Source organism: Hyperoodon ampullatus, assembly GCF_949752795.1.
Source record: "Hyperoodon ampullatus genome assembly, chromosome: 7".
NCBI lineage: Eukaryota > Metazoa > Chordata > Mammalia > Artiodactyla > Ziphiidae > Hyperoodon > Hyperoodon ampullatus.
In genome coordinates this window covers 14,051,626-14,123,714 of record NC_136920.1, presented here as the reverse complement: position 1 = coordinate 14,123,714, position 72,089 = coordinate 14,051,626, and the positions used below count along the sequence as shown (strand labels likewise).

General features: G+C 40.0%; 3 protein-coding genes across 3 annotated transcripts in view; all 3 read right to left on the bottom strand.

Moving 5' to 3' along the window:
* Positions 1 to 13,791: 13,791 nt before the first annotated feature.
* Positions 13,792 to 33,299, bottom strand: LOC307055744 (glycine N-acyltransferase-like; the record flags this gene model as incomplete). The annotated part of the gene is made up of 6 exons (XM_079707944.1): positions 33,185 to 33,299; positions 26,703 to 26,798; positions 23,524 to 23,631; positions 18,712 to 18,838; positions 16,627 to 16,798; positions 13,792 to 14,194 (listed from the first exon to the last, which is right to left on the bottom strand). Exons 2-6 carry the CDS (start codon positions 26,778 to 26,780, stop codon positions 13,792 to 13,794), a joined length of 888 nt encoding a protein of 295 aa, XP_079564070.1. The 5' UTR covers positions 26,781 to 26,798; positions 33,185 to 33,299.
* A 10,451-nt stretch (positions 33,300 to 43,750) lies between these two features.
* Positions 43,751 to 52,163, bottom strand: LOC307055745 (glycine N-acyltransferase-like; the record flags this gene model as incomplete). Its single annotated transcript, XM_079707945.1, has 5 exons — positions 52,077 to 52,163; positions 48,672 to 48,779; positions 46,857 to 46,983; positions 44,580 to 44,751; positions 43,751 to 44,153 (listed from the first exon to the last, which is right to left on the bottom strand). The coding sequence occupies exons 1-5, from the start codon at positions 52,155 to 52,157 to the stop codon at positions 43,751 to 43,753; spliced, it is 891 nt and encodes a 296-aa protein (XP_079564071.1). The 5' UTR covers positions 52,158 to 52,163.
* Positions 52,164 to 63,947: 11,784 nt separating this feature from the next.
* Positions 63,948 to 72,089, bottom strand: part of LOC307055739 (glycine N-phenylacetyltransferase) — a gene marked incomplete at both ends in the record, with an annotated part of 10,597 nt that continues 2,455 nt past the window's right edge. Inside the window, 4 exons of the mRNA XM_079707938.1 lie at positions 63,948 to 64,350; positions 66,296 to 66,467; positions 67,323 to 67,449; positions 69,104 to 69,211. Of these exons, the coding sequence (XP_079564064.1) occupies positions 63,948 to 64,350; positions 66,296 to 66,467; positions 67,323 to 67,449; positions 69,104 to 69,211 (810 nt within the window). The remainder of the gene's footprint in view (positions 64,351 to 66,295; positions 66,468 to 67,322; positions 67,450 to 69,103; positions 69,212 to 72,089) is intronic.

Below are 72,089 nucleotides of genomic sequence, written 5' to 3'. Positions count from 1 at the left end.
ATTATGAGGTTAAGGTGAAAGGGCATGCAGGAGTCATGGGATGCTGGCCCCCATAGACTGTATCACAATAGAGGTTGAGCTTCATACTCCCCCATAGAAGCTCCCATCTTTACCTTCATGGACTCAGGGTTTTTTTTTCACCTCAGGGATTTCTCCAATGTTCTCAGCATCTGGATACCATCTAAGGCAAGCATTTTGGCTGAAACATTAATCTAGATAAAGGACCAAGAAACATTAAGGAAATGAGAAGAGCTGGGAGAAGGGAGACTCAAAATCATCCTGTGTAATGGTCCAGGGCTCCAGCAGCATCACTGAGTTCTCTAGGAGTATTAAGATGGTCTCCAAATTGATAAGGAGGATTCCACTGGTGAAGTTTTCCACTTCTGTTGGTAATTTCACTACCCTTATTTCCACTAACTACTCATGCATTTGAAAGGATAGAATCTTCTTTTTACCATGTTCCCCTTCATAATCCCCAAATAAGCTATTCCGAGGGAATGTGACTGTTTTGGGGCGGAATTTGTCACTTTGCACACGCTTAGCAGATTGAGCAACATAAGGATCCTGAGATCCTTGAGAGAGAAGCATAAAGAGAGGAGGAGGAGATGAGGGACTAAGCATAGATTTTGCACGTTTCTAAATTATGATTGCAACACCATGAGTCTGACCTATGCAAAGATTCACAGCATCACAGCCTCTGTAGAGATTGTATCCACACCTCCCCCGCTCCACTTCTCCTGAAAATCTCAGGTTACCACACATAAAGACTCCCTTTTCTTTTGGCCAAGGATGATTTGGGTAAACTGCATAAGGCATATGTGTCCAGCTTTCCAGCCTTTGTAGTTATTTTCCAGGTCAAAGGCATTTCATTGGTGCACATTTAGTCTGCAGAATCTGGTGAGCTGAGCCTTGTTTAACACTGATTCAGAATAAATAAATGATGCTCTACTGCCAAGACCTGATTTTTGCAACCTGTTCTCTTGGAAAAATGGGCATTGAAAATTGAACCACAAACTCAGTAGGTCTGGGTTAGGGCTAATTGCTCCAGATAGGAAATGCAGTCATTATGCTGTCACTGTAGTTGACCTGGCATGTCATTAGTGTGAGAATATGTTAAGCAAAACTCAAAATTGGAGTTGGGAAACCATGAAGGGAGGGCTTTCATGCACATGCTACTCATTGCAGCTTGCATAGTTCAGCAGGAAGAAGGAAGATTTCCTCTTACCCAGCAACAGCAGGCTCCCCTGGTCTGCAACCAATAAGATCCTCTGCCACTTCGAACTCTCATTGTCCTCCAATGAATTTTTGTTTAGAACAACTCCTCCCAACTTTCTCCTTTCCTCTATAAAAAGAATGCTCTCCTTTTTTATTCTCTGGACTTGTCTCTTTTTTTTGTTTGTTTGTTTGTTTTGGGTTTTTTTGCAGTACGCGGGCCTCTCACCGTTGCGGCCTCTCCCGTTGCGGACTCTCCCGTTGCGGAGCACAGGCTCCAGACACGCAGGCTCAGTGGCCATGGCTTACGGGCCCAGCCGCTCCACGGCATGTGGGAACCTCCCAGACCGGGGCACGAACCCGTGTCCCCTTCATCGGCAGGTGGACTCTCAACCACTGCACGACCAGGGAAGCCCACAACCCAACATTTTTTCAACATATATATTGAACAGAGATAAAAAGAAAAAAAAAACAGTGGCAGATCTTGTTTGAATTTTTATTCAGACAAATCAACAATAAAGAGATGCTTGTAGGGAAATTGAATGCTGTCTAGATGTTCTACAACAGAAAGAAATTGTTAATTATTTTATCTATGTTAATTGCACTGAGTATATTTTTAAAAGTCATCTTTTAGCGATACATAATGAAGTATTTCCAGGTAAAATATTAGGATATATGGAATTTGTTTAGAAATAATCCAGTAGTTGATGGTGTGTGTTGGGTGTGTAGGGGGTATACTACCTCATTTTCTTTTTTTAATTTTTTTAAATTATTTTTTTGAATTTTATTATTTTTTTTATACAGCAGGTTCTTATTAGTTATCTATTTTATACATATTAGTGTATATATGTCAATCCCAATCTCCCAATTCATCCCCCCTACCCTTGCTTTCCCCCCTTCATGTCCATACATTTGTTCTCTACGTCTGTGTCTCTATTTCTGCCTTGCAAACAGGTTCATCTGTACAATTTTTCTAGATTCTACATATATGCATTAATATATGATATTTGTTTTTCTCTTTCTGACTTACTTCACTCTGTATGACAGACTCTAGATCCATCCACATCTCTACAAATGACCCAATTTCATTCCTTTTTATGGCTGAGTAATATTCCACTGTATATATGTACCACATCTTTATCTATTCCTCTGTTGATGGACATTTAGGTTGCTTCCATGTTCTGGCTATTGTAAATAGTGCTGCAGTGAACATTGGGGTGCATGTGTCTTTTTGAATTACGGTTTTTTCTGGGTATATGCCCAGTAGTGGGATTGCTGGGTCATATGGTAATTCTATTTTTAGTTTTTTAATGAGCCTCCATACTGTTCTCCATAGTGGCTGTATCAGTTTACATTCCCACCAGCAGTGCAAGAGGGTTCCCTTTTCTCCACACCCTCTCCAGCATTTGTTGTTTGTGGATTTTCTGATGATGCCCATTCTAACCAGTGTGAGGTGATACCTCATTGTTGTTTTGATTTGCGTTTATCTAATAATTAGTGATGTTGAGCATCTTTTCATGGGCATGTTGGCCATCTGTATGTCTTCTTTGGAGAAATGTCTATTTAGGTCTTCTGCCCATTTTTTGATTGCATTGTTTGTTTTTTTGATATTGAGCTCCATGAGCTGCTTGTATATTTTGGAGATTAATCATTTGTCCATTGATTCATTTGCAAATATTTTCTCCCATTCTGAGGGTTGTCTTTTTATCTTGTTTATAGTTTCCTTTGCTGTGCAAAAGCTTTTAAGTTTCATTAGGTCCCATTTGTTTATTTTTGTTTTTATTTCTGTTACTCTAGGAGGTGGGTCAAGAAAGATCTTGCTGTGATTTATGTCATAGAGTGTTCTTCCTATGTTTTCCTCTAAGAGTTTTAGAGTGTCCAGTCTTACATTTAGATCTTTAATCCATTTTGAGTTTACTTTTGTGTATGGTGTTAGGGAGTGTTCTAATTTCATTCTTTTACTTGTAGTTGTCCAGGTTTCCCAGTACCACTTATTGAAGAGACTGTCTTTTCTCCATCGTATATCCTTGCCTCCTTTGTCATAGATTAGTTGACCATAGGTGTGTGGGTATATCTCTGGGCTTTCTATCCTGTTCCATTGATCTATATTTCTGTTTTTGTGCCAGTACAATATTGTCTTGATTACTGTAGCTTTGTAGTATAGCCTGAAGCCAGGGAGTCTGATTCCTCTAGCTCCATTTTTTTCCCCTCAAGATTGCTTTGGCTATTCGGGGTCTTTTGTGACTCCATACAAATTTTAAGATATTTCGTTCTAGTTCTGTAAAAAATGCCATTGGTAATTTGATAGGGATTGCATTGAATCTGTAGATTGCTTTGGGTAGTATAGTCATGTTCACAATATTGATTCTTCCAATCCAAGAATATGGTATATCTCTCCATCTGTTCGTGTCATCTTTGACTCCTTTCATCAGTGTCTTATAGCTGTCTGAGTACAGGTCTTTTACCTCCTTAAGTATGTTTATTCCTAGGCATTTTATTCTTCTTGCTGCAATGGTGAATGGGATTGTTTCATTAATTTCTCTTTCTGATCTTTCATCATTAGTGTATAGGAATGCAAGAGATTTCTGTGCATTAATTTTGTATCCTGCAACTTTACCACATTCATTGATTAGCTCTAGTAGCTCTCTGGTGGAATCTTTAGGATTATCTATGTATAGTATCATGTCACCGGCAAACAGTGACAATTTTACTTCTTCTTTTCCAATTTGTATTCCTTTCATTTCTTTTTCTTCTCTGATCGCCGTGGCTAGGACTTCCAAAACTATGTTGAATAATAGTGGCGAGAGTGGACATCCTTGTTCCTGATCTTAGAGGAAATACTTTCAGTTTTTCACCACTGAGAATGATGTTTGCTGTGGGTTTGTCATATATGGCCTTTATTATGTTGAGGTAGGTTCCGTCTATGCCCACTTTCTGGAGAGTTTTTTTTTTTTATCATAAATGGGTATTGAATTTTGTCAAAAGCTTTTTCTGCATCTGTTGAGATGATCATATGGTTTTTTATTCTTCAGTTTGTTAATATGGTGTATCACATTGATTGATTTGTGTATATTGAAGAATCCTTGGATCCCTGGGATAAATCCTGCTTGATCATGGTGTATGATCTTTTTAATGTGTTGTTGGATTTTGTTTGCTAGTATTTTGTTGAGGATTTTTGCATCTATATTCATCAGTGATATTGGTCTGTAATTTTCTTTTTTGTAGTATCTTGGTCTGGTTTTGGTATCAGGGTGATGGTGGCCTCATAGAATGAGTTTGGGAGTGTTCCTTCCTCTGCAATTTTTTGGAAGAATTTGAGAAGGATGGGTGTTAGCTCTTCTCTAAATGTTTGATAGCATTCACCTGTGAAGCCATCTGGTCCTGGACTTTTGTTTGTTGAAGATTTTTCATCACAGTTTCAATTTCATTACTTGTGATTAGTCTGTTCATATTTTCTATTTCTTCCTGGTTTAGTCTTGAAAGATTATAACTTTCTAAGAATTTGTCCATTTCTTCCAGGTTGTGCATTTTATTGGCATGGACTTGCTTGTAGTAGTCTCTATGATGCTTTGTATTTCTGTGGTGTCCATTGTAACTTCTCCTTTTTCATTTCTAATTATATTGATTTTAATCCACTCCCTCTTTTTCTTGATGAGTCTGGCTAAAGGTTTATCAATTTTGTTTATCTTCTCAAAGAACCAGCTTTTAGTTTTATTGATCTTTGCTACTGTTTTCTTTGTTTCTATATCATTTATTTCTGCTCTGATCTTTATGATTTCTTTCCTTCTGCTAACTTTGGGTTTTGTTTGTTCTTCTTTCTCTAGTTCCTTTAGGTGTAAGGTTAGATTGTTTATTTGAGATTTTTCTTGTTTCTTGAGGTAGGATTGTATTGCTATAAACTTCCCTCTTAGAACTGCTTTTGCTGCATCCCATAGGTTTTGGGTCATCTTTTTTGTTGTTGTCATTTGTCTCTAGATACGTTTTGATTTCCTCTTTGATTTCTTCAGTGATCTCTTGGTTATTTAGTAACATATTGTTTAGCCTCCATGTTTTGGGGTTTTTTACATTTTTTTCTCTGTAATTGATTTCTAATCTCATAGCATTGTGGTCGGAAAAGATGCTTGATATGATTTCAGTTTTCTTAAATTTACTGAGGCTTGATTTGTGACGCAAGATGTGATCTATCCTGGGGAATGTTCCATGTGCACTTGAGAAGAAAATGTAATCTGCTGTTTTCCGATGGAATGTCTTATAAATACCAATTGAATCTATCTGGTCTAATGTGTCATTTAAAGCTTGTGTTTCCTTATTCATTTTCTGTCTGGATGATGTGTCCATCGGTGTAAGTGAAGTGTTAAAGTCCCACTATTATTGTGTTACTGTCGTTTTGCTCTTTTATAGCTGTTAGCATTTGCCTTATGTATTGAGGTGCTTCTATGTTGGGTGCATATATATTTATAATTGTTATATCTTCTTCTTGATTGATCCCTTGATCATTATGTAGTGTCCTTCCTTGTCTCTTGTAACATTCTTCATTATAAGGTCTATTTTATCTTATATGAGAATTGCTACTCCAGCTTTCTTTTGATTTCCATTTGCATGGAATATCTTTTTCCATCCCCTCACTTTCAGTCTGTATGTGTCCCTAGGTCTGAAGTGGGTTTCTTGTAGATAGCATATATATGGGTCTTGTTTTTGTATCCATTCAACGAGCCTGTATCTTTTGGTTAGAACATTTAGTCCATTCACATTTAAGGTAATTATTGATATGTATGTTCCTATTACCATTTTCTTAATTGTTTTGGGTTTGTTTTTGTAGGTCCTTTTCTTCTCTTGTGTTTCCCACTTAGAGAAGTTCCTTTAGCATTTGTTGTAGAGCTGGTTTGGTGGTGCTGAATTCTCTTAGCTTTTGCTTGTCTGTAAAGCTTTTGATTTCTCCATCAAATCTGAATGAGATCCTTGCCAGGTAGTGTAATCTTGGCTGTAGGTTCTTCCCTTTCATCACTTGAAATATATCATGCCACTCCCTCCTGGCTTGTAGAGTTTCTGCTGAGAAATCAGCTGTTAACCTTATGGGAGTTCCCTTGTATGTTATTTGTTGTTTTTCCCTTGTTGTTTTTAATAATTTTTCTTTGTCTTTAATTTCTGTCAGTTTGATTACTATTTGTCTCAGCGTGTTTCTCCTTGGGTTTAACCCACCTGAGACTCTCTGCATTTCTTGGACTTGGGTGGATATTTCCTTTCCCATGTTAGGGAAGTTTTCAACTCTAATCTCTTCAAATATTTTCTCAGGTCCTTTCTCTCTCTCTTCTCCTTCTGGGACCCCTATAATGCGAATGTTGTTGCATTTAATGTTGTCCCAGAAGTCTCTTTGGCTGTCTTCATTTCTTTTCATTCTTTATTCTTTATTCTGTTCCATGGTAGTGAATTCCACCATTTTGCCTTTCAGGTCACTTATCCATTCTTCTGCCTCAGTTATTCTGCTATTGATTCCTTCTAGTGTATTTTTCATTTCAGTTATTGTATTGTTCATCTCTGCTGGTTTGTTCTTTAATTCTTCTAGGTGTTTGTTCTTTAATTCTTCTAGGTCTTTGTTTAACATCTCTTGCATATTCTCGATCTTTGCCTCCATTCTTTTTCCAAGGCCTTGGATCATCTTCACTATCATTATTCTGAATTCTTTTTCTGGAAAGTTGCCTATCTCCACTTCATTTAGTTGTTTTCTGGGGTTTTGTCTTGTTCCTCCATCAGGTACATAGTCCTCTGCCTTTTCACTTTGTCTATCTTTCTGTGAATGTGGTTTTCATTCCACAGGCTGCAGTATTGTAGTTCTTGCTGCTGCTGTCTCCCCTCTGGTGCATGAGGCTCTCTTTAGTCTTCTTTAATCTGAAAGAGTTCTTTAGATTTTTTTCATTCTTGATGTTGATATTTTTTGGAAAATACATGTATAGGCCAGTGTTTTTCAGAATGTCCCCAATTTGGGTTTGAATGGTTGTTTCCTCATTAATTGATTAAGTTTATGCAAGATATACTACATGAATAAGACTGTGTTTTCCTCAGTATATCACATCAAGACACATGATGTTGGTGGTAATTTCGATTGCTTGGTTGAAGGTGTCCATCTAGATAGAATGTGTTTTCTAGCTCAAAGAGGGATGACAGTAGAATGACCTTGACTGACATTGCCTCAAGCTGATAAAACCATGTGAAATATACAAAATTCTGTTCATTTAAAACATCCTTAGTCGTTGTATGGTCCTAAGAATATGAAAGAATGAAAAATTTTATTAGCTACAAAGCTCTGTTATACTTGCATTTCTTAAGAATCCATCAAATTCAAGGGGCTGTATATTTAAATTGAGAAATATATTTATATATCTGAAATATTTAAAACCCAGTCAAATGATCAGTCTAGATGGAGATGAAGAATTATTTGAGTAGACAGAAGAACTAGATAATGTTTATAACTCCATTCCTGGGGTGTAAGTTTAGTGACCACTCTCTTCTTGAAGTTATGATATTACTGATGTAATGTCTATATATCAGGTTTATTGTGTCCCATTATGGTGACAAACACAAATCCTGCCATTCTCCTGTCTGGCTGGTAGTCAAAGTTTCAATAACCCAAGATGGTAAGATCTTCCTTAATAAGTATGCATCTTTCCATTCTTATAAGAATTAGAATTAATATACAAATGTTTAGGAGAATCAGATGCATAGTACTAATATTTTTAGCTAAGAAGGAAGCTCTGCATATTTAATATTTTATATACTTGTTACTTGTGAGAGAATTTGACCTATTAGAGTGATTGCCTTTTAAGTTTAACTAGAAATGTGTATCTTGGTAATTGATTTCGAGTTATGCTTTTAAGTTAGGCTATTACCAAATTCATGTGAACATTTGAAAAATCTAAGATAACCTTAGATTCACTGAATTTATTGTATTCATAAATTTTCAATATTAGATTTATGCGAATTATGCTATTTAGAATGGTTCTATTTGTTGCCAGACGAAGTCTTTAAAAAGAAAATGGAATTTATAAAGACAGTTTGGGATGTTTTAAAGTATCTAATATATAAATAACTTTAGAAATGGATCTACATGTAACTTACCGTCTACTAAAAAGGAATTGTTAAAAATTGGAGCCATAACTGACTAGTAAATAGAATAATAAAATTCATGGAGTGAATTTGAAAGAGTAGATGAGAACCCCTATGTTTTCGTCATCCTGTGGCAGCTTTAGCCTAGAGGGGAAAGTAAATATGACCTGAAGGACTCAAAGAACTCTTTGGAACTGCAGAATAAATACCGTCAGGATTTGTGGTTTGGGCTGGAAGAGCTAACAGACTAATCTCTACCACAGCAGGCTTTTCCTTCTCTTCCCTCTCATGTACCTATGAACCCTTTCAAATGTGTGTTAATAGCACTCCTCTCAGATAATTTCATTTGAAGTCAGCTAACTGATAAATGCAAAATCAACCTTCCTCTCCCCAGCTGCACATCAAGAGGTAGTAATCAATCCCCCTATAGCCTGAGGAGCATGACATTTATCCTCTCTCTTTCTCTGTCTGGTATGATGAGGTCTTTTTTCTCTATTGAGTGTCATGAGGTCTCCTCTCCCCTACTCCAGGGTCACAAAACCCCCTCTTCCTTTGCTGACGTCAGGGCCATCCTGGGGGTGGTGCTTTAGCTGATACTCAAGTATAAAGGGCACAGCTGTTATTTTGATGTGTTAAGGAATTGGGCTGTGGTGGTCCCAAGTCTCAAACTGGTGTCATTCTCTTTCTTTCTTTTCTCCTTCAAGCAGGTGCTCTTTTCTGGCAGTGTTGGGACAGTCTTCCCAGGGAGACTCAGAGATGAATTCTCTGGTGGCCTCACCAATGAGTCTCCCAGAAGACTCATAGTCACACCACAGAGGGAGCAAGTATCTCACAGTAATGTGCTGCTGCTTAGTCTCCTCCCTCCACAGAGCCTCCCCTACCCCTGTCCCTGATAATCGATACTCCCTGTTCTGGATCTGAGTGCCCCTACTTCCTCCTTTCCCTATACTCATGTCCCTTCATGGACCACATAGATTAAGCTTCCACAACCAAACAAGGAATCTCTTTATTACATGCAGACTGAAGGAGGGGGATTAAGGAAGCTCAGCTTTTAGAAATCCCAGCTAAAGAATGTCACTTGCCGTCTGGTTCTACAAGGATCCAGTCATTAGCCACTGCAGTTGCTGACCTTCAACACACCCCCTGAAAACAATTCAGGGCAGAGATCAGTAACGAGACACTTGTGCTCTGGCAAAACTGGCAGAACAGGTTTTCAGATAGTTAGATATTTTCAGGAGAAACTTTTATGAACCCCAATTCTTACATCTTCCCATAATTAGAAAAGCACTAAAATCATTCATGGAGGTATCTGTTCCTTGTGACTAACAGTGACTTACCAAGAAGTGTGCTTATCCCACTACTGGGCATATACCCTGAGAAAACCATAATTCAAAAGATACATGTACCACAATGTTCATTGCTGCACTATTTACAGTAGCCAGGACATGGAAGCAACCTAAATGTCCATCAAGGATGAATGGATAAAGAATATGTGGCACATATATACAATGGAATATTACTCAGCCATAAAAAGGAACAAAATTGAATTATTTGTAGTGAGGTGAATGGACCTAGAGTGTGTCATACAGAGTCAAGTAAGTCATAAAGAGAAAAATAAATACCGTATGCTAACACGTATATATGGAATTTTAAAAAGCAGTACTGATGAACCTAGTGGCAGGGCAGGAATAAACAAGCAGATGTAGAGAATGGACTTGAAGGCATGGTGGGGAAGGGGAAGCTGGGGATGAAGTGAGAGAGTAGCATTGACATATATACACTACCAAATGTAAAATGGATGGCTAGTGGGAAGCTGCTGCATAGCCCATGGAGATCAACTCAATGCTGTGTGATGACCTAGAGGGATGGATAGGGAGAGTGAGAGGGAAGCTCAAGAGGGAGGGGATATGGGGATATATGTATACATATAGCCGATTCACTTTGTTGTATAGCAGAAACTAACACAACATTGTAAAGCATTTATACTCCAATAAAGATCTGAAAAAAAGAAAGAAAAAGTGTGCTCGATTGCACGTACCCCTTCTCCAAAATTACATATATGCTGACCTCCCCCCTTACCTCCTTTTTTTAAACTTTTTATTTTATGTTGGAATACAGTTGATTAACAATGTTGTGTTAGTTTCAGTTGTCAACACAGTGATTCAGTTATACATATACATGTATCTATTCTTTTCCAAATTCTGTTCCCAATTAGGTTGTTACATAATATTGAGCAGAGTTCCCTGTGCTATACAGTATGTCCTTGTTGGTTATCCATTTTATTTTTTATTTTTTATAGGTATTATCAAATTTCCTTCTTCTTTTTTAATACATCTTTATTGGAGTATAATTGCTTCACAATACTGTGTTAGTTTCTGTTGCACAACAAAGCGAATCAGCCATATGCATACACATGTTCCCATATCCCCTCCCTCTTCAGCCTCCCTCCCATCCTCCCTATCCCACCACTCTAGGTGGTCACAAAGCACCGAGCTGATCTCCCTGTGCTATGCTGCTGCTTCCCACCAGCCAACTATTTTTCATTCAGTAGTGTATATACGTTAATGCTACTCTCACTTCACCCCAGCTTCGCCCTCCCACCCCATGTCATCATGTCCATTCTCTATGTCTACCTCTTTGTTCCTGCCCTGCAACTAGGTTTGTCAATACCATGTTTTTTTAGATTCCATATATATGCATTAGCATATGGTATTTGTTTTTCTCTTTCTGACTTACTTCACTCTGTATGACAGACTCTAGGTCCATCCACCTCACTACAAATAACTCAATTTCATTTCTTTTTATGGCTGAGTAATATTCCATTGTATATATGTGCCACATCTTCTTTATCCATTCATCTGTCAATGGACATTTAGGTTGGTTCCATGTCTTAGCTATTGGAAAAGGTGCTGCAATGAACATTGGGGTGCATGTCTCTTTTTGAATTATGGTTTTCTCAGGTATATGCCCAGTAATGGGATTGTTGGGTCATATGGTAGTTCTATTTTTAGTTTTTTAAGGAACCTTCATACTATTTTCCATAGTGCTTATATCAATTTACATTCCCACCAACAGTGTAGGAGGCTTCCCTTTTCAACACACCCTTTCCAGCATTTATTGTTTCTAGCTTTTTTATAACGACCATTCTGATTGGCGTGTGGTGATACCTCATTGTTGTTTTAATTTGCATTTCTCTAATAATTAGTGATGTTGAGCATCTTTTCATGTGCCTCTTGGCCATCTGTATGTCTTCCTTGGTGAAATGTCTATTTAGGTCTTCTGCCCATTTTTTAACTGGATTGTTCATTTTTTTGATATTGAGCTCCATGCGTTGTTTGTATATTTTGGAGATTAATCCTTTGTTGTTTCATTTGCAAATATTTTCTCCCATTCTGAGGGTTGTCTTTTTGTCTTGTTTATGGTTTCCTTTGCTGTGCAAAAGCTTTTAAGTTTAATTAAGTTCCACTTGTTTATTTTTGTTTTTATTTCTGTTACTTTAGGAGGTGGGTCAAAAAAGCTCTTGCTGTGGTTTATGTCAAAGAGTGTTTGTTTTTCCTATGTTTTCCTCTAAAAGTTTTATAGTGTCTGGTCTTACATTTAAGTCTTTAATCCATTCTGAGTTTATTTTTGTGTATGGTGTTAGGGAGTGTTCTAATTTCATTCTTTTAGATGTAGCTGTCCAGTTTTCCCAGCACCACTTATTGAAGAGGCTGTTTTTTCTCCATTGTATGTTCTTTCCTCCTTTGTCATAAATTAGGTGCCCATATGTGCATGCGTTTATCTCTGGGCATTCTATCCTGTACCATTGGCCTGTGTTTCTGTTTTTATGCCAGTACCATACTGTCTTGATTACTGTAGCTTTGTGGTATAGTCTGAAGTCAGGGAGCCTGATTTCTCCAACTCCGTTTTTCTTTCTCAAGATTGCTTTGGCTATTCGGGGTCTTTTGTATTTCCATACGAATTGTAAGATTTTTTGTTCTAATTCTGTGAAGAATGCCATTGGTAGTTTGATAGGGATTGCACTGAATCTGTAGATTGCTTTGGGCAGTATAGTCATTTTCACAATATTGATTCTTCCAATCCAAGAACATTGTATATTTCTCCATCTGTTTATGTCATCTTTGATTTATTTCATCAGTGTTTTATCGTTTTCTGAGTACAAGTCTTTTGCCTCCTTAGGCAGGTTTATTCCTAGATATTTTATCCTTTTTCTTACAATGGTAAATGGGAGTGATTTCTTAATTTCTCTTTCTGATTTTTTGTTGTTGGTGTGTAGGAATGCCAGAGATTTCTGTGCATTAATTTTGTATCCTGCAACCTTACCAAATTCATTGATTAGTTCTAGTAGTTTTCTGGTGGCATCTTTAGGATTTTCTATGTATAGTATCATGTCACTGGCAAATAGTGACAGTTTTACTTCTTCTTTTCCAATTTGTATTCCTTTTATTGCTTTTTCTTCTCTGATTGCCGTGGCTAGGACTGGTTATCCATTTTAAATATAGCAGTGTGTACATGTCAATCCCAAGCTCCCTAAATATCCCCTCCCCCACTCTTCCCCCTCCCCCACCCCACCCCACCCCAGTAACCGTAAATTCCTTCTCTAAATCTGTGAGTCTGTTTCTGTTTTGTAAATAAGTTCATTTGTACCATTCTTTTCCACCTTACCTCTTTGCAAGAGTTCCTCAGAGCTATCTGAGAAACTGTTTCCCAGGCTAGTCCTCAGTAAGCCCCCAGTAAATCTGAAACTCCCAGCCCTCACCTTGTGCAATTTCAGAGGACAGAAACAACGTTAGTATCTCTTTCCTGGAGTAGGAGTTGCAAAAGAAGATGTTAATGCCAGTCAGTCTTTTTGTTTTAATTATCTCTGCTGCATTACACACACACACACACACACACACACACACACACACACACACATATACCATCTATATCTATAGATATAAAAATGTATGGTGTGTGTGTATAGTATATTTCATGTGATTATAATACAAGGCTTAAGAAGTGACCTGGGAAAGGAGGATATTCAAAGAGCTACTCAGAAGACATGTGACTCTCCAGTCAATTAAAAACAAAACATAGAAAGCCAGAGGGAAAAAGTCCTAGAACCCACAAATTATTACAGTCCTTCTGGCAAATTGGAAAGGGTCAGTGAGCTAGTAGTTCCAGGAAGAACAATGTAGAAAAGCATGCAACTAAGTATAAAGCATGACTAGGATGCTGTAAGTGTGGGAGCTGTACCAGCCAGACAGCTGGGGTGCCTGGCCTATTTCCTACTGAGGAAACTAAGGTAATCCTGGGAGGTATTTGAGCACAGAGACTGAGGCTATCCTGTTCACTACCCATCACTGCTTCCTCAGAGCTCAGGATCCTTCATTACTACTGATTATAGTTTATTCCCTCTCTCCTCTCTCCATCACCCATCAGCTCCTCCAGCCACATGCCCTGTCCATTCCACACTGTCTTGTGTTCAGGGCTGCTTCACAGAGGCACAAAGTTCCACTGGTTCCAGTCAGAGTCCACAGAGATAGTCTTCAGTTTGAAGTTCAGTTTTTGCATGATGTGATTGGCCCTGTCTACATGGGAATACATGGGGAAGCCAAGTTTGTCTAGAGCCTGAATCTGGACATAGATGAGGTAGGTGATGAGGCCCTGGGCCCGGTACTCAGGTATGGTGCCTGCCATCCGCATCTCTCCTGTCTGGTCCATCAGGGCCCAGGATACAGGGGTCCCCTCAGGCCCCAGCAGGCAGAAGGTGGGGAAGGCCCGGATACAGCGCTCGATGAATCGCTGGCTCCTCTCATTGCCACCAAAATGCCAGAATTTATTCACCAAGGCAGCGTGGGTAGGATCCAGGGATGAGAGTTTCAACACCTTTTGATGGCTATTGGGAACAAGGGGAAAGAATAGCCCATAATATTGAAACTGTACACAAGCCTGTTTATCCCTGTCCTTTGAAATAAAAACCTTTTGCTTTAGTCTCCCAGGCCTCCCTTGAGTGTCAAAAGGCTTACTTCAGAGTTAATGATTAGAAAATATGATGATCTAGAAACAGAAGAGCTGTTGGGCTGAGAAACTGGTAACAATTTAGACTATAAATCTGCCACATGGCAGAATCACTGAACTCACAATTCCCTGCAAGATATTGATAAGGGCCTGACACACATTTCTAAGTTGTTTTTACAGGAAGCAGATCCCCACCAGATGAAAACAGCTGATCTCAAGAACATAGACCCTAGACTGGTTGAAACTAGAAGGTTGATGATGCTTGAAACTTCACCTAGATGTCAACCAATCTGAGAATTGTGCACAAGCTGACCATAACCCTGCAGCATCCTCCCTCACACTGACTTTAAAACCCCTTCCCTGAAAGCCATTGGGGAGTTTGAGTCTTTTGAGCATGAGCTGCCCATTCTCCTTGCTTGGTGCCCTGCAATAAATGCTGTACTTTCCTTCACCACAACCCAGTGTCAGATTGGCTTTATTGCAAGTGGACCCAAGTTTGGCTCGGTAACAATATCACATGTACTGTGGAGTATTTTATTTGTCCCCTACCCCAATTGTTCTGAGAGGGGAATAGGAGCATATTTAAGCATAAGTGCTCTGGAGCCAGGCTGTCTGGATTCATAATCTGACTCCTTGGGTGATTTGGGGCTGATTACTTCATTTCCCACTTCCTCTATTTCTTCATCTAATAAATAAGGATGATAATCACACCTCCTTTATAGAATCATTGTGAGGCTTAAATGAGTCAATGGATGTAGGGGCTTAGAACAAGCACCTGGCAGATAATAAATCCTCTACAGAAATTAGCTACAATTGTTTCATTTGGCCTCTGCTGCAACCTTCCAACCTAGATAGGGCAGGTGTACTTATCCTTATTTTACACAGAAGGAAAAAGTTGCAGAGATATAAACAAGTGCCCCAAAGCACATGCTAGCAAGCAGTGAAGCCAGAGCTTAAAATGTCAATGTCCGAAGGTCCTTGGCTGCCACGTTGAGCAAGTGGGGAGGCTGAAGTCCAGAAAGGGGCAGTGACATGAAGTGCAGGCAGCCCCAAGGCACAGAACACTGAATCTGATGGCATCTGCAGGCTGTAAAGGGGCTCTGGGAGGTGTCCTGGAAAGAGCCCACAAGGTGGAACTAGGAGACCTAGACTCAAGCCCACTATGCCCTTAACCATCCACGTGACCTGAACAAGCTATTTCATCATCTAAGTCTGTTTTCTGTCAGGAAAATGGGGATAACGTCTCCCATCCTGTCTATGCTACAGTGCAGACAAGGTGATCCAGAGAGATTCTTTGATACAAAGTGAATAAAACTCTCCCAGGAGTACAAACGGAAGGCCATGGGATTTGGGCATCTTCAGCTCAAATCTCCACCATCAGTGTTCAGTTTTATTCAGTGTTAGACTGGACATCAATGGGGGAAAATATATTATTTGTTGAAATTCTCTTTATTGGAAAAATTTGTCAAGTGAATTTACTGAACACATTTATTAAATACCTCCTTTATACCAGGCATTGTTTTAGCTGTGGAAGATCTATCAGTGAACAAGACAGGGAAGGTACCTGCTCTCTCTCGTGGGGTTTGCAACATTGTTGGGGAGAATTCAAACATCCAGTAAGTAAGACCGTTAACTAAATTAGCTAATTTCAAATAATCATAAGTGCTACAAAGAAAATAAAAGCCACCCCTCCGGCCCGACCCCTGGACACACCCCTACCCTCACCCCATAGAAGGAGCCAGCTCGACCCCCTGCCTCAGCGAGCAAGCAAGGGAACCTGTTGTTTGTTCTTCCTCTGCCCTGCTGCAGCAGGCTCCCAATAAAGCCTTACCTGGACTTCTTGTCTGGCCTCTAATCAATTTCTATTGATCGGGGAAGGCCAAGAACCCTGGTTGGTATCAAAGCCACAAGCCAAGGAATGCCTAGAACCACCGGAATCTGGAAGAGGCAAGGAAGGATTCCCTCCTAGAGACTTTGAAGGGAACAGAGGCTCACCAACCCATGGACTTGGGACTTCTGGCCTCCAGAACTGTGAGAATAAATTTCTGCTGTTTTAAGCCACCCCAGTTTGTTGTGCTTTTTTGCGACTGTCCTAGAATGTGCTGGCTAATTCAGTAGTGACAGATATGAGGCTTCTTTCTTTTTTGTTTTGCTTTTGTTTTTTGCTGCACTGCGCAGCCTGCGGGCTGGATCTTAATTAGTTCCCAGACCAGAGGGATTGAACCCGTGCCCTCGGCAGGCAGTGAAAGTGCAGAGTCCTAACCACTGGACCACCAGGGAATTCCCCAGAGCAACTTCTTTCAGACTTACATGGACTTGTATTTATCACCATTGGGTGATACGTTTTTTGCATCCAGGAAGGAAGTCGCCAATTTCTTTGCTGTCTCGGAGACCATATAGAGAAAGCACTGTGTTCGCTTCACCTTGCCCAATTTAATAGCCACAAGATTTTTTATCACATCATCCAGGCTGGACTGTGAACCTAGATGGAGGAAATGAATTATATGAGATATCATTGTTCCTTTAAGTGTCAGGAAAAAGCTGTCCAACGGCTGCAAAGTTTGCAGGTTTCGAATTATTAAAACTTGTGTTCCATCATGAAAAGACTTCTATGGGATAATGGCAAATCACTCTCATATTTAAAAATAATTCAAAATTGGGATAATACTACAATTCCTGAATACATCACAGTACAGTTATGACCATCAAAAGAGATGAGGTATAAAGATAATAACCAAAATTGATTGAAAAATTCTATGCACTCACTGCAGTAGATTGCTGCTACAGTGGTCTGAGTTTGTTCCTCTTCACTATCTTCATTTTTTTCTCCTTAACTGACTATGGGATTGACCATGAAACTTGCTTTGGCCAATAGAAAAATAACAAACATGAATCAGTAAAAAGCTTGAAAAGGGACTATGCATGGAGGTTTGCCTTTTCTCTCTGCTCTTGAGAACCTGTGACTTCTATACATCACCCAAGCCACTTCATCAGCACAGTGAGTAGCCAGCACAGACAAAACCAGCATTAACAGCCAAACTTGAGATTATGGCTAACTTAGTCCTACCAGCTCATTGAAAACCCCCAGCTGACTACAGCTACATGGGTGAATCTAGGAGAGACCAGCAGAAGAATCACCCAGCTGAGTCTAGTCCAAATTGCTGACCCACAAAATCGTGAGCTAATAAATGACTGTGGTTTGCAGTCATTATTTGGGGATGGTTTGAAAACCTAGCTGATAAAATCAGGCATAGTGCTAAGCACTTCTCATTCAAGATCTTATTCAATCTTTAAATGGCTTATGTTTGGGGTACTATTCTAATCCTCATTTTTATACATAAGGAAACTGATCCACAGAGAGGTTGTTCCTTGCCTTAGGTCACATAACTACTAACAGGCCCAACAAGGTCACAATTTTAGGTAGTCTGACTCCAGAGAATACTTTTTTTTCCCCCCTCTGGCCGCACAATAGCTTGGGAGATCTTTGTTGCGGAATCTTAGTTCCCTGACCAGGGATCGAACCTGGGCTGGGCCTCTGGCAGTGAGAGCACAGAGTCCTAACCACTGGACCGCCAGGGAATTCCCAAATACATTCTTAACTACTAAATTCCTCCTTCGTAAATAAGACAATGATAGAACGGAGATGCGACAGAAGGAGAGCTCTGCTTCCATATTCAAGCCTCTAATAGATCCTGGAATAAACCACGAATCCTTAGCTAGTAAGAAATTATGTTATTCATGATTTCCTATGTAAACCCCATGTACTGCAGTCTTCAAGTTCTAATTCACTATTGTTGGAGGAGGTCATCAAGAAGACGTACTACCTGTTGACTCATGAGCTGGACCCAGGCAATTGGAGGTTCCCCACTCCCTCCCCTCCTTGGAATGTGCTTCCCACTTGCCTTCCCAGCTCCCAGAAAGCTGCTCCAAGGACACAGCCTTGAGATTGAAATGTGGTGTTGAGATATCTGGATTGGGTACATGACTGAACCCAGTTAAGGCCACTATATAAATGTTTAAGGTTTTGGCAGATGGGTGAGGTGATATACTCATCCTGCAGTCTCCTGCAGGAGACAAGCCTGGAAGATCCCCTGCTTATTAAACTTGCCACCTACCAATCGGTAGTGGTTGGCCCCTTTCTTAGGTCTCTCCTTGCCATACATGTATATGGGTGCTGGTTTCAGATTTCACCTGGGAGGCTCCCAAATACGTTTGTGAACTAACAACTATGGAGGTAGTGGTGGCAGCTGAGAGAAAGAATGGACAGCAGGCTGAGTGTCTAGGACTTGGAGTAAAGATATAGAGGATGTAGGGCTGTAGTTCAAAATGAGGAGTGACAATACAGATACAGACATGGGAGATCTCAGTAGTCAGCACACATCCCAGTTCCCTTACTTTGAATCTGCAAATGTTGCTTCCAGTTGATGACTTCTGGCAAACCAAGGAATTCCTGACATTTCTTAGGGTCCTTGGAGTAGACTTGGTAAGTATTGGTGTAGTGATCCAGGTCATCTGTCATCTCCTGTTTGGGTTGGGAAAAGTAGAATCAACCAAAATGCTTGTATTTAGTGATTGCCATATTCGTTTTCAGGGTTCCATTATCTTATGATACTTTTAAATACTAAAATATTAGCTTTTTCATTGTATTGATTTTATTAAAGGATTATTTACATTATGAGATCAAGTCAAGGACTCCCTGATTCAATTAACAATGAAAAATGTCCTGAACAAAACTACTCCTAACTCAGTTATTGCTTTAAATTTTCAAACCAAGCAAAGATGATCCATTTAAAATTATTTTTCTATCCCTCCATAAAACTCATTAAGAAGCTTGAAAATTGACTGAGCACTGAGGCTTGCTGTCTCCTTCTGCTCTTGGAACATTTTTTTTGATGTTTCACTAACTTTCACGAACAAACGAAAACTGAGGAAGTTCATCACCAAAAGACCTGCCTTACAAGAAATACTGAAAGGGGAACAGTTCTCAGAGCTTTCTGAGATGCTCTTCCCAGGTTATAATCCTCAAATTTGTCTCGAATAAAATGTTCTGATTCCTTCTTAAAAAAAAAAGAGAAATGCTAAAAGGAGGTCTTCACACTGAAAAGAAAGGATGCTAATTAGTAACATAAAAACATATGAAAATATACAGCATACTGGTAAAAGTAAGCATATAGTCAGATTCAGAATATTCTCATATAGTAATGTTATGGTTTTTAGCCACTTAACCCTAGTATAAAGATTAAAGGACAAAATATTAAAATATCTATAGCTACAATAATTTGTTAATGGATATCCAATATAAAAAATATATAAATATTGACATTAAAAAAACATAAAATGGAGGGAGCAAAAGGATAGAGTTTTTGTATGCAATCAAAGTTAAATTGTTATCAGAGTAAAATAGACTGTTATATTTGTAATATATTTTACATAAGCCTCATGGTATCACAAAGCAAAAACCTACAGTAGATTTACAAAAGATAAGAGAAAAGAATCAAAGTTTACCGCCACAGAAAATCATCAGTTCACAAAGGAAGGTTGCAAGAGGAAGAAAGGAACAAGAGGACTACAAAACAGCAGAAAACAATAGGATGGCATTAATAAGTTCTTACCTCTCAATAAGTACTCTAAGTGTAAATGGATTCAATTCTCAAATCAAAATATATAGAGTAGCTAGATGGATTAAAAAAAAAAGATCAATTCTGTGTTGCCTACGAGACTTTAAGCTTTAAGGAAACACATAGGCTCAAAGTGAAGGGATGAAAACGGCATACCATACAAGTGGAAACCAAAAGAGAGCAAGAATAGCTATATTTGTATCAGACAATATAGACTTTAAGCCAAGAATGATAACAAGAGAAAAGAGAAGGCTATTACAGAACTTTGATGAAAGAAATTGAAGAAGACATAAACAAATGGAAAGATATACCTTTGGATTTATGGTTAATGAATTGCTTAAGGTTTCATGGATTGAAAGAATTAATTTTGTTAAAATAATCGTATTACCCAAAGCCATCTGTAGATTCAATGCAACCTCTATTAAAATTTCCATAGCATTTTCACAGAAATAGAAAAAAAAAAATCCTAAAACTTATATGGAACCACAAAAGATTGACTAGACAAAGCAATCCTGAGAAATAAGAACAAATCTGGAGGCGTCATACTTTCTGATTTCAAACTATACTACAAAGCTGTAGAAATCAAAACAGTAAGGTATTGGCATGAAAATAGACACATAGACAAATGGAATGGAATTGAGAGCCCAGAAATAAGCTCTCGCATATATGATCAACTAATATTTGACAAGGGAGCCAAGAACACTCAGTCAGGAAAGAATATCTCTTTAATAAATGCTATTGGGAAAGCTTAATAAGCATGTGCAGAAGAACGAACCTTACACCACTCAAAAAATTAACTCAAAATGGACTGAAGCCTTAAACATAAGTACTGAAACTGTAAAAACCTAGAAGAAAATATAGAGATAAAGCTCCTTGACATTGGTCTTGGCAATGATGTTTTGGATATGACACCAAAAGCACAAGTAAAGAAGGCAAAAAATCAACAACTGGGACTACATCAAACTAAAAAGCTTCTCACAGCAAAAGAAAAAATCAACAAAATGAAGAGGCACCTATCAAATGGGAGAAAATACTTTCAAATCACATATCAGATAAGGGGCTAGTACCCAAAACATATTTTTAAAACTCATACAATATAATATAAAAAACCCCAAACAATCCCATTAAAAATGGGCAGAGGAATTGACATACAAATGGCCAACAGATACATGAAAAAGTGCTTTACATCACTAATTATCAGGTAAATGCAAATCAAGACCACATACATACCAGAATGGTTATCATCAAAAGGACAAGAGATAACAAGTACTGGGGAAACTCTGGAGAAAAGGGAGCCCTGTGCACTGTTGGTGGGAATCTAAATTGGTGTAGCCACTATGTAAACTGTATGGAGGTTCCTCCAAAAATTAAAAATAGAACTGTCATATGAATCAGGAATCCCATTCTGGGTATATAGCCAAAGCAAATGAAAACAGGATCTCAAAGAGATACCTGCACTCCATGTTCATTGCAACATTATTCACAATAGCCAAAATATGGAAACAAAAAATGAATGGATAGGGCTTCTCTGGTGGCGCAGTGGTTGAGAGTCTGCCTGCTGATGCAGGGGACACGGGTTTGTGCCCCGGTCTGGGAGGATCCCACATGCCGTGGAGCGGCTGGGCCCGTGAGCCATGGCTGCTGAGCCTGCGCGTCTGGAGCCTGTGCTCCGCAACGGGAGAGGCCACAACAGTGAGAGGCCCGCGTACCGCAAAAAAAAAAAAAAAAAAAAAAAAGAATGGATAAAGAAAATGTGGCATATCTTTACAATGGAATTTCAGTCAGCCACAAGAAAGAAGTAAATCCTGCCATTTGTGACAACATGGATAGACCTTGTAGGCATTATGCTAAGTGAAATAAGTCAGACAGAGGAAGACAAATACTGTATGATCTTTTTTATGTGTGGAATCTTAAAAAGCTGAATCATAGAAACAGAGAGTTGGATGGTGGGTACTAGAGGCTGGGGAGGCCTAGGTGGGGGAAATGTGGAGATATCAAAAGGTACAAACTTCCAGTTTGTACCAGATAAATAAATTTATTGTACCAGATAAATAAATTCTGAGGATCTAATATACAGTATGGGGATTATAGTTAACAAGGCTGTATTATATACAGTTGACCCTTGAACAATGCAGGGGTTATGGACCCCAACTCTCCATGCAATTGAAAATCCGCCTATAGCTTTACAGTCAGCCCTTGTATCTGCTGTTCTGCATCCACAGATTCAGCCATCCTCAGATGGTGTCGTACTGTAGCATATAATTATTGAAAAAATCCACATATAAGTGAACTTGTGAGTTCAAACTCATGTTGTTCAAGGGTCAGCTGTACTTGAAAGTCTCTAAGAAAGTAGATCTTGAATGTTTTCATCAAAAAAAAGAAATGGTAATTACGTGACCTGATGGAATGTTAGCTAAAGCTATGGTGGGAATCATTTAATGATATATGTGTATCAAATCTACACATTGTACATTTTATGCTTACAAAATCTTATATGTCAATAATCGCTCATAAAGGTGGACAAATCTTATTTTTAAGACTGTATTTTTGAAAGTAGCTCAGGTTTCTACCAATAATTAAAAGTCTTCATTTTCAGATTATTTAATTTGGTTATTTTGAATAATATTTCTTACCAATTTCACTTCTATATAAGTTCTATAAAATGCACTTACATTAAAATTTTAGATTTTTACTTGATATTTTAAAATATCATTATATGTTTTATTTTTGAAATGTCTTAACTATTCAATTTCACTAATTAAAAAATTATCATAAATATGTAAACAACAATTCCAACTATGTCATTTGCTCCTCAGTTTTCCTTAGTTCACTCTGTTATTTCAGACCTTATGCCTTGCAACTACTATTTTCTCTGCTTTGAGGGCAGTCCTTCCCTGCCACCATGTGAAAAATCTTATTTGCCTTCAACATCCAGTTTTGGTAAAATTTCTACTAAGAAGCATTTCTGATCCTCCCCCTGCAACCTCTACCACATATAGCCTTTTTCCTGCCCTGTTTTTTTTTGCTTTATTGATGACAGTAGGTTATAACACCCTGCAGCATCTCAATGGGAAGACAGTATCACAATGAGAAGTTTTGAGTTAGCATGAATGAGTTGGTGTGGTTTCAAAATTGGTGTTTCTAAAAGGTAGGAAATATTTTTTTCCCCTTAGGTTAAGGGTTTAAAATGGGTTTCATTTAATACAATGCAGAAATCTAGCCTGGGAAATGCTCCTTTGATACTTTTAACAAACGTGACCATCTACATAATCCTACATTACCACAACCTCCCACTGGTTGCCTCTATTCCCACAAACTGGGTGCAAGAAATGACAAAGTGTGTTTGGTCTTAAGCAGCAGCAGGATGCTATCTGTGTTTTGATCCTTCCTGTTTCACACGACGCTGTAATTTATCTGTGGATTTATCTATAATTTCCTCCAGGCTGTGGGCTTTTTGAGGACAAGGACTTGTTAACCAACACCTCGATTCATTTCTATAATCCCAGGGTCTACCACATTGCCAGGTGCATGGTAAGCACATAGCAAATATGAACATACATGCATATTCATTCCACATCTGGCACCTTACCTGCTCCTGAGGGCGGATAACCACTGTATTAAAATCGGGCCACTTGTCCACCAGGGCCTTTAACTTGAAAGTGTTTCCCTGGTTCATGTGGAAGACGGTCCCATAAACCTGCAGTATCCCAAGAAAGTGAGAATGTCAGCTTATTAGGAAGAGATGGCAAAGTGCCTTGTTTGATCAGGACAAGGTTTATTTCTATGAAATAATGAAATTTTTTGATTGGAAGGCACCTAATGAGAATTTCTGCAGACTGTTTTTTAGGTTCTAATTTTTGCCCCAATAAATATATCTTTTAAAAATATTCATATAGAAAATATTCAGACCAATGAAACTTATGAATAAAAATTATGAACTCTCCCATTGTAGAATTTAATATTCATATACACATACAACAAACCACAAAAAATGAAAAATATCAGATACACTCCACTCCAGGTGTTTCCAACTTTTCAGTGTAAACAATGACCCTTCAAAGAATATCTTTTTGCAGAAATCTTTGCATATGTACCTGATATTTGCTTAGGGAAGGTTTTTAGAAGGGAGATTGCTGGGCCTAAAGTTACCTACATGTTTAAGGCTTTTTAACATATATTTTTAAATTATCCTCTGGTAAAGGTAAATATTTCCTACCAATAAGTGGAGGCTATAGTAATTAAAGGTCAGGGACAATCGTCTCTTTGGTCCTTTTATAGTAAATAAAAATAAAGCCAGATAGTCTACCCATAGAAAAATGCTTACCTTTCTCTTCCCCAGAGTAAAAGGATGGTTTACAAATAGTTAAGATTTAGGAAGGTGAATAGATTCAACTCACCCCAAATTATGCCAGGTCTTTCAAAGTATTAGCCTCACATAAGATGCATCCACAATTCACCCCACTGTAAAGTTATGGTCTGATCTGTAATAACAGTGGCTAATATTTGCATAACTTCTCTGTGTGCAAGGCACAGTTCCACCTGTTCAACATAAAGTCTTCTCATCCTGACAATAACCCCAAGAGGTTAGAGCTCTCATTACTCCCATCTCTTTTTTTTTGGCTGCATGGCTTGTGGGATCTTAGTTCCCCAACCAGGGATCGAACCCAGGCCCTGGGCAGTGAAAGCACCAAGTCCTAACCATGGGTCACCAGGGAAGTCCCTCATTACTCCCTTTGTGTATGAGAAAACTAAAGCATGTAAAAGTTAAGTGATGTAGTTTCGACATACAGCTTGACGGTGGAAGAGACAGGCACAGACCCAGGCAGGCTGGATGCTGAGTCTGCCCTTTTAGCCACAGAACCAATGCGATGTCACTGTCATCCACCTAACTCCCATGGTAGGATTAGGGTGCATGTTCTTGACAAAACTAATAATAGAAATTGAAATATATAACTTTATCGACCAATGTCCAAGGCGTTATGCCCAGTGGATGAGCATAATGGTTAGTACTTGGCTTCAAGGGTTAACCTGCCTGGAATAAAACCCTGGCTACTTACTGTGTGAACTTGGTAAAGTGCAGAGACCTAGTGTCTCTGTGCCTGTAGAATACCACAGCCAGGGTTTTGACATTGATACGGTCAAGATGTGGAACAGTTTCATCGTCACGAGGGTCACTCATGTTGCTCTTTAGAGTCACACCCATTACCCTCCACTGCTCACCTCCTCCTTCACCTCCAGCAACCATCAATCTCTTCTCCATTTCTATAATTTTGTTATTTCAAGAACTTTATATAAATGGACTCATGTAGCATGTAACCCTTTGGGATTGGCTTTTTTTTTTCACCCAGCATAATTTTCTGGAGCTTCATCTAGATTGTTGCAGGTATCAACAGATCATTTCTTCTTTGTCATTTAGTAGTATTCCATAGTATGAATGTACCACCGTTCATTTGGCCATTCGCCTATGGAAGGACATCTGAGTTGTTTTCAGCTTTTGACTATTATGGATAAGGTTGTTATAGACATTCAGGCACATAGTTTTGTGTGAAAATAAACTTGTATTTGTCTGGGGCAAGTGCGCAGGATTGTAATTGCTGGTTGTGTGCTGGTTGCAAGATTAGTTAGAAACTTACAAATTGCGTTTCAAGAGTGGCTGTACGTCTCACATTCCCACCAACAATACATGAGAGATCCAGTTTCTCCTCATTCTTAACAGCATCTGAAGTGGAGGGCCTATTTTGCTCAAAGCATGCAGGTAGGCTCAGGTGAGTTGAAATTGGGTAAATGGATTATATTTCTGGCCTCAGCAGTAACCAGTTGGGCAAGTTATTTAAGTTTCCTTGGTCAGATGCATCATCTACAACATAGGGAGAAGAGGGACACCCTCCTCATATGGGAGTTTTGAAGTGTATATGAGTTCACAGATAAAGCCCAGTGGCTGGGATGAGGTAAGGGCTATAAGTGCTTTCTATTGCCACTAATGAACTGCGCTGGCGTTGTTTTGACCTTGAGGTCCCCATTGGTGCTGGTGCTGGGCAGTGGCTGCATGTGACTTAAGCTTCTATCTTTAGGTGTAAAAGGAGCTTTTAAAAAGCAGTTTAGACACTTCCCTGGCGGTCCAGTGGTTAGGACTCCACGCTTTCACTGCCGAGGGCTTGGGTTCAATCCTGGGTCGGGGAACTAAGATTCCACAAGATGCATGGCCAAAAAATAAAAAATGAAAGAAGAGCATTTTACTCGTTTCATCAATCCTCTGAATGTTAAAAATATAAATAAAATGTGCCTAAATCCAGCCACTTTGTAACAAATATTGCTGCAATAAAATAATGAATAGTATATAATTATTTCTAGGTCTCCTCCATGGATAGAGCACAATCTTTTGGATTTCAAAGAAATAAGAGTTGACCTATTAAATGTTCCAAGAAGGTACATGGTGGTTAACCTTGCCTTAGGCACAAATATTTAAAAATTAGTATGTACTTAGATCAACCTTTTAAAGAGAAATCAAGGAAATGTTTTTGAGTCTGCAGAGAGCGGTTTTTTTGCCACTTAAAAGTATCGGGCAAGTCATATTACTGAGACCTGTTTCCTCTTCTGGGACATGAGTATAATAGACCTCCCTTGCCAAGAGGTGGTGTGAACTATGTGAGATGCAGCATGAGTGAGTTCCTGCCACAGAATGGGTGCTCAGTAAAAGCTCATTCTCTTTCTCACCGCTATTACAAGAAGACGCAACCATTTGGTTCCCTAAGAATGTCCCATGCTCACCTTTAAGGACTCAGGGAGGCTCTTCCTTAAGTATTTTTCTAGCATCTGCAGCATCTGTGGACCCTGTAAGTGGAGCATCTTGGCAGATACCTTAGCCTAGAGAGAAGACCAAGAAACAGCCAGGAATGAGAAGATACTGAACCAATAGGAATAGATTGGCACACATTTACCTGAACCTTAGAAGATAACAGGTGAGATAAATTTGCCTAGAAAACTGCTTTTGGAGAAGGGGAGAAAGTATAGTCACCATAGATTTCTAGCCTTACTATGAAGGACAGGAGTTTAGAAGGGCATCATAAAAGTCCTGAAGGGGCCACCTCATAGAAGACACAAAGAAACAAGAGCCGAAGATTCTATCCTAATACCTATGTCCAAGCCCGTCTTCAGTGCCTTTTATTGGTGTTACTGTCACTGAAGTCCTCACCAACTCCAAGGAAGGATGAGACGGGCAGAAAGCACAGGGTTCTCTTTCTGATAATTTTCGCTTCACCTTCTTATACTACCCTGAATTTCAGTCATTAAAGACACATATATTTTAACAAACATATTCTGTTTTTAAATTGAAGTATAGTTGATTTACAATGTTGTGTTAATTTCTGCTGTACAGCAAAGTGATTCAGTTATATATATATACATTTAAAAAAATATTCTTTTCCACTGTGGTTTATCATAGGATATTGAATATAGTTCCCTGTGCTATACAGTAGGACCTTGCTGTTTATCCATTCTGTATATAATAGTTTACATCTGCTACCTCCCACTCCATCCCTCCCCTTGCTCCGTCCCCCTTGGCAACCACAAGTCTGCTCTCTATGTCTGTGAATCTGTTTCTGTTTCATAAATAGGTTCATTTGTGTCATATTCTAGACACAATCATATTCTAGATTCCACATAGAAGTGATATCATATGGTATTTGTCTTTCTCTTTCTGACTTACTTCACTTAGTATGATAATCTCTATTTGCACCTATGTTGCTGCGAATGGCATTATTTCATTCTTTTTTATGGCTGAGTAGTATTCCATTGTACATATGTACCACATCTGCTTTATCCATTCATCTGTCAATGGATATTTAGGTTGTTTCCATGTCTTGGCTATTGTGAGTAGTGCTGCTATGAACATAGGGGTGCCTGTATCTTTTTGAATTAGAGTTTTCTCTGGATATATGCCCAGGAGTGGGATTGTTGGATCATATGGTAATTCTATTTTTAGTTTTCTAAGGAACCTCCATACTGTTTTCCATAGTGGCTGTATCAACTTACATTCCCACCAACAGTGTACAAAGGTTGCCTTTTCTCCACATTCTCTCCAGCATTTGTTATTTGTAAAGTTTTTAATGGTGGCCATTCTGACTGGTGTAAGGTGATACCTCATTGTAGTTTCAATTTGCATTTCTCTAATGATTAGTGCTGCTGAGCATCTTTTCATGTGCCTATTGACCATTTGTATTTCTTCTTTGGAGAATTGTCTATTTAGGTTTTCTGCCCATTTTTCAATTGGGTTTTTTTTTTTTTGGTTGTTGTTGTTATAGAGTTGTATGAGCTGTTTGTATATTTTGGAAATTAAACCCCATTGGTCACATCGAACAAACACATTCTTTTTTTTTTTTTTTTTTTGCGGTACACGGGCCTCTCACTGTTGTGGCCTCTCCCGTTGCGGAGCACAGGCTCCGGACGCGCAGGCTCAGCGGCCCTGGCTCACGGCCCCAGCTGCTCCGCGGCATGTGGGATCTTCCCAGACCGGGGCACGAACCCGTGTCCCCTGCATCAGCAGGCGGACTCTCAACCACTGCACCACCAGGGAAGCCCCAAACACATTCTTTAAGTATGCAAGTGCATCTTTCATGATTAAGTTGCTGTCCATGATTATCCCAATGTCACCACTAACAAGCTATGTAATCTTCAAAAAGTTACTTGACTTCCTTGTTCCTTGGTTTCCTCATTAATAAATCCTCTGGAAAGAGATCCTATCTTAGAAAATTGCTATGAGAATTAAATGAATTAATACATATTAAGTGCATAGAAAAATTTCCAGCATATATTAACTCAAAATGTTATTATTTTTACTATTGTTATTATTAATATTGTCACTGGCCGTTAACTACACAGTAATTCAAATCAGTCCATTGGATTTTTTTTTCTGTATTGAAGGAATGGGATGTAACTTAAACACAGACCACGATGTGAATGTCTTCAGTTAGAATAGTGCCCTGGGAAAAATCATAGACGTGAGGATTAAATGAAGTAATCCACGCACTGGCACCAAATGAATGAAAAAGTGCATGTAAAACTCTTAGCAGAGTGCCTAGCAGAGAATAATATTAATACGTCATTATTATTATCATTCCCTGAAGGAAGCAGGAAAAATGTAGATGTATGTACTTAGTCCTTTTGTGCTGAGGCACTTTACCTTTCCAGATCACTGTCCAGCATGTTCTTGGCTTTCTTCTTTTTAGGAGCATATGCCCTTTGGCATGGTCGGTTAAGATACAGACTTGTAGAGATGGAACCAGTGGTACTTACTTTCAGTGGGAAAATGCTTATGGTTCCAAAGATCTCATCTACCTTTTGGAACCTGCTGTGTGAACAAATTTGAGATTGCTTGAATGAGTGAATATTCTTGACATTTCCATGTGTGTATCCTGCCCCACACTCCCAGGTGCTCTCCAGTTCTTTGGGGACACCAACAGGCCATTTTGTTCCCTATGTTCACTTATCGGTTTGGGGAGAGGAGAGTCTTTGACAGCATCACTATAGCTGTGGTTATATCTTTTTTTTTTTTTTTTTTTTTTTTTTTGCGGTAGGCGGGCCTCTCACTGTTGTGGCCTCTCCCCTTGCGGAGCACAGGCTCCGGAGCACAGGCTCAGCGGCCATGGCTCACGGGCCTAGCCGCTCTGCGGCATGTGGGATCTTCCCAGACCGGGGCACGAACCCGTGTCCCCTGCATCGGCAGGCGGACTCTCAACCACTGCGCCACCAGGGAAGCCCTGTGGTTATATCTTTTAAAAATACATTTATTGTTGAATAATTTAAATGGGCATAATTAAAAGCATATGTAGGGTACAATTCTATGGGTTTGACACATGTATATGCCTATGAAACCATTACCACCTTTCAGGTATAGAACATTTCCTTCATCCCCTGTGTTTCTTTTTTTTTTTTTTTTTTGTGGTGCGCGGGCCTCTCACTGTTGTGGTCTCTCCCGTTGCGGAGCACAGGCTCTGGACGCGCAGGCTCAGCGGCTATGGCTCCCAGGCCCAGCCGCTCCGCGGCATGTGGGATCTTCCCAGACCGGGGCACGAACCCGTGTCCCCTGCATTGGCAGGCGGACTCTCAACCACTGCACCACCAGGGAAGCCCCGCTGTGTTTCTTGATTTCTCTTTGTAGTCAGTTGCTCCCCACTGCTAGCCTACTTAAGAACTGATCAGCTATCACTATGGATTAGTTTGCCTTATATTGAATATGATGTAATCATACTATGTACTTTTCATGTGGTATAATGATGTTAAGATTAAAACAATTTGATTGGGCTTCCCTGGTGGCACAGTGGTTGAGAGTCCGCCTGCCAATGCAGGGGACACGGGTTCGTGCCCCGGCCCGGGAAGATCCCACATGCCACGGAGTGGCTGGGCCCGTGAGCTATGGCCGCTGAGCCTGCACGTCCGGAGCCTGTGCTCCGCAATGGGAGAAGCCACAGCAGTGAGAGGCCTGCGTACAGCAAAAACAAACAAACAAACAAAAAAAACCAATTTGATCACATAACAGTTGTTTGTTAATTTTTATTTCTGAGTATTATTTCGTTGTAGAAATATACCACAATTTATTTATCCATCCATCTGTTGATAGGTGTTTGGGTTGTTTCTTTTCTTTCCTTTTTTTGGATATAATAAGTAGAACTACAATGGATATTCATGTAAAAGCTTTGTAGTGGTTATATGTTTTCACTTATCTCAGGTAAATACCTAGGAGTGGAATAGCTGGATTGAATGGAAGGTATATGTTTAACTATATAAGAAACTGCTAAACAGTTTTTTCTAAGTAGTTGTTTCATTTTACATTCCTACCAGCAAATCATGAGAGTTCCAGTTACTCCACACTTCAACAATGCTTTGGACTGTTGGTCTTTTTTTCTTTTAATTTATTATTATTTAAAAAAAGTTTATTTTATATTGGAATGTATTTGACTTATAGTGTTGTGTTGCTTTCAGGTGTACAGCAAACTGACTCAGTTATACATATACATATATTTATTCTTATTCAGATTCTTTTCCCATATAAATTATTACAGAGTATTGAGTAGAGTTCCCTATGCTATACAGTAGGCCCTTGTTGATTAGCTGTTTTATATGTAGTAGTGTGTATCTGCTAATCCCAAACTTCTAATTTATCCCTCCGCCCACACCTTTCCCCTTTGGTAACCATAAATTTGTTTTCTAAGTCTGTGAGTCTGTTTCTGTTTTGTAAATAAGTTCATTTGTATCATTTTCAGACTGCTGGTCTTTTAAATTTTAGCTAAACTATGGATGTGAAGAGTTATCTCATTGTGGTTTTAATTTACCTTTTCATGATGACACGGTACTGGTAATTCATGTTCTTTTTAAAAACTTCTTGATCAGTTTAGAGCAGGGTTCCTTAAATTTAGCACTACTTCTATTTCAGCCCAGACAATTCTTCGCTGTGGGAAGCAATTCTGTGTACTGTAGAACATACAGTAATGTCCCTGGCCTCTACCCACTAGCCATCAGTAGTAACACCTCCACTCTCAATTGTGAAAAACAGAAATGTCTCCAGACATTGACTCCATCTCCTTGAGAGCCTCAGGATAGTGGAAGTCTAATGTTCTGAGAGGCAAATGTGACCTTTTATCCAGAAGCATCTTGTAAGAGGTAAAATGAAGCAGAAGAGGCAAAATGAGCTTGATGCCAAATTTCTGGGGTTGTAACATTGTTATAACACTGCAAATCACATAATGTGAGACTGCTCTACATGTAGGCATGCACACATACACACAGTGGAAAGTACCACCACCAACAACAACAAACATATTGTCCAGTTAATAGGATAGACTGAAACCTGAAGAGGCTCTAGAACACTGTACAGTCAGGGTGAGCTTTTAGCTTTGGCAAAGGGCAAAGCCCACAGTTCAGACCCAGCCTTTGCCTTATTGGAAATGTTTGCAAAATGTTGAACAATTCAAACAGAGAAAACAAGTTCTAAAGAATAGTTTTATAAAACAACATTAACAAATAGGAACAAACAAGACACAATCTCGATGTCTAGCACTAGGATAAGATTACATAAATTATGATCTCTTAGTATGTTGCAACTCTAGGAACCATTAATATAATAACTATCACACACATACACAGGAGAATACTAAAATAAAAGGAGAAAATAGAACATAAAACAGTACATAATTCCTGATTATAATAGGTAAATCTTTGCTTACACATATTCTATATGCAACATATATGAGAATTTTAAGGATGTAGAAAGATAAATTTAGAAGGCAAAACAAAATATTGAAAGACATTTTATGGGGGCTTCCCTGGTGGCGCAGTGGTTAAGAATCCACCTGCTAATGCAGGGGACATGGGTTCGAGCCCTGGTCCAGTAAGATCCCACATGCCGCGAAGCAACTAAGCCCGTGAGCCACAACTACTGAGCCTGCGCTCTGGAGCCCACAAACCACAACTACTGAAGCCTGTGAGCCTAGAGCCCGTGCTCCGCAACAAGAGAAGCCACCGCAATAAGAAGCTCGGGCACTGCAACGGAGAATAGCCCCTGCTGGCCACAGCTAGAGAAAGCCTGCACGCAGCAACGAAGACCCAACAGAGCCAAAAATAAATTAAAAAAAAAAAAAAAAAGACATTTTATGGCCACAGCATTATTGATAAAATCTTTTAAATTAACTTTCTTTTTCACATGATTTGAATTAACAGTAAATCTGGCCTGCATTCTAGTCCACATTCCTCTGCATATTTCCTCTTTGACTTTGAACAGACTACTTCACTTTCCTGGTTAACCTTTATCTAAAGAAAAAGCTACCTCCTTTAGAAGGTTTCCTAAAGGACTAAGTAGAACGCTGTTTGCTTGGTATCTCAGCACATTAGGTGCTAGATAAATGTTACTTGGATCAGCATCCTTCCTTGCAAATGTTATGACTTCTTCACTCACCCACCAGCTTCCCATATCCCCCCCCATATCATTTATCTGCTTAGAACGAAACCTGGCTTAATCCTTCCAAGAATTTTTTCCACAGTACACCTGCTGTATACAGAGTACCTGCAATGCATTATTTCTCAAATTGAATAGACTCCCTTTTCTTCAACCTAAGTGTCAATAAATAAGCTCGGCCCTTCATTTGGAAACCAACAAGAGCATTTGATTTTTCCCACCTTGTCGTGAGAGGAAAATGAGGAAGCAGGTGTCACAAAGTAGCGATTCTCTCCAGTGAGATGAGCCCTCACCCTGTCTCCACGGAGAAAGGTCCCCAGGAACAAATGAGAAGCAGCAGACTTTTCCAGAATATGAACTTTACCTTTACCCTGGCAAGTACAGCCAGGAACTGCAAAGTGTGTTTTGGTAATTTTTCTACAGAAATAGCTAAACTGAAGCTGTTGAAGTAGACCTTGTCTCTTTAAAAGCAGCGGGGAGAAGCTTCTGTTAGCTGGTGTGGAATCCAGTGGCACCTGGTCCCTCCCTCTGGGTCACATGTTCTGCTGCTTCTGCAAATTTGGGAGTCTGACTGTAACTACGGGTTTGTAGTCTCATCCTACCATTTACCAGCTGTGTGTCTTTGACCAAGTCATCTAATCTCTCTGTGCCTCTGTTTCCTCATCTATAGGTGAGGTAAATAATACTACCTACTCTCACTAGGTTGTGTTTATTTTTTTCCAATTTTCTTATAAATTTTATTTTGTTATTTATTTATTTACTTTGTTTTTTATTGAAGTATAGTTGATTTACAATGTTGTGTTAGTTTCAGGTGTACAGCGAAGTGAATCAGTTATCATATATATATACTTACTCTTTTATAGATTCTTTTCCCATATAGGTCATTACAGAGTATTGAGCAGAGTTCCCTGTGCTATACAGCAGGTCCTTATTAGTTATCTATCTTATATAAAGTAGTGTGTGTATGTCAATCCCAATCTCCCAATTTATCCCTCCCTAGGTTTTTGGTTTTTTAAGTTAAATGGGCTAACATTTGTGAAATGCTTAGGTAAGTGCCTGACAAATATAAAATGTATATTAATGTCTCTTAAATGAAACATAGCAAAACAAAATTACCGTCATGTAGGGTAAGCTGCATATGTAAATATCTCTCAAAATATTTAGTGAAATAGTTTTTCCCTGTGGTTATGGATCCAGCCCCTTTTGATAGGATCATTCTAATGTGACACAATGAAGAGAAGAATGTCAGAAAGAGATGACATGTTGTCCTACTACACCATCCATAACATAGTTATACACAGTGTGAGCTTTTCCTAGAAACTTCCTCACCAAATTCCTCATTTATGTTGACTCAAGGCGGCCGTTCCTAACTAGCTCATTATATATAAGTGAAGATGCACAAGTCACAATGTTAGATAAGGTTTTGCCTTAATTTGGGATTCCTGGTATTCAAGGAAAACAAATTCATGTTAAAACATTATCTGCAGTCAGATAGCATACAGAATGTATCTTGCAAACGGAGATAGAAGTATGGAGGCAAATTATTTTTACAGTATCAGGGAACTAACTTAGGAAAAGAAACAGTTTTCTGTTGTGAAAGCATAGAAAGCCAGGGAGAATTTTATTTATCTTACACATAGATTGTTCCAGCTTTCCTTTGGTGTTAATCCACTGTGTTTGCAATGGCACAGATTCTTACCAGTCAGCCAAAGAAAACTCAAGACTGTTTCATTATCCTTAACTCTGTGGGCTAAAGAAGATCAACTAGTTTGATATGGCTGCGTAGATTGAAGTGTGTTCTTTATTATGATAGTCATTATGAAGGACAGTGACAGATGACCACTTGGAGCTAGAGGTGTCCCATCAGCTAGCAGGTATAACTCCAGGGGTACTTGACAGTTCCAGACTCTTTGAAAGTTCCCATAGTACACTGGGGGAGTCGGGGAGGAAATACACTGGAATGGTCTTAACTAAGATTCCCACAGTCCTGGCTTAGCAGAGAAGAACCTGATTCCCTCATAAGATAAGAAGCCAGGAGCCTCTCATAAGGTGTGGTTAAATTTATTATTTCTGTAGGTGTTCCATATCTGGGTTATATCATGAAGAACAGTTCCTGATTCTCAGGAATATTTGTATGTCTGTCTTTACAGCACAGGAATTTTCTTTTCGTAGTATTGTCCAAAAAGTGTATCATTATTGATAAAATTAATGTAATACAGTTTAGTACAATCCTCACTTTTTTTATGTCTAAGAAATTTTAACCTTTTATCATTTCATTAGGAATAACTCAAGGTTTCAAATGTCTGAGTGTTTGGGACTTAATTTGTAGTATTACTGCAAAGGAAATACCTCTATCAATATAAAGGGCTAGTCTGACTGAGGGTTGGAGTGATTCAAATGATTAGGCTGAATGACAGTATTTTATAATCTTGATCAAGTTTGGTCAATTCTTATCAACAAGACTTTCCAAAAGTATTGTTCCAGCAAACATTCCATGAATGTTTATTCCTAGTATCTTACTAATATTCCTAAAGGCTAGTAGTTGATCAGAGTATCATTTTTTAAAAACATTCTGAAATTATATTTTTATTGGTTTTAACAAGATTTATAACCTACTCAAAAATGCAATAGAGTGGGCACCATAAAACAAATAAAAAATTTTTATTCATTTATTTTTGGCTGCATTGGGTCTTCGTTGCTGCGTGTGGGCTTTCTCTGTTTGTGGCGAGCGAGGGCTACTCTTCGTTGTGGTGCACGGGCTTCTCATTGCGGTGGCTTCTCTTGTTGTGGAGCACAGGCTCTAGGTGCGTGGGCTTCAGTAGTTGTGGCACATGGGCTCAGTAGGTGTGGCTTGCAGGCTCTAGAGCGCAGGCTCAGTAGTTGTGCACGGGCTTAGTTGCTCTGCGGCATGTGGGAACTTCCTGGACCAGGCCTCAAACCCGTGTACCCTGCATTAGCAGGTGGATTCTTATCCACTGTGCCACCAGGGAAGTCCCACAAAACAAATTTGTTTGAAAGCACTAGAACCAGCACATGAATAGTCATGACATTCAGTGGCATGTCCCTTCTTTTTTTTTAAACATAGATTTTATTTATTTATTTATTTATTGGCTGCCTTGGGTCTCCATTGCTGCGTGTGGGCTTTCTCTAGTTGCGGCGAGTGGGGGCTACTCTTCCTTGCAGTGCGTGGGCTTCTCATTGCAGTGGCTTCTCTTGTTGTGGAGCACAGGCTCTAGGCAGGCGGGCTTCATTAGTTGTGGCACGTGGGCTCAATAGTTGTGGCTTGTGGGCTCTAGAGCGCCGGCTCAGTAGTTGTGGCCCACGGGCTTAGTTGCTCTGCAGCATGTGGGATCTTCCTGGACCAGGGATTGAACCAGTGTCCCCTGCACTGGCAGGCAGATTCTTAACCACTGCACCACCAGGGAAGTCCGGCATGTCCCTTGTTGAAATATAGCTTTTATAATCTGTTGTGGTGGATGCTTTACAAATAGGGTAAGCTGCATGTAGAATAAAATGAAGAGATTTTTAAAGTAGAGATTAAAGACATTAGAGATTATAGATGAGAAATTATTTTAATGAAACTTCCTTTTGTTGTCAACTTAAAGAATCTCTGCACATGGTGGCACCTTAAAAACATCTACAAATAATGGACATATATGATACTCTGAGTATCATTGTTCAAAATCACATTTAAAAGCATCAGTTGAATATATATCCATTATTTGTGGATTTTTAAAGGCGCCACCATGTGTAGAGATTCTTTAAGTTGACTGAACCAGCAATAACTTGGAAGAGGTAAATTATAGAGTCAGGGTGGGATTGTCCTTATAACCTAAACAAGTTATTATTTGCAGTGAAGGGAAACATATATACAATGGAATATTACTCAGCCATAAAAAGAAACGAAATTGAGTTATCTGTAGTGAGGTGGATGGACCTAGAGTCTGTCATACAGAGTGAAGTAAGTTAGAAAGAGAAAAACAAATACCGTATGCTAACACATATATATGGAATCTGAAAATTTTAAAAAAAAAGGTTCTGAAAAACCTAGAGGCAGGACAGGAATAAAGACGCAGACGTAGAAAATGGACTTGAGGACATGGGGAGGGGGAAGGGAAAGCTGGGACGAAGTGAGAGAGTAGCATTGACATATATACACCACCAAATGTAAAATAGATAGCTAGTGGGAAGCAGCCACATAGCACAGGGAGATCAGCTTGGTGCTTTGTGACCACCTAGAGGGTGGGATAGGGAGGGTGGGAGGGAGATGCACAAGGGAGGGGATATGGGGATATATGTATACGTATAGCTGATTCACTTTGTTATAAAGCAGAAACTAACACACCATTGTAAAGCAATTATATTCCAATAAAGTTGTTAAAAAAAAAAGAATACCTATAAAGTCCCTTCCAGGGAGGCTCCAAAGAGGTCTTTCTCAGATTTCTTTTCCAGAATCACCTGCTTTTAGATCATGTAAGGATTGATCATATAATTGATGAGGAAAGGCAGCCTGCTCATACTGAAGATAGCATTGAATGTACTAAACTAGTCTTTTTCAATATTTACCAAGATCAGATTGTAAAATATTGGAATTTAGTATTGACATGGGCCTGCCAATGAGCCGATCATACCCATATAGGATGGGACATAATGGGATAGTACTCAGCAATAAATGAATGAAATACCAACACACACAACATGGCTTAAGTCTCATAGGCGTTTGGTGAATGGAAAATCCAGGCATAAAAGAGTACTCAATATATGATGCTAATTTTACAGAGTTCAAGAACCTGAAAAATTAATCACTAAAGGGATCTTAACCAGCCCTTGCCTCTGGTAGGGCTGTAGATTGACTGGCGAAGGGTATGAAAGAATTTTTAGACGTGACAAAATTGCTCTATTTTTTGAAAAGAATGCAGGTTTCCTGAGCGTAAGTAAGCTTGTTTCAACCCCACAGAACTACTCTCTCTCTCATTTTCAAAGAGAGAGAGAGATTCTCTGTGTATTAAACCTGTTGCATTGTTGTATGTCCAAACACTTCTTTAATTTGTCCTTTTAATTAGATACTTTTTTGCCTGTCTCTATGATTGTAGGTTTAAGACCTTTCCTTAGAAATTTGATGGCATCACTTCTCTGTTTGCTAAGTATCTGGGGCTGTCAATGAGAAGTCTAAAGTCAGTAAGATTCGTATTCTTCTTCTCAAAACCCCTCAGTTTATCCCCTCTCTCTGGAACCTTGTATGATCTTGTCTTCCACTTTGGTGCTCAGAAATTTTACAGTAATATATCTAATGAGTTCTTTTCACACTCAGCCTTAAGTAAGTTATTTCAATCTTAAATCATTCCTCACGTTTGGAAAATCTGCTTCTTCTGATGCTTCTGCCACCTCTTCTTTTTCTTCCTTTTACATTATTTTCATCATTCCATTTGCTCTGTTCTCATTTTTTGGAATGCCATTTAGATGGATCTTTAAACTTGTCAATGTTGTTCAGTTCCCTTATATTTTCTTTCATATTTTCCATCCCATTTTCATTCTATGTGATATTCTGAGATATACCTTCTACCAGAACTTCTTAGCTTTCTAATTACCTATCAACCGTGTCCACTTTGCTACTCAGTCCATCCGTTGAGATTTTTATTCAATGTTCCAGTATTTAATTTCTGAAATCTCTAGTTGATTCCTTTTTAAGAATGTAACATAAAATATCAACAACTATACTTTTCTAAAGTCTCCTAATTGCTCTATTTCTCTTTCAGCAGGTGTGAATTCATCCACAGGTCGAGTTTGATGCCTTTCTTTCCTTGTCAATTCTTTGGCCATTCCTGGTTTTCTTTTTATCTTTGAGTTTGAGAGTTCCTATTCACAATTTTAAAAGAGTTACTGTTCCAGGTCCCTGGTATTTTGGAGGATGGGCCTGGAATTTTACAAGTTGTGGCAGTAATGTGCCCTCTTTGTGTGAGGCCCTCCCCTCTTCCAAGGGTCAGAGCTCTCTGTTGCTTCCAGTCCCCAAAGTCCCACCCCACCCCCCACTGCCTTCTCCTCTGGTAACACTCACATTTGCAAAATGCATAGCAAAAATCAGGATGGAATCAAAGGCCAACCAGCCACGCTTGAATAATCTAGCTCTGACCAATAACAGGCCTGAGTTAGGTTTATTCTAGTTTGTCTGTTGACTCTGGGCTGATTCTGCCTTGCATGCTCTTCTAGTTGACATTTCACACATGTATTATAGGTGGCAGTTTCTTACACTTTTATTTCACCATAGTCTTAGTCCTTTTCATTCTCCAGCTTATAGGAATTACCCAACACATCTGGAGCATCAATAAATTCTTTTTTCTCTTCCCTGACTCTTATTGATGTTAATTCAATCATTTGATGAGAATTCAGCAAATGATAACTGGGCTCCATCTGCAATCTTGAGCCAATTCTCTAACTTGCATTTATGCAATCCTTTTCATTTCTATTTTTACAAGTGCATGTATTTTTATCTGCATTTAAAAAATGGGAAAACAAAATCTACAGTGTTATGGGATTTGCCCAGTATCATACACTGAGTGGCTGAGCCATGCTCATAATTCAGATACATTCTTGACCCCAATCCCATGTTTTTACCCCATTACCCAGGGTACTAGATTTAGGCATATTAAAGCAATATTCTGTAACTATACAACATGTAGCAGTTATAAATCACTTTCACATGCATTGTGTTATCTTTTCCTCATGAAATCCCTTGATATAGCATTATTATTTATCTTAGACAGGAAATCCTGCAATTAAAACAAATAAGAAAGTTACCAAGACAATTGAGCAATGACACTCAGGGTCTGGAGACTTCAAGTCTCTAGACAGGCATGGGCATAAACCTTGGGGTATCCCGGATATTTCTTTGCCACCTACCTCAAACAATAAGGCAATCAACACGTTAAAAGGATATCCAAATAAACCCACCAAAGGCTGGGAAGTCTTGTTTCCCATAAAATATCTTATCTTCATCTTTAAGGATACTGGATTGCTCCTTTTCATTCTTTTTTTTTTTTCTTTTTTTCTGTTCAGTGGTTTCTACTACTCTGTCTTCCAGCTCACTGATCCATTCTTCTACCTCATTTAGTCTACTACTGATTCCTTCCAGTGTATTTTTCATTTCAGTTATTATATTCTTCATCTCTCTTTGGTTGTTCTTTATATTTTCTAACTCTTTGTTAAAATTTTCTACAGTAAGTCCCCTACGTATGAACTTTCAAGTTTCGAACTCTCAAAGATGCAAACATATGGCCGCATGTCTAATCACGTAAGTTAGGTCACATGTCTGGCGTACATTGTCACGTGTGTGCATCCTCTACAAGTGGCTGTGCTTTTGTGTACTTTACTGTACAGTACTGTATAGAGTACAGTAGTACAGTATCTTTTTTCAAGCCCAGGATGTCTGGAAGCAAGTGTAAAAGCAGCGATGAGATAGCTGGTACTGCTAAGAAGTGCCACGCAATAACAATGGAAACAAAAGTGAAAATAATTGAGAGACTGGAGTGAGGAGAAAAGATACCTTGTCCTTCATCTCCTATTTCTGATGATCCTTCAGCTCTACCATCTCCTACCTCCTCTCCCTCCTCCAGTCAGTAACTCTTCTTGCCTGTTCACTCAATGCCAGCCCCTGTATGCCAGCTGTTGTACTGTACTACTGAAGTTTTCAAGGTACTGCACTATAAGATTAAAAATGTTTTCTTTATTTTTGTGTCCATTTGTTTTTTATGTATTATTTGTGTGAAAAGTATTATAAACCTATTACAGTACAGTACTATATAGCTGATTGTGTTAGTTGGGTGTCTAGGCTAACTTTGTTGGACTTACGAACAAATTGGACTTACAAACGCACTCTTGGAATGGAACTCGTTCATATGTAGGGGACTTACTATAACGTCTTGCTCTGTGTATCCACTATCCTCCCAAGTTCCTGGATCATCTTTGTGATCACTACTCTGAACTCTTTCTCAGGTAGGTTGCCTATCTCCACTTCACTTAGTTCTTCTGAGGTTTTATCTTGTTCCTTCACCTGAAACATATTCCTCTGCTGCCTCATTTTCTCTAAGTTGCTATTTGTATTTTTATGTATGTGGTAGGTTAGTTACATTTCTTGACCTCGGAGAAGTGGCCCTCTGTAGGAGGCATCCTGTGTGTCCCAGCAGTGCACTCCCCTCTCGACACCCAAGCTATGTGCTCTAGGCGTTCCCCCTAAGAAGCCTATGTGGGTTTTTCTGTTGTGGTGGGCTAAGTGTGTGGGCAGTCAGGTAGGCCCCTACCTGGTTGGTTGCCAGGCCCTGCCTTGTGTGGATGCAGCTGGCTGCTATTTAGTGGGGCCTGGTCCTGAGGTGGCTAGCTGCAGAATCCTAGGGGGTCCCTGGAGCTAGTGCTGGCTCACTGGTGGGCGGAGTCAGGGTCCCAAAGACTCTGGGACTGTTGCCCACCCACTGGCTGGTTAAGTCAGGTCTTGGGGTTAGTGCCAGACTACTGGTAGGCATAGCTGGTTCCTAGAGTCTGGCTCTGGAATCCCAGAGCTCATTTAAAATTATTGGTGGGGGGTGGTTCTTGACTCAGTTGGGTATGGGGTCCAGGGTGTCCTAAAGGTTGTGTTGGCCTGCTAGTGGGCTGGGCCAGGGCCCAGCCAGTGCCAGTGTAGGATCTGGCCTGCAGTGTGGGATTGTAGTTTTCTAGCTTCTTGTGTCTGCCCTCTGGTGGGTGAGGCTGGTCTAGAGGCATGGTTTGGCTTCCCGGTGGGAGGGGCCAGTCCACTGGTGGGCAGAGCTGGGTCTTGGTCCTCTGGTGGGCTAGGCCATGTCTAGAGGCAAACCCAGAGGTGGCTGTGGGCTCTTTAGTCTTTAGGCAGCCTGTCTGCAGATGGGAGTGGATGTTTTCCTGCCTAGTTTGTTTTTTGGCCTGAGGTGTTCCAGCACTGGAGCCTACAGGCTGTTGGGGGGCCAGGTCTTGGAGCTAATGAGCTAGATGTTAGCTATCAACAATGTCCCGCTATATGCTGCCACCAGTGTGTGTTTTCCTTTACCAAAGCCTGAATTCCTTCTCCCTGTTTCAGAACCACAAAACCTCTTTCTCCCTGATGACTACAGGGAATTCTTGGAGGGGAGTATCAGCTTGTACTCATACAGAAATGAAAGTAGTATGGCATCAGAATTTTCATCTATAGTCTAGGGAATAAGATATATTCTATTATTTCACTAAACCAGTGGTTCTCAAAGCATGGTCCCTGGACCAGCAGCATCAACATCACCTGGAAACTTGCTAGAAGTGTACATTCTGGAACTCTGCCCAAGATCTACTGAATCAGAAAATCTAGGTGTGAGGCCCTGTAACCTGTTTGAACAAGCCTGCTAAGTGATTCTGATGCAGGCTCAACTTTGAGAACCACTAAACTAAATGTCAACCAGAGGTGACTTTGCCTGCAGGGGACATTTACTAATATCTGGAGACATTTTTAGTTGTCATAATTGGGATGGAGGGTGCTAATGACATCTAGTGGGTAGAGGCCAGGGATTCTGCTAAACATTCTACAAATGCACAGGACAGACCTACAGCAAAGAATTGTCCAGTCTAAAATGTCCGTTGCGCCAAAGTCGAGAAACCTGCTCTAAACTGAGCCTTCACTCTCCCAACTGGCGAAGAAATTAAACCTCAGTTGTATGTGTGTGTGTATGTGTGTGTGCACACGCATGTATATTTGTGGGGATCTTCATCCCCAATTCCATAGCTTAATTTCAGGTTTAGGTGGACCAGAGGGAGCAAGTTCTTAATCCAGGTGATCACCTTCATTCAGGTGCTCTGTTTGCTGCCCGGTACTGGTGTTTAGTGCTGTTTCTCTCGAAGGGCTGGGGCAGGAAGCTCTCCCACCTGACCCGTCCCAACCAGGAAGAATATCTTTCCACACCAGCAACCAGATTCTCCCCTGAGACAATGGTCTGAACCACACAGAATTCTGGCATCTTGAAGTAATATGCCAAGGTCAAGCGGAACAGTAGGCATCCATGCTACACCTCCCACCCCCTCAACTTCCATCTCTTCTCAATAAATCCCCACCTTCCTGGGGCTGGGTGTTCCCACTTTCCTCTCCCCATTAGCTCACACCATGTTTCCCCATCACGAACCACTTAGCTTCAGCTTATACAATCAAACACAAAATCTCTTTATTGTTTGAGGGTTTCAGGTGACTTTAGGAAGCTCAGCTTTTAGGGACAATATTGAAGCATTTTCCCCAAAGTGGAAGGGTGGGGGGGGACAAGCAACATAAGTTAGTCTTTTTCTTAATATCTCTCTCTGCTATATCACGCATATCATGTTTAACATAATATACCATATATATTTGTATATAACATATTTAATATACCTATAAAGCAGCAATCAGAGGAGAGGATAATGTCTACAGACCTAAAGAGTAGAGTCCACTTGCTCTTCACTAAGGGAAAAGCCATAGGAAGAGAGGAATAAGTCGTAATGCCCAGGAAGTATTAGCCCTCCCTGGAAAAACTGGCAAGGATGTACCAACCCATGCCCTAAGAGTCCCAGGGGAAGCCATTTGGGGCAACATGTAGCGGATGAAGAAGTATGGCAGAGATACTGGAAGCATGGGGAACAGAACTGTGAAACCAGTGCAGGAGGACCGGATGCTGCTTATGCTGAGATATCTAAGGCAAGCCCATCGACGGTAGTGGTCCTGTCGACCATTCACACTGCTGCCCCAGGACCCACACAATGTCCACTCCTCTACCTATGATTACAATTACAATTGGTTCTTTCCCTCCACCCACCCATCGGCTCCTCCAGCTGCATCCTCAGGCCCATCCCGTACTGTCTTGGATTCAGTGCTGCTTCACAGAGGCACACAGTTCCACTGGTTCCAGTCACAGGGCACAGGGATATGATTCAGACTGTGACTCAGTTTCTGCATAATTTTGTTATTCTTGTCTACATGAGAATACACGGGGAAGCCACGTTTGATCAGAGCCTGGGTCTGGTAATAGATGACGTAGGTGACGAGACCCTGGCCCCGGTACTCAGGCAGGGTGCCCCCCATCCGCATCTCTCCTGTCTGGTCCATCAAGGACCAGGACACAGGGGTCCCCTCGGGCCCCAGCAGGCAGAAGGTGGGGAAGGTCCGGATACAGCGCTCGATGAATCTCTGGCTCCACTCATTGCCACCGAAATGCCAGAATTTATTCACCATGGCAGCGTGGGTAGGATCCAACGATGAGAGTTTAAACATCTCTTGGTCACTATGGACGTTCCAAGAGAGAAGCAAAGTCCATGAGTTTAGAGGTTTATATTTGTTCTTACCTCTATTATCTTGAGAGACAGAGTAGACAGAGGAAATAGCAAACGCAAAGTCTGGAGTATAAGTGAGCTTGTAATGACAGAAGGACAGAAAGAAGGCCGATGTTGTTGGACTGAGTGAGCTAGGAGGACAAGACAGGTCAGAGAAGTTGACATAGGCCTGATATATTCCAGGTGAGGAAAGAGATGGTGGGGTATTTTAAGCAGGGGAGAAACACGGTTTGGATTATGTTTCTAAAAAAGATTATTCTGCCTGCTTTGAAGAAGATGGATTGTGGGGAGCCAGAGTAAAAGCAGAAAGAGAAGTTGGGAGGCTACTTTGGTAGTGAGAGGTGTAAGTAGTGTAGGGTAGCTTTTATCAAACTCACACGGCCTTGGGTTTGCCATCGCTAAGTGATAAGTTCTTTACGTCCAGCAGGGAAGGAGCCAGTTCCCTGATTGACTCAATCGCCATATAGAGAATGTTTTGTGATTGCTTGACTTTGAAGGATTTAGTGGCTGCAAGACTTTGTATTACTTCATTCAGGCTGGACTGTGAACCTAGATGGGATTGTAAGGAGAAATGCAATGATTTATGTCCATTCTAGGGAGAAGCTCTCCAGTGGAGTAGGAAGTGTCTGAGGATTTCTAGTCAGAGAATTTTGGTGATGGGCTCGGTGCTGCTACTGTATGACTGGGCTCATGTAATCAGGATTTGTGCAATTTTCCTTGTTTTGGAAAAGCAAAAACATGCCTAGAAATTCATTCAGCCATGGTCATGCCATTAAAGGCAATACCAAGACTGGAACTAACTTTTCTGGGCTACATAATCATGCAGTTTTGATGATCAAAGAAGGTGAGTTATAATAATTATAGTTGCCGGGACTTCCCTGGTGGAGCAGTGGTTGGGAATCCACCTGCCAGTGCAGGGGAAATGGGTTCAATCCCTGGTCTGGGAAGATCCCACATGCTGTGGAGCAACTAGGCCCATGAGCCACAACTGCTGAGCCTGCGCTCTAGAGCCCGTGTGCCGCAGCTGCTGAGCCCACGAGCTGCAACTACTGGGGCCCACATGCTTGGAGCCCCTGCTCAGCAATGGGAGAGGCCACCGCAATGGGGGACCTGCGTACTGCAGCGAAGAGTGGCCCCTGCTCACTGCAACAGGAGAAAGCCTGCACGCAGCAACAAAGACCCAACGCAGCCAAAAATAAATAAAATTTAAAAAAATAATAATAATCATAGTTGCCAACATCTCTGGAGTACTTACTATATTCCCTATGTGGTAGATTGTTGCAGTAATGGCCCACAATTTGCCCACATCTCCTTGTATCCATTCCCTGGAATAGTCCCCTCCTGCACTGCATCTGACCTTGGCCATATGACTTGTTTTACCAATGGGAAAGAGTAAATTTGATGCAGAGAGAGGCTTAAAAATGTTTGCACATCGGGGCTCACCATGTCTTTGTGCTTCTGGTTACCTTGAGGCCAACACCACATGAAAAGGCCTAGGCTAACCTGCTGAAGACATGTGCTCTTATCATGATGTCACCAGGGCCTAGCCAACACTGATAGTCAGACCATCATTCAGACTTGTAAGTTAGGCCATCCTAGAGCAACCAACCCACAGTCACCCATCAACTGACTGTAGATGCATAGCTACACCCAGAGGAGACCAGCAGAACAGCTGCCTTGCAAAGCCCAGTGCAATTGTTGATTCACAGAATTATGAGGTTTGCTATGCAGTGAAAGTTAACTGAAACATTCAGGTATTGCACTAAGCAATTCCTAGCTAAGATTTCATTTAATCTTTTCAACAATGCTGTGTTTTAGGTACCATTATTTATTTTTTATTTTTTTAGTAAATTTAGTTAATTATTTATTTATTTTTGGCTGTGTTGGGTCTTCATTGCTGCGCACGGGCTTTCTCTAGTTGTGGCAAGTGAGGGCTACTCTTTGTTGCGGAGTACGGGCCCTAGAGCACGCAGGCTTTGGTAGTTGTGGCACACAGGCTCAGTAGTTGTGGCACATGGGCTCAGTAGTTGTGGCTCACGGGCTTAGCTGCTCCATGGCATTTGGGATCTTCCTGGACCAGGGCTCAAACCCATGTCCCCTGCATTGGCAGGCGGACGCTTAACCACTGCACCACCCGGGAAGTCCTAGGTACAATTATTATCCTCATTTTTATATATGAAAGTCAGGATCTCAGATAGGACAAGTCCCTGGCTAGGATCACATGGCAAAGTAATAGGCAAATGCCATCCTAGGTAGTCTGACTCTGGAGACCACGCTCATAACCATATAAGTTGCTCTTTATGACCTAGGAGGTGTTCTGTGGCATGAGTTGTCATTCCAATTCTAGGAATGAAAGCCCATGGGGAAAGCTCTGCTCTGATACCCAACCACCCTAAGGCATCCTGGATATGTCCACAAAATATGCCATAAATCCTTAGCTCTCAGGGGATTACATTACAGTCCTCTATATGAAGCCCATTAGGTACAAACTTTGAGGGTGTTTTTTCCCCCTTTACAGGTATAGTTGCAGCTGAGTAAAAAAACTGACAGTAGGCTGAGGGTCTGGGGCTTGGAGAAAGGAGATACATGTCATAGGAGAAATTGTTCAGGATGGAGATGTGATTCAGCACAGATTCCATTCCTTTTATACTTACTTTGGATCTGCAAATGCTGTTTCCAATTGATGACTTCTGGTAAGCTGAGGAATTCCTGACAGTTTTTGAGGTCTTTGGAGTAGATATGGTAGGTATTGGTGTAGTGATCAAGGTCATCTGTCATGTCCTGTTATCATTGAGAAAAGGGGGGCCAAACAAATGTCTTATTTTTCATGATTGTAATACTTTTTTTCTAAATTCTACTATACTGTGTTATTTTTAAGTACTAAAATATTGGTGTTTGTACTGGTGCATTAGAAATTTTTCTGAATCATTTAAATCATGAGATCAAGATGGGAGATTCAGGTGTTCAAATTACGATGAAAAACTGCAGAACAATACTATTCTCTACACATATATTGTGTTAAAATTTCAACTCAAGCAAAGACAGCTATTTAGAAAGCATTCTTCTATATTTTCATCTTCCTCAACAGGAAGAAGAGAAAAGCAATTGACAAGGAAAAGCTTCTGTTGCAAGAATAAATTTTCTATATTTCAAACACTTGCAGAATACACAAACTATGAAGATGACAGTATTAAATTTGGTTATTGACATTTCTGGATTGAAATTTCCATCTATACTAAATTAAGACAAAGACGATGAAAACCAATTAGAAATGCTTTCATAAAATAATACAATAGATGAACAAATTGTAATTACAGAAAAACAAAGAAACCACTTATTTAGAAAGATCCCCTCAAATCATTAAATAAGAGATGCAATTATTTGGAAGAAGAAGGCACAGGAAAATATTATCTTGAGGGCAGGATTAGAAACCTTTTCAAAAATAGTTGGAATTGTTGCACAAAAATACACTCACAAGTCAGCAATGATACCACTAACACATTTTGTTTCTTAAGATCCCATTTAAGGGCTTCCCTGGTGGTGCAGTGGTTGAGAGTCCTCTTGCCGATGCAGGGGACACGGGTTCGTGCCCCGGTCCGGGAAGATCCCACATGCCGCGGAGCGGCTGGGCCCGTGAGCCATGGCCGCTGAGCCTGCGCGTTCGGAGCCTGTGCTCCGCAGCGGGAGAGGCCACAACAGTGAGAGGCCCGCGTACCGCAAAAAAAAAAAAAAAAAAAAAAAAGATCCCATTTAAGATAAAAGGTCAAGTAATTTTATTGCAGTTCAGTTTTTATTATTCATATAAATGTCTTCATTTTATATACTGTTTAATTCCATGGATTTTAAATAATTTATTATTTGTAGGAAAGATATATTTGTATTTTTATAAATTTATAATTTTACTGGATGTTTTAAAATAAACTTAGGGTTTTTTGTCTTTGAAATGTATTAACTATTTAGTTTCACTAATTTTTAAATGTTTCCCCAAAATGCATATGGAAATTCTAATATTATAAATTTTTTTTTTATAATCAGCCAACTAACTGTCCTGTTTCATACCTTCCTATATTTGTCCTTGTTACTTTCTCTGGTTAGAATGCCCTCCTTTCTTTGTCAGCCTAACAAAGATATATTTATCTACAAAATCCAGTTCAGATGAAACATCCACTAAGAAGTATTTCTAATCTAATCCTGTAACCTCCATCTCCAAACTCCATAGTTTAATCAGCTTTTTCCTGTGCTATCTCCATATACTGTACATTTTCTGTTTTTGAACATTTTACACTAAGTTTTAATTTATTTACTTACCTGTATTCTCCTCCAGGCTGTGGGGTTCTTAAAGGCAAGGACTATCACTATCACTGCAATTCATTTCTGTAGCCCCAGGGTCTACCACATTGCCAGGCACATGGTAGGCACATAGCAAATATAAACATAGATGCAAATTCATTCCACATCTGGCACCTTACCTGCTCCTGGGGGCGGATAACCACCGTATTAAAATCAGGCCACCTGTCCACCAGAGCTTTTAGTTTGAATGGGTTTCCCTGATTCATGTGGAAGACGGTCCCATAAACCTGCAGTATCCGGACAAAGTGAGAGGGTCAGCTTATTAGGAAGGGATGGTGAAGTGCCTTGTTTGACCAGGACAGGTTTATGTCTATGAAACTGTGAAATTTTACAACAGTAAAGGGACAAATAGAGCATCTGGGTCTAAAATCTCCACATGCTACATTTTTTTTTTAACCTCAGATGAGAGCTTTTTCTTCCCATCTAATATAAATCAAACATGCATATGGTAAAATACTGGGATAAATAAAGTAAATGATCATAAGAACACTGTTCTTGTTTTTTGTAGGATTTAATATTAATTTTTCCAGACTTTCTTCTATTCATACTCATAGAGATACACAATTTTACAAATGTAAAATGATCTGATACATGATATTTTTCACCACTGAATAAATTGTGGGTGTATCTCTATGTTCATAAATACAAAATTTTTCAATTATGTTCTAATGACTGCATAGGAGTCCATTATATGGTTGTAGCATGGTTCATTTGTGCATTTGCCTACTGAGGGTCATTTCAGCTGTTTCCAAATTTTCATTTTAACAACTAATTCTTTGCAGAGCATGCTTGCACAGAAATCTTTGCATGGGCACCGGATATTTTCTTAGATTATCCATCAGGTAACTGCTAGTTCAAAGGTTATGGACATGTTTAAAACTCTTTAACATGTATGTCCACAGTACCCTCTGGAAAGGTAATTTCCTCCCACAATAAGCAAAGGCTAAAGCAAAATGCTCAAGAGAATGGGCTGTGGAAGCCTACAGTCTCTGTCCAGTCTTGAGTCCCCAACCCCGCCTTTTTGCGTAGTTTGTTGAGAGAGAGGGGAAAGCAGGGAGAGGATGAATGAGATAGCCTGTGGACATTAAGTGACCTGGTGATTTGGGGGTGGAGGACTGCAGCAGTGGATACCACGATGGGCCACATGACTATTGTGAACATGAAGCCTCTGCAGATACCAGCATGGGAACATGCCAATGACCAAAGGTCAAAAAAAAAATGTATTCAGTTTAATGGTTTCTACCATGGGTAGATGATGACCAAAGACTGTAGCAACATCCTTCCCTCCTACCACCCTCCACCCGACATGAACTATTGATGTTACACTATGGAGAAAGAGAAGGGGAAAAAAATCTAAGTTGCCTGAGCGTATCTGAAATCATTGTTTTCAACCATGAATGGAGGCTTGATATAGAAATTCTGTACAGTTTGGCAAAATATAGATGTTTCTTTTTATCCCTTTGCATTTGGGGGTGTGTAAAATTGCTTTAGATTAATACATTATCCATTACAGGATCTGAAAATATGTGTAGCTCTTCCTCTTTCTTATTCCCCGGGCTGAATTAATTAAAACTTTTTTTTTCTGCTGAACTCAGAACGTAGTGAGCCAGGCAGCTACTCTAAGTTGACTCAGCTGGAGTTGACACATGCAATAAAATGTACTTAATATCCAACACTTAGAAGAACAGATGGACGTTTTGTCAACTGAGACTCAAGCAAGTATTGAGTTCTAGGTTATACCTCCATTAAAAGTACCTGGCAAACAACTATTCTAGATTTCAACTAGGGTAAAAATGTATATCTTTAATATACAACCAATGCTGTTTCTTCATGAAAGTTGTGGAGCCAAGAGGGCCGCCTTATCTTACCACAGAGATGCTCCAAGTAAGGACACTTGGGAACCACCAAGAGTTTCCTCAAGACGTTTGGGGTCCACTTAACCCAAGGAGTAAAGAGAAATTTAAATCACAAGATTCTATACTACAGAGCATGGAAGAAAAACTTTTAGGTGGAAGAATTTTCAGAAATAGCTACTTACCATAAAAATGCCTTAGGCAAGTGTTCATAATATGTACAACTGATGTAACCTCTAAGAAAAATTGACTGTCTCTTTGAGAGGTTGCCTGGATCTTAAGGATTATCAAGTGAAAGTGGTTAAATATTAGGTAACAGAGATTAATATTAGTGAGATCCACCAAAGTGGGTGGCATTTTAGTTATAAGTTAGTTGATTTGAAGGCATTTTGGGCAGTAATGAAAGAACAGGGCGAGTTGCTTCATTAGTCTATTTCTAATAAATGAAAATGAAGCCATATGATCTACAAATAAAATAATGCTAACATTTTTCTCCTTTATACAGAAAGATGGAGTAACAAATCTATTGGGGAGTGAGGCAGGTGAATGCATTTATCTTATCTAAAATGTATGCATCTTATAGGAGTGTCTTATAAAACAGTAGAAATCTAGTTCTCTTTTTTTTGTTTTTTTGGTTTTTTGTTTTGCGGTACGCGGGCCTCTCACTGCTGTGGCCTTTCCCGTTGCAGAGCACAGGCTCCGGACGCGCAGGCTCAGCGGCCATGGCTCACAGGCCCAGTCGCTCCGCGGCATGTGGGATCTTCCCAGACCGGTGCACGAACCTGTGTCCCCTGCATCGGCAGGCGGACCCTCAACCACTGTGCCACCAGGGAAGCCCGAAATCTAGTTCTCTTTTTACAAAAAAATTTCAGGGAAACAATTTGTTCTCCAAATACACACACATACACACATTACACACACACACACATTCACACACACACGGTTGTACTTAAATTCCACTGTAATGGGCCCCATCCCTTTGGTTGCTAAAGAAAAACACAGGTGAGGACCCCAGCCAATCATTAGAGCTGCTCTCAAACAGTTCTGGATGTGGGCTTCTATGTATATGTTCTATTTAATCCTGAGATTTCTGATCAATTGTACTTGGTTAACAGAGGTCCTCAGAGTCAGCCACAAAATAGCTTGATGTGCCATAAGTTTGGAGCAATTGGACAATCTAAGTGAAATAGAAATTGACTTATTATTAATTTTAAAGAAGGCTCATGATGGTTAACCTCTCACCTGGCAAGTGTTCTTTTAAGGAGAACAAATTAAAAATTAACATGTAGTCTCAGCTAACTTTGTAGGAGAACTCTGGGCAAGTTTCCAGTGCTATTATGGAACGTTTCTTGGAAAGGAGCAAGGGAATACTTTTTGAATCAGCTTGGAGCAAAAAGCAATGCTAGGTCTCAGGCATTCCTACATTTATACCATAGCACTGCAGCTCACTATTTGTGAGGTATTGGGCAAACCACTTCACTGAGCCTCCATCTTCACATCAGTGACATGGGCATAACAGCAACTATCTTGTAGAGAGGTTATGCAAATTAAATGAGAGAAAATATGCACTAGTGCCTGGCACAGAATAAGTGCTCAATAAATATTAGTCTCTCTTTCCCTTCATCACAGGAACTTTCTATTCCTACTCCCCTCAGAATTTTCCATTGTCACCTTTAAGGATGTAGGAAGGCTCTTCCTCAAGGATTTCTCCAGCATCTGCAGCATCTGGGCACCTTGCAATGGGAACATCATGCAAGACACCTTGTTCTGGAGAGACAACCAGGAAACAGCCAGGAATGAGAAGAGCAGGAGGAGATTCAGAAACAAAAGTAGCAAGTTCTCTGCTAATTGCCAGAGCCCTCTTCAGTGTCTCTTTATTGGTGTCATCTTCACTAAAGTCATCAGCCATTCCAAGGAAGGATGAGACTGGCAGAAAGTGCAGAGCCAGCCTTCTGAATTTTTCAGCTCACTTTCTTAAAACTTTGGTGAATTCTAGTCATTAACTTCACTTTACATTAACAAGCACATTCTAAAATATATATAACTTTTTTTGATATTTAGTTGCTATCAGTGATTTTTCTGACTCTACCAGGAATAAGCTGTGCAAACTTCGAAGGTTACTTAGCCTCTCTGTACCTTGGTTTCTTCAAAGTAGATGGGATAATAGTATTACCTGACTCATAGAATTGTTGTGAGGATTAAATGAGCTAATACGTTAAAAGAGTAAATAAGTGCTTAAAGAGTATCTGTCACATAGTAAACACTGAACATATGTTATTTTATTACTACTACCACTCCTCTTCCTTACTGTCTTTTCTTTCCCCTCCTGTTCTCACCCCTCTTCCTTCTCCCCACTTGAGTTAAAGGGCTGTATACTGCATGATATTTTGATGCCACCTTTTTAATATAGGGCTTTTTGACATGCTTTAAAATATAAACAAATTATCTTATTGTTTGCTTGTTTCTTTATCTATTTAGGCCACACTATGTGGCTTGCAGGATCTTAGTTCCCCAACAGGGATTGAACTCAGGCCCCGGCAGTGAGAGTGCCAAGTCCTAAGCACTGGACTGCCAGGGAACTCCTTGTTTGTTTAATTGCCAAGTCCTACTTCAAGCTGGTGCTCTCACTTTATCACTGAGCCTCACTCTATTTTTGAGTCTTACTCCATCTCTAAGCCTTACTCTTGGATCTGTGATACATGTTGCATAATTACTAGGTAGCATAAAAATAGTATTTTTACATATTTGACTCACTGCATCAAATTGGGATGGTCAAAACATCCCATAAAATCCTACTGACATGAAAAAGGAAGAAAAGAGGCAGTGTCACAGTGTTCTGATGTGGAACTGTGATCTTAGGAGTACCAAGTTACTTTTTTTTTTTTTTTTTTTTGCTGTACGCGGGCTTCTCACTGTTGTGGCCTCTCCCGTTGCGGAGCACAGGCTCCAGACGCGCAGGCTCAGCGGCCATGGCTCACAGGCCCAGCCGCTCCGCAGCATGTGGGATCTTCCTGGACCGGGGCACGAACCTGTGTCCCCTGCATCGGCAGGCGGACTCTCAACCACTGCGCCACCAGGGAAGCCCCCGGGAAGCCCCCGGGAAGCCCCCGGGAAGCCCCCGGGAAACCCCCGGGAAACCCCCGGGAAACCCCCGGGAAGCCCCCAAGTTACTTTTTAATGAAGGCACCAAAGAGGTATTCTGAGAAGGTGTTGTATTAAAACCCACCATATCTGAGATGACATGCTCCAGGCCAGACTGGGTAAATTTGTGATTTTAGAATAGCAAGGGCACTTCTGTTTTTGGCCAAGGTGGAATACAATAAGTCCCTTATATACGAAATTTCAAGTTTTGAACTTTCAAAGATGCAAACGTGCATCGCTCATCCAACCTATGGACCAGGGAGTTATAATGACTTTTGTTTTTTATTATTTATTTATTTGTTTGTTTGTTTGTTTGTTTGGCTGCGCCGGGTCTTAGTTGTGGCACGCGGGATCTTCATTGCCGAGTGCGGGATCTTCATTGCGGCGTGTGGGCTCTAGTTCCCTGACCAGGGATCGAAACTGGGCCGCCTGCATTAGGATGCAGAGTCTTAACCACTGGACCACCTGGGAAGTCTCAATTATAGTGACTTTTAAGAAATATTATTTATTTCACACTTTTCACCTGGCAGTAAAGGCGAGTGATGAATCAGGAACAATCTTGTGACAATTTTGGAAGGATGATAACATCTACAAGGCCATAAAAAACGTTGACTTTGCTTGTTGTGAGGTTACAGCCGTCACCATGAATGGGGTTGGGAAGAACCTTTACCTGCAGTTTGCTCACGACTTTTGTGGATTTGGGAAGGTGGATGCGGAGTCCAAAGAGGTCTTCAGCAACTTAGTGACCCTCAGCGAGAAGCTGGAGCTAGATCTGCAATAAGACGACTTCACTGAACTCCATGCTGTGCCACATAAGGAGCTTACTGATGAAGACCTGACGGAATTGGAGGCCCAGAGAAAGGACGAAGAGACACAAGAGGAAGAAGTAACTGGAGAACTGAAGAGATTCACGACGTGGGAAATGGCAAAGGGATTTTCTTTATTTGAGAGGGCACTGTTAGTTTTTGAGGCACAAGTCCCGAATGTGGAATGGTACACGAAAGTTGCAGCAGCGGTTCAGAATGCAATCCAGTGCTACCGTGTCATCTATGACAAGAAAAAAAAGAGCTGCTACCCAGACATCACTAGATTGTTTATTCAAGAGAGTAGATAGAATTGAATCCAGAGGACCTTAAGACTGTCCTGAAGGCCAATCTTATCTTTTATCTAGAGGCAACTCACAAGGAGTATAAGATGCAACATAAAGGTGAATGTCAAATCTGTGGGGTGTCAGAATGGCCATCATTAAAAAGTCTACAAATAATAAACGTTGGAGAAGGTGTGGAGAAAAGGGAACCATCCTACACTGTTGGTGGGAATGTAAACTGGTGCAGCCACTATGGAAAACAGTATGGAGGTTCCCCAAAAAACTAAAAATAGAGTTGCCATATGATCCAGCAATCCCACTCCTGGGCACATACCCAGACAAAATTGGAATTTGAAAAGATACATGCACCCCTGTGTTCCTAGCAGCATTATTTAAAATAGCCAAAATATGGAAACAACCTAAATGTCCATTGACAGATGAATGGATAAAGAAGATGTGACATATATATATATACATACATATATAGGTATGTATATATATACATATATATATTATACAAAGGAATATTACTCAGTCATAAAAAAGAATGAAATAATACCATTTGCAGCAACATGTATGGATGTAGAAATTATCATACTATGTGAAGTAAGTCAGAAAGAGAAAGACAAATGCCATATGATATCGCCCACGTGTGCAATCTGAAATACGACACGAACATATCTACGAAAGAGAAACAGACTCACAGACACAGATTTGTGGTTGCCAAGGGGGGAGGGGGGTGGTGGAGGAACAGAATGCAAGTTTGGAATTAGCAGATGCAAACTATTATATATAGGATGGATAAACAACAAGGTCTTACTGTATAGCACACAGAACTGTATTCAATATCCTGTGATAAACCATAATGGAAAAGAATATGAAAAGGAATATATATATATTTATAAAACATAATATATATGTATATATGACTGAATCATGTTGCTGTACAATAGAAATTAACACAACATTGTAAATCAACTATACTTCAACAAAATTAAAATATCTGTGGGGTGTAATATTACCATATTTCCTGAAAAGTATAGGGTTTGGAACCACCCTCCAAGGATGCACACACAAAGCAACAACCAAGTATGGTGCCTCATAAATAAGGTAGATTGGAAACAACTGAGACTGTGATTCTCCAGGACATTGGACACACTCACTGTGAGCTGGCAGAACTGGGCAACAGGCATTGTCCTTGGGAGTGAAATTCAGAACTTTGGACCTAATTACTCCCAGAAGAAGAAAGTAATCCAAAGAAAACAATTCAAAAGAAAAAAAAAAGCTCTCAGCAGAATCTGATAAAGCTGCACAAAGATAAGCAAGGACCGAACAAAACCCCAGTGTTCAACAATAGGAAAAGGAAATATAAACTATGGTGCAACTCCATGATATTAGCATAATTCCTATACATATGGACACATGGGAAAGGATTGAAATAAAATGAGAAAACGTAGGGCCTAAAACAGTTCACATACCACATACATAAGCATAAATTTATAAGAGAACACAGACAAATAAAAAGATAGATTGTGGTAGTAGCAATATAGGTGAAAGCTTTAAGTTTGTTTATTATACGATTTAAATAAACAATAGGTCTGGTCTGTATTCTTGTCCTTACTCAGCTACTCATTTCCTCTCTGACTTTACGTACAGCAACCTTCTTATCATTCATGGAGACAAAAAACTGCCTACTTTAAAATATAACCAGAAGGATTCAACAGGGTGCTGTTTAGAGCGTTTTCACACATTAAGTGCTCCATTCACCACCCCCACTGCCAGAAAATGCCCAGATCTTTCCTCATTCCTTTATTAGTTCAGATCCAAAAACTGCAAGAATTTTTCATAGTACCTAACAAGTTGCCTTTTACAGAATAGGTGCCAGATACACGTTTCTTAAGTTGAAGTTATTCCTTTTCCTTAGGTATATTTGTCATCGTATTCTGAGCAGAACAAAATATGAGCATTTTGATTTGTCTCATGTAAGTGGAGAGGATGTCACAAAGCAATGATTATCTTTTTTTTTTTTTTTGGCATGAGTTCTCACCTGGAAAGCTGTCTTCACACCGAGCTTTGCAGGAACAAATGAAGAGGAGCGACCTTTAGATCATGAAATTTCCCTCTGGTGCAGACAGTTAAGCAGGTCTTGCAGAGTGCTTTTAGGTACGTTTTCTTCACAAATTGCCGAGCTGAGGCTTGTCATGTGGACCTTGCACTAGGCAAAAAGTTGGGTGTTAGCTCTCATGAAATCTATCCCTTGCTCTCTGGGTCTCATGTTGAGGGAGCTGGTTCTGCAAGGTTGGGAGGCTGCCAGTGTGCCATCTGAGCTTCTCTTTCTGAAACGCCAGGCTGCTCTTTGCCCCGCAGGCCCTGTCATTACTCTGATAACCAAGCTATGTGAAGCCAACAAGCCAGATACTGGAAGGGTCACACTGTATAGGCAATACCTTTCTCCTCCCCTTCCCATTCTCAAGTACCTGCAGTAAGAGAAAGATATTAGGAAAGATATGGTTCAGGTCTGATTTGCAGAATCTGACTTTTCTTCCTTCACATATGCAGTACAGAAAATTGCACAGGGTGACTAAAGCTCCTAGGATCCTCGCTTTTTAAGGATAATCTGTGTCCTCTCCCCTGCCCATTCTGAAGCTCCAGTTAAACATCCCCACAGTGATTTAACTCAGGCACTTCTTAGTCTCACTTTTTTTTTTTTGCGGGCCTCTCACTGCTGTGGCCTCTCCCGTTGCGGAGCACAGGCTCCGGACGCACAGGCTCAGCGGCCATGGCTCACGGGCCCAGCCGCCCTGTGGCATGTGGGATCTTCCCGGACCGGGGCACGAACCCGTGTCCCCTGCATCGGCAGGAGGACTCTAAACCACTGCGCCACCAGGGAAGCCCTTAGTCTCACTTCTATAGAGAAGGAAACTGAAGCTCAGTGTGACTGAACTGGATAGAATTTAAACCCAGAGCCTTTCACTCCAAAGTGCCCAGTACCCCACATGAACACTTGTTCTACCATTCTCAGAAGAGAAAGGAGGGTTCATAGAAAAGAGAGCCCACTCTGTGAAATGACCAGGGAGGGAAGGTTGACACTATCTGGGTCCTCGACCTCATCACTCCTATCCTTGTTCAGCAGGTTAGTGGAGGGAAGGAGTCACTCTAATCAGAGGAGCAGGGACAGGGTTGCCTAGTGTCCAGAAAGTTGAAAAACCTTGTTTGCTCCTTCAGTCCATAGACCAGCACAGCACAAGTTTACACATGTTCACTTCTGTCCTCCTAGAATATTAATTCTCCACCTTGTCTCCTGGAGTTGAAGTTGTTATAATTATTCATTACTCTTTCTCCAAGGCTAAAGGCCATTGAAACTGTTCTGTCTCGGAATGGCCATCATCAAAAAGTCTACAAATGATAAATGCTGGAAAGGGTGTACAGAAAAAGGAACCCTCCTACACTGTTGGTGGGAATGTAAATCGGTACAGCCACTATGGAGAACAGTATGGAGGTTCCTTAAAAAAAAACAAAAATAGGGCTTCCCTGGTGGCGCACTGGTTGAGAGTCCACCTGCCAATGCAGGGGACACAGGTTCGTGCCCCGGTCCGGGAAGATCCCACATGCCATGGAGCGGCTGGGCCCGTGAGCCATGGCCTCTGAGCCTGTGCATCCGGAGCCTGTGCTCTGAGAGGCCCGTGTACCGCAAAAAAAAAAAAAAAAAAAAATAGAGTTACCATATGATCCTACAATTTCACTCCTGGGTATATATCTGGAAAAGACAAAAACTGTAATTTGAAAAGACACATGCACCCCAATGTTCATAACAGCACTATTTACAATAGGCAAGACATGGAAGCAACCTAAGTGTCCATCGACAGATGAATGGATGAAGAAGATGTGGTATGTATATACAAACATATACATATATGTATGTATATATAAAATAATATTCATAAAAAAGAATGAAATAATGCCATTTACAGCAACATGGATGGATCTAGAGATTATCATACTAAGTGAAGTAAGCCAGACAGAGAAAGACAAATATCAAATGATATTGCTTATATGTAGAATCTGAGAAAACAAAGATAAAAATGAACTTATTTACAAAACAAAACAAAAATAGACGCACAGACATAGAAAACAAACTTATGGTTAACGAAGGGGAAAGTGGGTGGGGTGGGGGAGGGATCAGCCTAGTGGACCCCTTGGCCCCAGTAGAGTCCATATCCCACAAAGACTATCTACAACACAAGAGTAGGGTCCTTCTCTCTCCCACCTGAACCCAGACCCCTGGTCCTCTGTCTCTTTCAGCCCTTGCACTCACTCACTCACTCAGAAGATTCAAGAGTCTCTATTACCCTTTAACCTTAAACTACTCTCTTAACCTCTCTGGAATGTTTTCCCAGCTGGAAAAAAATAGTGTTGGCATGCCAGGTAACCAAGGGTTTTCTCTGCTCTTCTGTTACCAACCCTCTCCAATGGGTCCCCAAGAAGGGTCCTCCTGCCTGGCATCACTCCCACCGATAAAATGAGAACTAGTTCAGCTTAGAAGCAAAGGAAAGCTTTATTCTTCCATCAGGGAATGGAGAGGTGCAAGTTCTGGCTCTAGAGCACACACTCTCCCTGACAGGTGGTGGGCAGGGCTGCTTTATAGGGTTCTCTCCTTGGCAGGGCAGGTGTGGAGTTCTCCAGGGTCTGGGGCAGGCGTATTGCTCAGGGCTCCAGATGGCAGTGTCGGGTGCAGGGTCTGTGCACACGGCCCTCTGCCGCTGCCACCATCTTGAATCTCGGCGTTGTGGGCAGTGCTTCTGCACACGGCCCTCAGAGCTGAAGTGTCCGTGCAGCCATTTACACCAGGAACTCTGGTCTGAAGCACCAGGTGTGAGGCCTCTGCACGAGGCACCCTGTGAGCAAATGAAACCAGATGAAGCACAAAATAAAAGAGAAAGGTTAGACTTTATTTTATTACCCAGATTCTATTTGTATTCCCCGGGAACTGGTTTTGTTTTTTTTTAATTTTTATTTTATATTGGAGCATAGTTGATTAACAGTGCTGTGTTAGTTTCAGGTGTGCAGCAAAGTGATTCACTTATACACATACCCCTATCTACTCTTTTTCAAATTCCTTTCCCATATAGGTTATTACAGAATATTGAGTAGAGTTCCCTGTGCTATATAGTAGGTCCTTGTTGGTTATCTATTTTAAATATAGCAGAAGGGTGGGAGGGGTCAGGGATAGATTGGGAGTTTAGGATGGACATGTACACACGCCCCGGGAATTGTTAATGGGATTTGCCGGTGACACTTCCTTGACTCTGTGGTTATTACCTTTGCTGTGTTACACAAGGTAGCAGACATAAATCTTCTCACACACTTTGGGGTCAGGTACAAGGGAAAAGCTTCAGGAGCACTGGCGTCGGTCTTCGTGGAAGTGTTTCTCTGGGTGCGGGGTTAGGGCTGTCAATGACAACAGAAGCAGCATAGCAGAGGGGCTCAGATGAACAAGATGGGGCCGAACTAACCTTGGACTGATTAGTTGATCTTTCCATGTCTCTGTGTCTGTATCTACAATAAGGAGTAAATAATAGTACTCTTATCTAAGAAGGGCCTGTCCTTAAGTGGAATTCAGGCTAGTGGGTTTCCCTGTGCCTACTGATCCCTAATGAGTTCCAGAAAATATATGATCTTGTAGTTTATCCAGCCTTTTCTCATCATTAGTGTGGGAACAAAGCTTTCTCCACTTTCTAAATCCTAGGTAGAAGCAGAAATAAGATCATATCTTTTCATAATTTAGATATGTATAGTTATAATTGCTTAGAAAATAATAACTTAAGTTCCTGGTACATGGTAAGCATATAGAAATGTTATATTAACTGAATGAAAAATTATCTAATACAATGCAATAGGCATGTGCTAATGTGCATAAAAATGTTTAGTGGCAATAATTCTTTCCTTAGGGCCCTAGGTCCAGTCATACTCATGAGGCCAGTGGAGTTCATGAATGTCTGATAATTTAGCTAATTCTGGTTCTAATATTCAAAATTCTGAATAAAATAAGGCTGGATCCCCAGTGACATGTGAGATTGTATCGAATTATCTAACAGATGTATAATTGCAGTCCCAGAAGGAGAAAAAAGAGAGGAACAAAACATTTTTTAATGGCCCCAAAATTGCAAATTTGGTTTAAAATATCTACCTACACAACCAAGGACATCAATAAACCCTATGCATGATAAACACAGAGTAAAACAAGCCTAGAAATATAATAATTAAATTTCTGAAAGGCAAAGATAAAAGGAAAGTCATAAAAGCAGTCAGAGTCAGTAAAATGGCATAATAGGAAACCCTACACTCTCCAAACCCTAGGCACACCAATTTAAAAATAATACACAGCTCAATTCCCCTTGTGAGAAATCCAGAGACCACTTGAGAGGCTCCTGCACACCAAGTGGGCATGAAAGCAGCAGTATTGAAGCCACTAGGGAAATATGTGGTACCTTCTTACCGTACTCCCCCAAGCCCTGCAGCACAGCACTTCATGCTGGGAGGAAGACCCCAACTCCCAGCTTGTCCCAGGGAAGATGAGAAGACTGGACAGGACATGCAATGGTCTGACTTTTCAGGAGCAGCCTGAGGGACTTATTTTTCCATCTTGCCTGAGTCTGAGTGTTGAGAGGAAAGAGCCCCATGTTGGGAACCACTGAGAACAAAGGTGATGGTTTGAACTAGTGCACACTCACTGGTAATAGCCCCTCCCCCCAACTTAATGCAGAGTGAGCAAGGCAAACTCCCCAAATTCCAGCTTTTCCCAAAAGCAAAAACTAAAAATTGTTCGCAAGGATGTAGAGAAATTCAGCCACTTGTGCACTGTTGGTAGCAATGTAAAACGGTGCAGACGCTGTGAAAAACAGTATAACAGTTCCTCCAAAAATTTAAACTAGAACTACCATGTGATCCGGCAATTCCACTTCTGGGTATATAGACAAAGGAGTTGAACTCAGGATCTTGAATAGCTATCTGCACTCTCATGTTCATTGAAACATTATTTACAATAGCCAAGATGTGGAAGCAACCTAAATGTCCGTGGACAGACCAATGGATAAAGAAAATGTGGTACATACATAGAATGGAATATTATTGAGCTTTAAAAAGGACAGAAATGCTGCAATATATGACAACATGAATGAAACTTGAGGACTTTATGCTAAGTGAAATAAGCTAGTTACAGAAGGACAAATAGTGTGTGATTCCACTTATATGAGGTATCTAAGTAATGATACGCATACAAGCAAAAAGTGGAGTGGTAGCTCACAGGAGCTGGGGAGAGGGAAAGATGATGAGTTGCTTATCAATGAGTATAAAGTATCCATTTTGTAAGACGAAAAAGTTCTAGAGGTCTGTGCTCATAGAGAACAATACTGTGCTGTACACTACATATTTGTTAAGATCTCATATTTTTCAACCACAATAAAATAAATACATAAAATTAGAAAGTGGGGGGGACAAAGCAGTCAGAGACATAAAAGACACACTTCCTTCAGGAAATAATAAGAATTGCTGTTGACTTCTCATCACTGCAAAGTTCGAGTGCACTGGAACAGCATCGTAAAAAGTGCTTCAGGAAAAACATCGATAAAATTCTACATCCCAGTGAAAATACCCTTCAAAATTTAAGTAAAATAAAGCCCTTTTCAGGTAAAAATAAGCAGCTAATATAATTTGTTACTAGAATCTGTGTTTTATGTTGTCAGTATTCAGAAAATTCCAGTGATGCGATGATGATTGCAGATGTCATATAGAAGTGCTGTCTTAGACCAACAGAATTTCAGGTCATCTCCCAAAATAAGGAAGTGCTTCTTCCTTGATGTATCAGCTTGGAGAATTCTTATTTTTTTTCTACCACTGGTACATCCTCAGTGTCTTTCTTCTCTGATAATCATGTACCTATGATTACACTAATTCATTAGAGATGTGAGCATTTTGTTGTTTCATGGCTTTATTGAGATGTGAGAATTTTTTTAAATTCTTGTGTCTTGGAGGAAAAAAATATATATACATAAATATATAGATGCATACCACTATAGATTACTACATAATGCACTATTCTATTCTACTCTCAAATTCCTTTCTGAGGAAGACAAAAAATTCATTATCTTGAAAATATATTTGATGACAATGCAACATGTTTTCTGTTTCCTTTCTGAACTCTTAGAAGGGTGGATTGTACTACAAGAGAAAGTTGAGAGTAAGGTCGTCTTCCTGAACATTTTCGAAGCTTTAATTTTCTGAAACCGCACAGCACATTAGTGCATAACGTACAATGTTAGTTGGAGGGTTTTCAATATGTAAAGTCCTTTATTAAATTGTAAAAAATGTTCTACAGCTTGGTATGAGAATAATGGCTGATATTAATTGTAAAACTCCTCTTTACACACAAAAGAACATTACATTTGAAGTATCCCTTTCTACCTAGTCTTGTCTTGATACAAGTAATTCATATTCATCCTGCAACTTGAAACAAGTTGATAACATGCCAATTTTTTTATCTTGTCAATTTAGAAAAGTCATATTCAATAGTTACAGATTTAACCTAGTTCACAGAACGTACAAATGTTATGTGTGATAAAATCCCACAAATTCGATCCAATTTTATAGATTTTTCCTGATTTACCTCAAATTTAAAGTATCTCTGCCACATACATTTTAACAGTTATTGTTAAATCACAATTTTCTTTTTGCATGTGTGTTGTTTCTGGAAAACAAGGTGTTAAATTGTCCTGCTATTGTGATATGACAAGCTATAGTACTTAAGTTGTCTTGCTCTGCGTTCCATGTACACGTTCTAAATAGAGATAGATATGAGGGTTCTGGAAAGAAGAATAATGTCATCACTAGAACAGTGGGTTGCATTTATTCCTTATTGATTATGGATAGTTTCCTTACTAGCCATATGTATTAGAAGAAAACTGTGAACCAGTACAATAAACCAGACAGAAACAGAAATCCTGCATGATATCACTTATACATGGGATCTTCAAAAACAAAAAGTTGAACTCACAGAAACACAGAATAGAATGGTAGTTGCCAGGGTTGGAATGTGGAGGAAATAGGAAGGTCTGCTGGACCCAAAGGGAAATTCGTGGGTGATTTGGGAGTAGGGACTCTGGTGGTTCTGTTGACCATTCACGCTGCTTCCCCAGAGCCCAAACAACACACACTGCTTTACTGCTGATTACAGTTTATTCTTTCTTTCTGCCCACCCATCCCAGCATCTCTTGCCATGTGACCAGCCCACCCAGCACTGTCTTGGGTTCGTGGCTGCTTCACAGAGGCACACAGTTCCACTGGTTCCAATCACAGGGCATGGGGATATGTTGCAGATTGTGACTAATTTTCTGTACGATTTTGTTGGCTCTGTCTGTATGGTTATATACAGGGAAGCCGAGTTTGTCCAGAGCGTGGGTGTGGACAAACAACATATGGGAGACGAGACCCTGGCCCCGGTACTCAGGCAGGGTGGCCCCCATCCGCACCTCTCCTGTCTGGTCCATCAGGGACCAGGACACAGGGGTCCCCTCAGGCCCCAGCAGGCAGAAGGTGGGGAAGGTCCGGATACAGCGCTCAATGAACCGCTGGCTCCTTTCATTGCCACCGAAATGCCAGAACTTATTCACCATGGCAGCGTGGGTAGGATCCAGGGATGAGGGTTTAAACATCTCTTGGTTACTATTGAGAAGAAGGAAAAAGAACAGTCCATAAATCGCACATCCTGTGGAGTATTATATTTGTTTGCCCCCAAATTGTCTTCAGACAATGCAAATGAGAGCACAGGTAAAGGTATAGATTCTGCAACCAGACCGCCGGGATTCATAATCCGGCTAGTTGTGTGATCTCGAGCAGGCAATATAATGTCTCTCTGCCTCCATTTCTTCTTTATAAAGTGGGGATATTAATAGTACCTTCCTCAAATACTGATATAAGAGCAATTACATCACGAGTACCTAGGACTTGTGCCCATAAACAATAAGAAGTACATAAAAATTAAGTATCAGTCCTTTCAGCAATGCAGTGACTCTCCCCTTAATATGAGGGAATTGTTATCACCCCCATTTTACAGATAAGAAAAATAGGTAAACAGAAAATAGGCAAGTGCCCCAAAGCACATGCTAGCAAGCTGTATATAAAGCCAGAGCTTAGAATCATGGAATCTTAGAATGTTGGCATCAGAGGGTCCTTGGCCACTGTGGGAACTGAATGAAGTCCAGAGAGGGGGAGTGATGTGGCATGCAGGCAGCCCCCGAAGTACAGAACACTGAATCTGAAGGCATCTGCAGGCTGTAAAGAGGCTTCGGGGGGTGTCCTAGAAAGAGTCCACCATGTGGAACTAGGAGATCTAGACTCAAGCCCATTATGCCCTTAACCATCCATGTGACCTGAACAAGCTGTTTCATTATCTGAGCCTATTTTCTGTCAGGAAACTAAGGATAATATCTCCTACCTTGTCTATCTCATGGGGTGGACAGGAGAATCAAATGAGATTATAGATGTGCAGGTGCTTTTCAGGTGTCATGTGTGATACAATGTGAATAAAGCTTTTCCAGGTACATTAACACACAGAGGGTCATAGGATTGGGCATCTCCAGCTCAAATCTCCACCATCAGTGTTCCGTTCTATTCAGTGTTAGACTGGACATCAATGGGGGAAAATATATAATTTGTTTAAATTTTTACTGGAAAACTTTTGCTCTGTGAAGTGAATTCATTAAATGCGTATTTTTCAAGCCTCTGCTATGTGTTCCGTCTGGTATTGAGGATCTATCAGTGAACAACATAAAGAAGGTCGCTGCACTTGTGGAGTTTGAAACGTTGGAGGGGAGAGGGTCAAAGAACAAACAGGTCAGCACGTACACAAACAGGCTGATTTCAGATAATGATAAATGCAATAAAGAATAAAAATTGGGTTTTGCAGTTGAAGACTTATGGGAGGCGGTGGTTTTAGACAGGGTTCTCTGGGAAGAACTCTCTGAGGAAATGACATTTGAGAGTATGAATGGCAAGAAAGAGGCAAATATATGAAGATCAGGGGGAAGGACATTGTAAGCAGACAAAGTGCAAATGCATGTGTGAATGTATGAGATCGAGCTGCAGAAAGATGGCCAGAGCTGCTGGTGGGAGTTAGCTAGAGGGACAGAATGAAGTCCAAAAGGTGATGGGTTCCAGGTCTTACGGGACCTTGAAGGTCCATAAAGGAGTTTGGTTTTATTAAAAGTATGCTGAGGGCTTCCCTGGTGGCACAGTGGTTGAGAGTCCGCCTGCCGATGCAGGGGACACGGGTTCGTGCCCCGGTCCGGGAAGATCCCACATGCCACGGAGCAGCTGGGCCCGTGAGCCATGGCCTCTGAGCCTGCGTGTCCAGAGCCTGTGCTCCGCAACGGGAGAGGCCACAGCAGTGAGAGGCCCACGTACCGCAAAAAAAAAAAAAAAAAAAGTATGCTGAGAAACCTCGATGGCTTCTTGGCGGGTGAATGGACATAATCCACATTACCTACTAAAAGCAATCACCCTGGAAATGGATTGTAGGGAGACAAGAGTGAATATAAGGGGAGAAGTTGGGAGGCTACTTCAATAGTGAAAGATGTGAATAGTGCAGAGTGTCTTTTTTCAAACTCACATGGCTTTGGGTCTGCCATATCCAGCAGGTAAGTTCTTTGTCTCCGGCAGGGAAGGAAGAAGTTTCCTCGCTGTCTCAGACATCACATAGAGAATGCATTGTGTTTGCTTGACCTTAACGAATTTAGTGGCTGCAAGATTCTGTATCACCTCATCCAGACTGGACTGTGAACCTAGAGAGGGATAAGTTTAGGAGAGAAGCAATTGTCCATTTAGATGCTTCACGAAGCTTCCCAACAGAAGCTATGCAGGACTTAAAGTCGGACATTGTTGCCTCTGCTGTTGCAAATGGCCATGTGACCATGGCCATGTAGCTACCTAAGCATGTTTTCTCTTCTGCAATACAGAGATAATACTAGAAATCCTGACTATAGTACTGTGAAATCAAGGAGAATTGGTATTTAGAAAACAGTAGGCAACCTTGCATGTTCACATACTACATAACCAGGTATTGGTCCGATACCACATTTAATCTTTACATTAACCTTATATTTTAGGTACTTTTATTATCTTCATTTTTTATATGTGAAGGAACTGAATAATAGTTAAGTTACATCAGTTGCTCAAGATCACAAAGCAAGTAACAGGCAGAGCAAGGATATCACCCAAGGGAGTCTGACTCCAACAATGACAGGTGTTCTTGTGACTGGGGTAGTGCTCTGTGGTACAAGGACTTATCATTCTAATTCTCGGAATGGAAGACCAGAGGGGGAGCTCTGCTCTCACATCCAATCACCCTAAGGGATCCTGAATATGTCTGAAAAATATATCATGAATCCTCCGGTAACGAGAACTTGCATCACTCACACGTTCTTAAAAGAACCTTAGAGTTTGTAATGTTTGAATTCAACTCCACTGAAGAGATGGTGGCAGCTGATACAGGGAATGAACATCAAGCTGAGTGTCTGGAGTTTGCTAAAAGGAAATAAAGGTTGTAGGGGAATGTACTCAGGATCAAAAGTGACCCTACAGGTATATAGATATGAGCAGTCCTAGCAGCCAGCACATATCCCAGATCCCTTACATACTTTGGATCTGCAAATGTTGTTTCCAGTTGATGACGTCTGATGTGCTAAGGGATTCTTGACAGTTCTTGAGGTCCTTAGAATAGATTTGGTAGCTGTTGGTGTAGTGATCAAAGTCATCTGCCATCTCCTGTTTGGTTGGGTAATATAAATAAATCAAATTGACTATACCCAGTGATTAGAATACTTGTGCTTGGTATTTCATTATACAGTGATGTTTTACAAACCTAAATATCATATTGATATTCTTCTTGATGTACTATCATCATTCCTGAATCATTTACATCATAAGACTAAGTAAAGGATTTAATTAATTATTCCACTTATGAGTAAGAAAAACTTGATGAACTAGGTATTTATATGTTACATTACAATTTCAAATCAGCCAAACACATACCAGTTTACAAAGCATTCTTCAGTAATTCTGTAATCCTCAGGAGAAGGAAGGAATTTTTGTCAAAGTCAAGTTTCCATTGCAAGAGTAAATGTTACTCTGTTTCAAAGAGTCTCAGAACAAATGGATTATGAAAACAATATTGAAATTGACACAGGTAACTTTGTATTAGAATTCTCACATGTGATAAAGCTATACAGAGTGAAGACACGTGATGTCTTTAAAATGTAAATCACAATGCACTATTGTTTACAAAATAATTCATATTCCCAACAAAACTGAAATGCAAAATTTGCTCAACAAGATCTCCTCAAAATTAACAAATAAAGGGTGAGATTTATTTTGAAGGCAAAGGAAGGAGAGAACAACTACCCAACAAGGGTAGAATAGCTGGAAGCTGTTGCACAGAAATGCCTCAGCATTAATACCACCAACAATCTCTCTTTTAAAGGTTGCATAAAAAAGCGAACATTATTCCATTTTTAGATTTCAATAATTAAATTATCTTTATTTTTGTATTCTGTTTAATTTGCTTTTTTAAAGTCACTATACATTTAAAATTTACTTGTAAATAATTTATATCAAAATACTATGAGATGAATTTTTATTTTATATTTGCAATATGCTTGCAACATATTTATATTTGAAACAGATTAACCACTTAGTTTGAGTGATTTTTAAAAGTCTGGTACTGAAAATATATTCCCAGATACAAGTATTGTAATTTGTTCTTTATATTTCCTTAACATTATTTATGTTTAACTTCACATATTTTGGGGTGTTATTTTCTCTGCTTAGAATGCAATCTCTGTGGGCTTCCCTGGTGGCGCAGTGGTTGAGAGTCCACCTGCCGATGCAGGGGACACGGGTTCGTGCCCCGGTCCGGGAAGATCCCACATGCCACGGAGCGCCTGGGCCCGTGAGCCATGGCCGCTGAGCCTGCGCATCCGGAGCCTATGCTCCGCAACGGGAGAGGCCACAACAGTGAGAGGCCCGCGTACTGCAAAAAAAACAAAAAAAAGAATGCAATCTCTGCTCTTGTCAACCTGTCAAAAACCTATTATTCTTCAAAATTCAGTTTTGGTGAAATGTCTGTTATGAAGGCTCTCTGATCCTCTCCCTGCATCCCCTGACATCTACAGTTTTAATCATCTCTTGGTCAGTGCTACTTCTGTATCTCGTATGTTTTTGTACATTTTCAAAACATGTTATAATTTATCTGCTTGTCTGTGTTTCCCTCCAGGCTGTGAAGTTCTTGAGGACAGGGACTTGTTCACTATCACTGCAATTCATTTTGGTATCCCCAGGGTCTACCACATTGCAAGGTACATGGTAGGTTCATAGCAAATACAAACATAGATGCAAATTCATTCCACATCTGGCACCTTACCTGCTCCTGAGGGCGGATAACCACTGTATTAAAATCAGGCCACTTGTCCACCAGGGCCTTTAGCTTGAAAGGGTTCCCCTGGTTCATGTGGAAGACCGTCCCATAAACCTGCAGTATTCCGACAAAGTGAGAGGGTCAGCTTATTAGGAAGGGATGGCAAAGTGCCTTGTGTTTGATCAGTTCAAAGTTTATTTCTATGAAATGAGGGTAAGTACCTAATAGGGCATTCAGTTCAATCTTCAGGTTCTACTAGGTTCTAGATTTTGGGGTCAAACAATGAGAATATTATATGAATACATTTTAAAATCCAGATAAATAAAATGAATAAATTAAAAATCATCTACTATCACATTGCAGAATTTAGTGTTCTCTTTCCATTTTATTCTGTTTATTTACACATAGTTTTTAAACATGAAATTACCTAATACATATTAATTTAACATCTATTTCCCCCCATGCGTACACATACACACTATACTATGAGCATATTTCCATTTCAGTAAACAAATCTACATAGTCATTTTTAACGACAGCATAATACCCATTTTATGGAAGGACTCTAATTCAGTTTTACTATCTCTTATTGCTGGTCATTCCAGTGTTTTCTAATTTTAACAGTTTTTTCTTCAATGAACATTTTTTTTGCATAAACCTTTGCAAATATGCCTGATATTACAAATTCTAGAAGGGGAATTTCTGGATCAAACGTCAACTGCAGTTTAAAGATTTTCTTTCTTACACACATCTCCAAATTACCTTCCAGAAAGGTTAAATGAACTCCTGCCTACTTAATAAGTAGAGATAGAGCACAGTATTAAGAACACAAGCTTTGGTGACCAAGGTCCAAGAACATCACATATTGGGCAATCTGTTTAATCTTTACTACAAGCATCGGTTCAAACATTGGTGCCCTCAAAACACTGAAGAGGCTGAGAAAGAGATTCTCCAAACTAGAATGGACCCTGCAGTTGTGTGGAGGGGAAAAACAGCAGTACATACTAGGGCAGACCTCAGGACCTAAATGCACTGGAAACATGATGCCTCAGCAGATGGTATGGAAGGATGCCAAAGACCAGGGATCAGTGGAATGGTGAACACTTCAGTGACAAAGGACCACACCTCACCCTGTGCATCCCTACCTTTGCCATGAAATGTTTATGTCAGACTAAGGGGAAAGAGGGGGAGGCAAACTTTGACTTTACTGTTTTTTTATAAAATTATTAAATTTCTGCCATCAGCAGGGGCTCAATATAGAAATTAAATGCAGTTTTAGGGAAAATAAAAAATAATAAAAATACATTTTTTAAACATTGGAGTTTGGAACCAGTGACATTTATATATCACATTTCTGTGCACATGGTAGCAACACTAAGCCAGAACACAGTGATGCAGGCAGCCACTACAAATTGAATGAATTGGAGTTAACATGTGAGATAAACCTATTTATAATAGTTTCCACTGCTTTGAGAAAGAGATGGGCTGTCCTCAGGCCATGATACATAAATTTTTCTCTCACTTGAGACTTTAGTGAGTATTGAATGAGAATGAGTTTTAGGTCATACATTTGTAACAAGAACCATTCCTACAAATATTCTAGGTTTCTGCTTATGGGAAAAAACTATGTCATCAAAGAATCAACTGAGTAGAGAGGAAAAGAACCATATTTACACATTAAAACCGAGGATCTCATATTGTGGGTTACTTTGCCTCACAAGAGAGTTGGCTAAGGCTAGTAGTGCCAAGAATTTTCTCCAAAAAGTTGGGATCCACTTAACACAAGAAGTAAATAACAATTCAAACATCAGAGATCTACCCTACAGAGATGGAAGAAAACAATTTAACCTGGAAAACGTTTCAAAGCAGCCACTCAGATAAAAATATCTCAGTCCACAGAGCACCTAACTGATTTAGTAACTCCTCTTCCTAAAAAAAAAATACAAAAGACTTTTGAGTTAGACTTTTGAGCTCATGTTGAGCACTTTGTGTAGTTCCTGATATTTGGTAAGTGTTCCAGAAGTGTTGGCTATAAATTTTATCATATTTTATTTAATCCTCCCAACAGCTCTGCAAGGTAATCATAACCCTCTTTAAGGTTGAGGAATGTCTACCGAGAGTATTTACTTTCCGGTTTTACTCATTTTACAGGCAAGAGCACTGAGACTTAGAGATGTTTAATTTTTGCAGTGTTACCCAGAAAACAATGAATTTGTGGGGTCAGAACAGTCTGACTTCCGACCTTGTTCCTCTCTACAGTTCCCTACCCTACCTCAGTCAGAAGGATCAGTGTCTCTGGGCTACACTCAGCACTCATGGTTGAGTCTACACGTGATCCCTATACAAGGTGTCAGAGCACCAGAAAAAGGTAAAAAAAAAAAAAAAAGGTGTAATACGATGCTATTCCTTCCAGGTTTCCCATCAGCATGATCAGTGTAATTAACTATACTGAATTATACATCATATTCATGCTGCCCTGAGAAGTCCAGAGCTATGATTCATCAACAAAAGAAAATGAGATTTATTTTAGAGACAAGCCTTGTAAATTAACAGTTTATACCTAAGGTTTTTTGTTGTTGTTGTCTCTTGTTTTTGTTTTCTGGGGGGGTGCTTATAAAGGTATTGATTTTTCATTTTTAATTCCAATTGTTCATTGCTAACACATAGAAAAACAATTTTTGTATTATGTATATTCACCTTAAAGCCTTTGCTAAACTTAGTTATATATCTAGGAGTTTTTAGGGTTGCTTTTTTGTATATTCCTTAGGATTTTTTACATTACACAATCATACCATCTGTGAATAAACACTAATTTATTTCTTTCCAATACATATGTCTTTTATTTCTTTTTCCTGCCTTATTGTACTGGCTTGGATATCCAATACCATGTGAATAGAAGTGTGAGAATAAATATCCTTGCCTTGTTACCGATCTTAGGAGGAACATTCACTCTTTCACTATTTAGTATGATGATAGATGTAGATTTTTCCAG